Here is a 67,756-nt window from a genome sequence, read left to right as displayed (position 1 = left end):
ATTTCTTTCAAAGCCAAGAATGGCAACATTTTTTAAGTTCCAAGCTTCCTCTTTCGAGGACAGAAAAGGAACCTCTAAAATTGAGTTTAAAGGGACTAGTCGACTCGGGGGAAGTCAAGGAAGTCCCAGATGCAGAAAAAGGGTTAGGTTTTTACTCCTGTCTGTTCATTATAAGCAAGGTTTCTGGAGGTTTCAGAACCATACTGGATTTATGAGGTCTGAACGACCGAATAAGAAAAGAAAGTTTCACATGGAAACCACCAAGTCTATCCTGATGGATCTCAGAAGGAACGACTATTTAGTATAGATAGATTTGAAAGATGCTTACTTTCATATTCCCATTGCACTCAACAACAGGAAATACCTGAGATTTTGCATAGGGGAAGGGCACTACCAATTCACTTGCCTTCCATTCGGCCTCACTTCGTCTCCAAGTTTTTACGAAGGTCCTCGTGGTGTTGATAAAAAAAATTAAGAAAGCAAAAGATCATGATATGGGCGTACTTGGACGACCTCTTGATTTTGGCCCAGTCAGAAAGCGAGGTTGTTGCAGCAAGAGATTATACCATTAAATTTCTTCAAAACCACGGGTGGCTGGTAAACTGGTAGAAGTGTCTGCTTATTCCCGCACAATTACATTTTTAGGAACATTGATAGACACAGTGTCCTTCCAGATATCATTGTCTGAAAAGAGATGCAAAAAAATCCAACAGCTAATTCTCTTAGTTCACGAGAGCACCCAGGTGTCATTAAGGACAGCAATGAGTCTGCTAGGCATGATGGCTTCCACAGTGGATGTCATTCCCTGGGCAAGGTGGAGGATGAGACCGTTTCAGTGGTTCCTCTTGGGCTACACGAAGAGGAAAATTGCTCTGGAACGAAGAATAAAAATTCCGGATACGATAATATATTCCCTTGCATAGTGGGAGAGCGAGCGATTAAGGGCAAGAAAATTGTCGCTGGAGATTCCCCAATACGTGATGATCACCACAGATGCCAGTGCCATAGGCTGGGGGGCACAAGGCCTAGGCAAGACCTGTCAAGGGGTATAGTCATCTCAATAGGCAGATTTCTCATTCAATCACAGGGAGCTAAGAGCAGTCTGGCAAGCAATAAAATTCTTCAGGGAAGACTTCATAGGATCTCACCTGCGTATCTTTTCAGACAACGCTATAACTGTTTCATATATCAAGGAAGGACGCAAAGTCAAGTGTTGGTGGAAGATAGGAAAGTATCATGACATGGTCCGAAGAAAATCTTCAATTGATAACGGTGTTACATGTGCCAGGGGAAAACAATCAGGTGGCAGATTTCCTGAGTCTTCGAAGTGTGGTGCCAGGAGAGTGGGAGCTGAAAGTGTCTGTTTCAGTTGATAATAAATCACTTCGGCCAGCCGGAAATAGATCTTATGGCATCATCAGCCAACAGGAAACTTCCTCAATTCTTCTCCAGATACCCAACACAGGGGTCGTGCGGCGTGGATGACCTATCTCAGAGATGGAAATTCTCCCTAGCCCTATGTCTTCCCTCAGTTTTCTCTCATCCAGAGTATTGTGAAAGATCAGGACAGAAAGGAGCCAAGTCATAATTGTGCTACCATATTGTCCCAGAAGGGCTTGGTTACCTATGGTGGAGAGTATGGCGATAGCGGATCCGTTGTTCCTGCCAGTGTCTGTGGATCTCCTCAGTCAGGGTACTGTCAATTGCCCGCAGCCTCAGAAGTTGTGTTTGATGGCTTGGAGATTGAGAGGCAACAGCTAAAAAGTAAGAATCTGTCCCCTGAAGTCGTTGAAGTACTTTTCAAGCTAGGAAGAAGGTTTCATCAACTATCTACTACAGAATATGGAAGATATTTGCAAAGTGGTCCAAAGGCAAGTTTTGTTTTCCTAAAGCAAATATATTGCATGTGTTGCAATTCCTTTGTGATGTTTCAACAAAGGGTTAGCACTGCTGTATCCACGCTGAAGGTACATATTTCGGACTTTAGTGCATTACTGTATAGAAGGCTTGCAGAACATAGGGGGTTAGGTTCTGTTTGGAAAATGGGCAAAACCATGTGCACTGCAGGTGGGGCAGATGTAACATGTGCGGAGAGAGTTAAATTTGGGTGGGGTGTGTTGAAACTGAGACCTAAATTGCAGTGTAAAAATAATGCAACCAGTATTTACCCTGCACAGAAACCAAATAACTCACACAAATCTAATTCTCTCTGCACATGTTTCATCTGCCCCACCTGCAGTGCACATGGTTTTGGCCATTTTCCAAACCAATTTGTACTGCAATCAGATCTGAATAAGGGCCATAGTCTGGTGAAGATATTTTGCCAGGATTTTTAAAATAATTTGACTGAGGATTAGGTCTATGGTTCCTCAATGGGAACTTAATTTAGTTTTGAAAGAATTAGCGTTGGCTCCTTTTGAGCCGTTGAATAGTCAGTCTCAAATTTCTGACATGGAAGGTTGCCTTCCTGGTGGTGGTGACGACCAGAGGAGTGGGTGACCTGCAGGCCTTGTGCATGAAAGATCAATATCTGAAGATATTTCCAGACCTAGTGGTTCTTAGGACTATCATATTTTCTGCCCAAAGTAGTCTCATCTTTCCATTTGAATCAAGAGATTGTGTTATCGTGTTTTTGCCCGAATCCTTAAGAGAACTTACATACTTTGGATGTCCACAAAGTAATGTGTTCCCTCCTGCGAGCCAAAACAAATGGGATGGAAAACAACGTTACTATCTCATTGGGAACGGTCCTCTTCTCCGCCGTATAATATCATACAAATTCCTCCATATATTTAGGTCGGTCTACCAATCACCGTTCCTTCACAGAAGCCTTATAATTTAAAATTAGAGGTACTGTACGCCCCTTAGAAAGGGAAAAGCGTCTACTCTTCTCCGTAATGCAAATATTCTTAATCACATAGATTTCACCAGAATTTTCATACACTCCAGAAGAATGCTCCAGGTGTCAGCGGCACATATGGAAAACACAATGGAACCGCATATGGTATAATACTGTATTTTAATGCTGACACCACATACAGGAACAAACTAGATGTACATAAAACACACTATAAAAAAAACAGATCGTCGCACAGGGGAGTTACAAACAATTACCAGATTTGGTGGAGAACTTACAATATAAAATAATAGAAAAATCTTTTTTAAAAAATTGGAACATTTTATTAAGGGATCCAATTATAGGCACCCACTTACCTAAAGCCCCCAAATTCATTTATTAAAAAGGCCCCTAATATAAAAAATAAACTTGTAAGGAGTGCTTTTACCACATCTAATAATATTGGCAGAATCCGTACCAAGGGTTTTTACAGATGCGGACTGTGTAGAGGCTGTAAAATGGTGAAAAGTGGCGGCCAGTCTAAAATAACAGAACTGACAATAAATCAAACCACTTTTACCATTGAAAATTTCATTACGTGTAATACCCCAAATGTTGTATATGCCATTGAATGCTCATGAAGGAACGATGATTGGTAGACCGACCTAAATATATGGAGGAATTTGTATGATCTTATACGGCGGAGAAGAGGACCGTTCACAATGAGATAGGAACGTTGTTTTCCATCCCATTTGTTTTGGCTCGCAGGAGGGATTGTAACAAAATATATGTGTCTTGAACACATTACTTTGTGAACATTTACGTCTGTGGTGAGGGGTCACCACGTGTTATATTTCCCACCCGCTGGCCACTGGCGCTGAGATTTACCTGTTTCACCATTTTTTCTTTGTATACTTTGGATGTAGTCAGGGCCATCAAGATTTATTTGGATAGATCTGACCGTTTTAGACAGACTGAAGCTTTATTTGTAATTCCACAAGGAGAAAAGAAAGGATTTGTTCCGTTGAAACAAACTATTTCAAGATGGCTCAAAGAAGTAATTTCGTTCACCTACAAGAAAGTAGGGCGTATAGTTCCAGAAGGCATTAAAGCACACACAACAAGGGCAATGGCGGTTTTGTGGGCAAGAGAGGTGAAAGTTTTGGCTAAGGAAATATGCCAGGCGGCCACTTGGTCATCACTGCACACCTTCTCCAAACATTATGCTCTGTATGTTTCCGAGTCCTGGTTTGGAAGTGAAGTATTAAGACAAGCTTTGGCTTGAGGTATTGTATAATCCTTCCTACTGCTTTCGTACGTCCCAATGTAATGGCTGCCATGTATGAAGAAGAAAGCAACAGAGTATACTTACGATAATGCCTTTTTCTTCAGAGTACTTCATGGCAGCCCATATTTTTTAGCCCTCCCTGTCTGAATGTTTTTTTCCTAGGATCTGGGCAGAGACAAAGACTATGGATAATGGGGAGGTGTTCAGCTATATAGGGAGAGGAAGAAGAGGAGCTAGATCCGGGGGGGAAAAACTACCTGTCTAATTGAGAGAGAGAGGGATGAACCCAATGTAATGGCTGCCATGAAGTACTCCAAAGAAAAAGGCATTATCGTAAGTATAATCCGTAGCTTTTTTCCCCAGCCCCCTTTTTTTTTTTTTCATACTTACCTCATCCCCTGATGTCCATGCCGGCCTCTGGGATCCTCTTCAGCAGCATCTCTGGTCCCAGGGGTGCATTTTGAGAACGCGCAGGCACGCTGGTGATGTCACCGGTGCATCTGTGCCCCCCTTGGACCAGAGATGCAGCTGAAGATGATCCTGAAGGACGCTGGGGGGACAATACCAGGGGACCAGGTAAGTATGAAAAAAAAAAATCCAAAATCCGATACTCAACCTGTATAACTGACTTCAGAAAAGGAAGGACAGCGAAGTCCCTAGCATTTTAGCATCTATTGCTTCTGTAGATGTTTGCATGTCTGATACCAAAATAGAAAAACATTGCCTAGCCCTGTCACAGAACATGGTTTGTTCCTGATGAGCATGGCTTTACTGCCAAGCTTTTGTTGTTGTCATACTGCAGTATCTAGTGCGAGTGGACAATCATATAATGTAGGATTTTGGAAATCTGCATCCAATGATCTTTAATGATAAAGGATTTCTATGAATTATCCTAAAACAATTGGTTTTAAGTTTTTATAACATTTACAAAACTTCTCAACCAACATGAAAGCAAGCAAACCGTATGACCTATAAACTGTATATCATTCTGCTCTGTCAGAATGCATAATGGAACTAATATCATCTATCCATTATGTTATACCACAGGTTCTCAAACTCGGTCCTCAGGACCCCACACAGTGCATGTTTTGCAGGTCTCCTCACAGAATCAAGTGAAATAATTAGCCCCACCTGTGGGTCTTTTAAAATGTCAGTCAGTAATGAGTGCACCTGTCGGGTGACCTGGAAAATGTGAACTGTGTGTGGTCCTGAGGACCGAGTTTGAGAACCACTGTGTTATACTATACTAAGTAGCGTGCTTCTCCTGCATGTCCTTCCATACTGGAGATCCATGAATTTCTATGCTTGAACCAGGAAATTGCACTGAATCAGCACATAAGTGTACTATCTTTATAATTGCTCAATATTCCAAACACCCTCATCTGGGACAGATATCTTGGGAGGATTAGAAATACAGCCAAGGGCGAACTATATTTACAGTTTTGAATAGTGATCATAAATAGGTACTTTCAGATTTATATTTCAAGGCTGTTCATATCACAAGCTATATATGATAATTGTGCTGCACTTAGGGGGTTATCCTGATACACTCGGAAAGGCACAATATGCACTGCAGGTGGGGCTGATGTAACATGTGCAGAGAGTTAGATTTGGGTGTTTTATTGTTTCTGTGCAGGGTAAATACTGGCTGCTTTATTTTTACACAGCAATATAGATATCAGTTTGAAGCACACCCCCCCCACTCAAATCGAACTCTGCACATGTTACATCAGCCCCACATGCAGGTGTCATTGCCCTATCCTCCACAGCAGGAGGGACAGCACTGTCCCTTGTTGTGATGAGTGCCAGCTCCTGGGTGGCCAGGAGATTTTACATGAGCAGTGAGAACTTGTGTATGTCCAGTAGAGCCTGGTAATGTCGGTAATGAGGCAAAGCAAAAAGTGCTATAGCAACACAATAAGAGCAGCTATAATAAATCTACCCCACAGGCTTCTCAATAGAACTACATCACCATGATGGGTACATGACAATATATGGTGTATTTCAGTGTTTATCAAACTCTTTCCACAGAACCCCAAATAGTTTGTTTCCCGAATCACAAGCAAATCTTATCTGATAGAATGTAAAGATGGCTCTTCCAAAATGGGCTTACTGTCTTAAGGAGTGGACTTACTAAGGAAAGGGCATGGCTAAAGCAGCAAATAATTAGCAGCTTTGATCGATAGGAGCACCAGGAATAATTGCTAAACCAGTCTTGTCAAAGTGGAAAGTGAGTGGTGTCTTAAAAAACAAACAAAAAAAAAACATTCCTGATATGTGAGAATTCTCTGAAAGTTAAGGGAAAGTTTTAATATTTGCTTCTGTACAAAGTGAAATTCCTTACCTCCCTGACCTACCTCCATTGCCGTCTCCTCCCTGATGTTCCAGCGAGCCTTGTGTCACTCTCTAACGACTCCTCCTCACAGACACATAATTTGCCCTGTTATCAGCCTCTCCTTTTTCTCATATCAGCTGCGTCTGGGTAATTCCCAGCCTTGCTCTCTTCTTCAGTCCCAACCTTAATATTGCCATTCCATAATGCCCTTTTTTCTCTACATTTACCAGCTCTCCTCCTAATTTCCCGCTATCTCATTTACACTTTGTTCCATTTTCCATTCCATATGTAAACTGTTACAGGCACAGCCCTCTTTCCTCGGAAGCATTCATACAACCAGATATACAGTACGCCTCCCTCTCCCCTGCAGTGACTCTAATACGGTTTGCCCATGGTTAGATTCAGGGTCAGATTGTGTATAGCCACTCCCTTCCCCACTCACAATGATATGCACCTTTTATGCAATTCTATCCTTACTAAGGATCAAAAAGGGTTAAGATTATACGTAAAGGCCAAGAGGTTCTTATACTGTATGTCATCAAATTCTGTTCTACCTTCTAGTTAATATAGAGCAAGCTGCTCTATCACCTCCATTATACAGTTTGTGGAATTATAGCCATTTAGTATGTATGCTATGTGTAGCTGTTGTGTATTGTATGTATGCTGTGATAATCTGAGATATTACATTGTTTTTTTCCCCATTTATCCTGCAAACAGTTTGTTGCACCTTATAAATAACAGGTCATAGAGGGAAACAATGCAGTTGAAATGCTTTATTATATACACAACACTTAAGGCAGTCATACAAATTGGGCTGACATCTTTAGTAGTAGAATAAAGCAGAGTAACAGCGTATAATATAAACAGGTGCTGTGTATGACCAAGTACAAATAGCTAGCAGAGGCTGCAAAGAAGCAACCACCGGATTACAGGTCACCATACATACCATCAACATTAACACTGAGAAAGAAAGGTTGTTGGCTACAATCATTACAGAGACTGGGCAACTACGATACTCCGTGCCCCATAGTTCTTACTCTGAAGCTATTAAAATGCTCACATTGAATGGGGCAGAGGAAACAGTGTTGTCCATAGTGTGATCCTGTGTAATGCAAAACATGCGTGCTGTCCAGTACAGCACACAATGAATAGTACGGTATAGGGTTGTTACTGTGTGCATGATGAGGATCTACAGTATGCTAACATCCCTATACTTATATTTATTATTTTATTAAGTTTCTTATATAGCGCACACACATATTCTGCAGCGCTTTACAGAGAATATCTGAACATTCACATCAGTCCCTGCCGCAGTGGAGCTTACAATCTATATTCCCTACCACATGTACACGCACACTTATTCATTCTAGGGTTAATTTTGTTGGGAGCCAATTAACTTACCAGTATATGTTTGGATTGTGGGAGGAAACCGGAGTACCCAGAGTAAACCCACTGGGAGAATACCAGGTTGAACTAGATGGACGCAAGTCTTTTTTCAGCCTTACCTACTATGTAACTATGTAATATACAAATCCCGCACAGTTAGGGCCATAGTGGGGTTTGAACCCATGACCTCAGTGCTGTGAGGCAGTAATGCTAACCATTACACCATCCGTACTGCCCAATATCATTATATAAATGACATTATATTAGCTTTGTTTAGGGGTCATTCTTTCATTAGAATGCCAGTGGGAATCAAAACTAAATCCACACGTGCTTCTAAGGCACAAATAGCCATGTTGCCGCCTTGTCATCACGACCGTTAAAAGCAGAATCTGAACATATTAGTACTTCTGTTGTATAGTGCATTTAGTAAAGAGTAGTCCACTCTCCTTTATCAAGCTAAAGATAAGACATGTCTATTTATGAAAATGTAAAAAGATTCAACGCCTCCTAAGGAACTCTAACATACAGTACAATGGTCAGTGGGAATTTTACTTGTGCTTAATGCACTAAGGTGATTCAGGCACTCAGACGGAAAGGTGCAAGTGATAGAAATGAAATAACAAGCTTAATCAGTAAAATCACTCCTGTGTATATTCATGGCCACCAATATAGATCAGTTTCTTGGTTATTAGAATCTGCAGACAATAAAGACCCAATGATGAAATAGAGAATGTAAACTCTGTTTGACACTGTGCAGTGTAACAATGAGGCTGATGCAGTTTTGTGTGATTCCGCATGCACCCGCCCCAGCCACACAGCTACAGACAACACAGTCATACCCAACAAGTATTATCTCTTCAGAAGGAGCAGAGTAGTAATGGAGCATTAACATGTAGGATATGGTCAGTGTGGGTGTGTCCACGGAATTACAGCAATGCTATGTATTGTGCACACATCATTACACCTGTTGTCATGCAGCTCTTTTGCACCATGGATAGCTCAGTGCTATTGCACACTGATATTGATGTAACAGCTGTGTAACCAAGCTTACAAATAGGGTCTGTCTAACTCACAACTTTTTACTAAAGTTGATAGGGACTGGGTGATTCAGATTGCTTTTGCAAAAGCAACCTCCTCCTTTAATGGACAAAACCATGCTGCACTGCAGGTGGGGCTGATGTAACATGTGCCGAATCAATGGCTTCAACTACACATTGCATTTTGACGGGTACCTTTTAAAAGTGACCTGTTTGGTAGGAAGGAGCCTGCTCACCTCTGTGGATCCCAGAGGCCCTCCCTCCTGTTAAAATTTGGTATTTGCTGCGCGTGCATTATTGGACTCAGGTATGGTGAACCATTAATTTTAATACAAAGGTTCCATTTGAACTGGACTGCCTTTCTAGTGATTGGTTCAGGTGCACAGTGTAACGTGTGTGTGTGTATAATTTATATATATATATATATTTATATATATATATATATATATATATTTATTTATTTATTTATTTGCAGTTTCTTATATAGCGCAGCAGATTCCGTTGCGCTTTACAATATATATATATATATATATCCCTAGATCATGTCCCCTGCCATCAGGCAGCATGTTGGCACTTGTAGTCTCACAACTTCTGGACAGCGGCGGGTCTCCAGTCCGGAAATAGGCTGACTGTACTGACTACCTCTCCACTTGCCTCTTATGAAACAGGAAGTCCAACCCTTATTCTCTAGTCTGCCCCCTATTTAGTTTGGTAGTTTATTGTCAAATGATAGATCACTTTACTTTTATTGCACCATTGGTCTTTCATATACTCTGTACAGGGTTGCAGAATCTTTAGGGCGCTAACAGTGGATGAAGGAGAGCATTAAAAAAGGTGATAGAAAAGCATTACTATATTGATTGGGGAGTAATAGAAGGTACAGTAGGTGCAAACTTTGGGTAAAGGGAATTGGACCTATAGTTAGTTTGCTTTTTAAACCTTTGATCGCCAAGCGAATTTGTCAAATAGGTGTGAAAATGTCCAATCAAACATTGTTATTCATCATAATGATCTGTAATTATTACCTTATATAAGAAATGTATTCCTTTTTTCACAGGGAAATTTTATTTGAATTTATATAACAAATGTTAGCTTCACTGGCATTTTTAGTGAATATTTTGCACATCCCTCAGATGTTGGCACTCAAAGGGTTAATAACAATAAAAATGTGAAAGGTTCTACATTTAATCCAGCTATGCATAAACTAATTTATACCTTTCTACTTAAGTACTTTAAGTGACATAGAGGCTGCCATGGTAAGGTCCACCAAATTGACATCAGATAATGGCAACTGAAATCAATGATATGCAGTTGGGGGTAGTCTTCTCAAACAGGTTTAATATTCCTGAGGATCAGAGAATTGCTGCAATGGGTCGTAAATTACAGACTCTGGAATCCCTTGGCTCAGTCCACTCATTCACCACCACACGCCTATTAATACCTCTCGCTTATATGCCCCAGTAACTTCAGCTGCATCCCAGTTCTGATGTGTGTTCCCATTGACAAACATAAGACCACAACATGCCTTGATATAACGATGGCAATAAGTGTGATGCGGTCTCTAAAACATTTGGGAGCTGAGAATACAGTGGGACAACTGCCAGATTTATTTATGTTCGGTTTATATTCAGACTCTCTTGTTAATATGGTGAATTCAATCATCCATATGTGTTATAGGAGACCAGGGATTACAGCAAGTGAATGTTGCTGCAAGTAACTAGCAATCCACTTCTACATCTCTTGTTACAAGGTGCTTCACTAGATCTGCCCATCTCTCCTGTAGAACTCATCACATCCTAGAAATGCCTACTTCCCATGCACATTGCTGGCAAACCACAGACCAAAAATAGCTGCTGAGGAAATGTTAAGCCTCTGCTCCCTGAACAGATTAACTCCTTAAAGGCAACGTTGCATTGAGCAGGATAGATTTTTCTAACCTAAACCATTTAAATTACATGGCATACATCTACAGTTGACTAATTTATTGAATTGTGCACATTTTATACATTCTACAAGTTATAGAATTAGCTCCGTTGCATTATTTCACTACTCCGCTGTGATATCAGCATTGGATACAGAAAGCTTTGTGTTATATACCACACACAAAAAAAAAAAAAATTATATATATATATATATATTTTTTTTTAATATTTGATTCAAGTATAAGCCTGCAATATAGAAGACATCTAAAACAAATACTATTTAAGACAACTGTAACGGAACCCTAGTTTGATATACAGAAACAAACCTGTAATATAGTGGATCTGCCAAGTTCCAGAAAAAGTCCATGTAACATAGTCCCCATTATTAATATTTTATATAAAGTCACCACCCATTTCCCATTGGTCCTTGACGCATCATATGCTGTTGTGACCAAAAAACAAACTTAGTCTTTTCTTCTAATTGTAATGCTTCAAATTCCTCTCTGGATTTACAGAATTAAAAGGACTAGATTGAAAGCTGTAAAGCTGTGTACACACGGGGGAGATATATTGCTCAGGGTCTCCTTTTCTTCAGCGACCGGAGATGGTCACTGATGAAAGGGAACCTCTGCCGGGGGAGCCACAGAGGGAATCAGCGATCGTAAGGGGGCTAAAAATGGGAGCGCGCACCCGGCGATTTATCGCCGGTGCACACTCCAATCGCTGGCAATATGGTCGCTCAGTGTACATTTTGAGATGTCATCAGATCAAGACAGGCTAACTTTGGTGCCCGATTCAGGGATCTGTAGTAGTAAACTCTTCTTTGGTAAGCCGCATTTCCATTGGCTCCTACACTTAGGTGCTCCTACAGGGCACTTGCCCTGTAATGTATGACATTTTTGTATTTTTGGGGATTTACATATCTGCTAGTTATCATTGTGGTTGTCCACACATGTTTCACCATTGTCAGTACTAAGTGGCCTAATACAAGCCATTCAAAATGTAAGTGGGGTCACCTAAAACCTCAACATGTTCCACAACTTACCCAGCCACTCAGGTCATGAGCAACAGGCCTAATCTTATTCAGTATGGCCACTCACATGTAAACTGAATATTGGTTCTGCAGCTCAGGAGTTGAGTGGCAGGAACAGCCCAAGTGTAGCTAGAAATTCCCTCTGTAAGACATCCACTGCTGAGAACAGACAATATGGAGGCGGAGGAGATACCACAGGAGCAAATAAGTCTCCTGCCAGCATGCCCATGCATTGGCTGTGGCATGGTCTCGTCATCAATGACTAAGACAGTGGTTCCCAAACTGTGCCATGGCTCCCTGGGGTGCCTTGGGACACTTGCAGGGGTGCCTTGGGTTGGTGGTACAAGACCAACTAAAATTATTTATGGTCAATTATTTATGGACAAAACCAGTTCTGGTGACTGCCAATCATAAATTATGTGTACAAACAGAACCCTTCACAATATAACTGAACCTAAGAATCATATACAAACACAAATCACTTAATTTTATAGTTATTTTCTACATTTTATTTGGCCATGGGGTGCCATGAAAAAAAAAAAAGTCTTGTACTCTAGGGTGCCATGATTCAAAAAAGATTGGGAACCCCTGGACTAAGTAAAAATTATGCTTTAAAATACTTTAAAGACACCTCTGTACAAAGAACTTAAGGTGCGTACACACGGGGCAATATGATCGCTGGCAATATATTGCTAGCAATATATTGCTCAGCAATCACATTGCCCCGTGTCCCGTTTTCATCTGCGACCAGAGATAGTCGCAGATGAAAATTTAAACACTGCTGGGTGAAGAGGCAGGGGATGTCGCTGGTCGGAGGAGCATGTTCCTCTGACCAGCGATCATTCAGGGGCTGAAAACGGGAGCGCGCACCCGGCGATTTATCGCTGGTGCACACTCCAATCACTGGCAATATGGTCGCTCAGCGACCATATTCCCAGCGATTTCAGCCCCTATCGCCCCCGTGTGTACACAGCATTAGGCAATGTTTTATTTGAGCACATTGGCTTCAGGTGTGCTTTATAGGAAAGGATTAACCCTGTAGCAAAGGAAGCATTACATATTGAAAACACAATTATGACACACAGCTTGCTAAACACAAGAATCGCCAAAATGTACATTAGATCAACTAAGCAAACCCATCCAAATGTGTTATGTGCAATCCCTAACACATCACTACACAAATGCTAACAGTGCAGATGATATATGCATTTAAGAAGAGATACATTGAACATGAACTTTTCAACAGAATTACATTCAATTAGGTCTTTTCTTTCCCATTCTACCATAGAATCCTGAGCTCCACCACAGTATGTGATATTTCTAACAATCTCACTAGTCCGGTTATACACACACGTTATAATAATTTTTTTTAAAAAGTGTTTTTTTTATAGTGTTACTTCACACAAGCTGTTAGGAGGCCAGAAGAAAATCGGCCGTACCAGAGAATACAGCATGAGGACATGTCTGCTGAGGTAACAAAGAATGAACACTACAGATCTATGGGGTTATGCTGATATTACCCTGCACCGGTCACAATGGATGCAGTTCCAGCTTCCCACCTGGGGCGTCGCTCTCTCTTCTGGTGCCTCTAGCACACTCTGGTCTGTATATTAGTGCTGAGATACAGACCTGAGTATGCAAAAAGCACCAGAGCAGAGAGGAAAGCCCCAGTGAGGAAAGAGGAACTGTGCATATTGTGGCAGTGCTTGAATTCAACACTATGGGGGAAATTTACTAAGATGTGTATTCTACTTCACATGTGATGTTTCTATGTGCAACCAATCAGAATCTACTTCTTATTTAACGCCCTCTAGAAGATAGTAGACAGGATCTGATTGGTTGCCCATAGCAACATCACGTGAAGTAGAATACACATCTTAGTAAATTTCCCCCTATGTGGGTTTAATTTAATCCTACAGGGGGAAATTTACTGAGATGGGAGTTCATTTTCAAATGGGATGTTGCTATAGGCAACCAGATATTATCTTATAGAAGGTGCTAAATAAATAAGTAGATTCTGGTTGGTTGCCCAGAGCAACATTTCATGTGATTACAAACTCCCATCTTAGTAAGTTTCACCCACAATGTTGTTCATTATACAGAGGCCTATTCTGCTGCGTGGTGACCTGGCAGTGCCTTTCTCTATACTAATCCTGTCTGATCTGGATTGGTACACAATATCCAAATAAAGCGCTGTGGTATAAGGAGTATGGCCGGAGGTAATGGAAAATGCCTTATCATTTTCCAGCAATCAACTAAAAACTGTTGTTGAAATAGATAATATTCCCCTCAAAGGCAAAAAACTCAACATGAGCCATAATTTACAACAAAATAGGGGTGTGTGGGATTCCTTTAAAATACCTTTTAGATTTTACTAATTAGTTAAAACGGTGACAAGTAAAAACATTTTTGTTTTAATCAAACTTCACACAACCCCAAGTTATTTTGTGCCCATTTGAGTCCCGTTTAAAAACATTAACTGTGAACCTTCAATTAACCACTGTACCCCAGTGACAGCTAAAGATTTTTCTTGAAGGACATATTTTATGTTAAGAGCAATTTTCAACGATACACAGAATTTTGCTTCTTTCATCTTTCTGGCATCTCTCGCAGCAACCATTATTTCATCTCCGCAAAAGTTGCTTGGATTTCTTGGTCATATTACACAAAACTCCTTTGAGGAAATTCCACCCCGGTGTTCTATCTGGATGACAAATACTTTGATGAGCCCCCACCTAATAAAAATCTATAAATAAAAAAATAAAACAAACTAAAAAAAAAAAAAAAAAAGAGCCAAAGTGGGCGTCATCCAGATGTTAATCTCTGACCGCAGCAGATGCCCAAGCTGGCACCATTTTTCCTAGAGGCGTTTCAAGTCATGAGAAAATTTGACACGGTTCCCTGTGCAACAGAATTAGCGCTTGCTGCTCTCAAGTGATACCTCCACATCATCGAGTTCAGGTGCTGGCACAGGTGGCTCAGGTAGCTCTTGCTCAGGAGAGTCTGCGCTGTAGAGCTCCTCGGGAGCAGTTGCAGAGGTGGGTGTAGTTTGCGGTGTTATTGTCTGACCAAACCCTTGATAGTGTCCGGATGGAGATGGGGGCATAGAAGAAACTGCAGATATAGGATCCTGAGTTGAAGAAGACAGTAAGCTTGTGTGTTCATTCTGCTCCAGGTCATCGGAGAAAAACATCTTTCTAGGCCGGCCCAATACGGTCCTCCCTGTAAAAACAGAACACAAGGACATCCCCATCCTCATCACGGAATTGAAAAAGATGACTATGCCAAATAAACTTTACAAGGCAAGTGTTTTCATTAAGTTTATGTATAATATACATCTCTATAAGTATTACTGCAACAGTGGATTGTTACTTAAAATTCACATGTTCCACATATGGAGCCCACAAAAGTACTTTATTTCCTAAGTAGATCAAGAACTTATATAAAAAACAGACCACATGGGCATGGAACAGGTCTACGAGCCTGATTCAAAGTTGATCGCAAAAGCAAAATATTTCTCAATTAGTCAAAACCATGTGCACTGCAGGTGGGCAGATGTAACATGTGCAGACAGAGTTAGATTTGGGTGGGGTGTGTTCATCCTAAAATTTAAATAGCAGTGCAAAAATATACCAGTATTTACCCTATACAGAAACAAAACAAAATAACTCCTCCAAATATAACTCTGCATATGTTACATCTGCCCCACCTGCAGTGCATATGGTTTTGTCCATTTGAGAAAGCATTATCGTTTGCAATCAACTCTGAATCAGGCCCTATGTTAGCTATTTGACATTTTCATTACGGATTTAATAAACAACAACAACGCCGCCAATCTACTAATCAGGTGCATTTCAGCAAATTATGGTCAGCAATGCTGCCAGCACCACTATATACAATATAAATCGGACCCTAGGACTTTTGGCCCAATTCTCAGATGGAAGTAAAGCAAAAAAAAAAAAATCATGTTACACTGCAGATGGGGGCATGTCAAAACATTTAGAGTTTTAGAGTTAGAGAGCATTTTGCTCCTCCTGAAATGAGTTATGGTAGGAGTTATACACAAACTAATATACACCACCCTTGCACACCCCCCCCCCCCCCCCCCAACCTAATCTGGCCCTTGTTATTTATGCCTGTATATGTAAAAACAGATTTGAAAGAGGCGGTTAATCTATACCCCACCCCCCCACCCACACTTTGCAGCATGCCTTAACAGAAAAATCTGTGGAAGGACATGCTAGGATGTTTAGAAACACAGTGGCTGTATTTACTTTTTTATTCTTAACTTAACTACTATTGTGCATCTTTGTATGTTTTCCCTCCCTTTTATAGGGTCATCTAATTTTAGTTTTGGAGGATTTTACTGGATGATTTGAGAGTTATTTTTTAAGGCATTCAGGGAAGCTATAAGTAAATGTATAAGGAATGTGAAGGTGCCCATACACTAGAACAAATTTTTTGGCAATCAACCAATTTTTACCACAAAATCAGCCAATCTCTTTTGCTAAATCTTATATGCTGCATGAAAGATCAGAAGATTCAGCGAAAGATCCATAGTCTTTGGTGAAGATGTGCGCTTGCCGGAAATCTTTTGTCCAGATTGCGCACATCTTAAAATTGCAGATCTTTCTAGTTAGTGGGTACCTCAAGAATGAAGTAAAATTCTGTTTCCATGGTAAATTACTTAAGGTGCCTATACACGGTGCGATCAACGCATGTGTTTAGAATGCGATGGCATCGCATGCTCCTGCAAAATGCACTGTGTATGGGCACCTTTAGATTTTTGGTGGAGTTCTTTTTTTCCCAATAAAATATTGTGAAATCTTTGCACAATTTGCTAAAACCATCATTACCTAAAATTACAAATATGTCAGTGGTGGATTATTTTCACCTACTGCACACTAAAAAATTTGAACTTACCAACATTTCGGACTTGTTCAGATATATCTGCTCTGATATCAGATACATCCCACATCGCAAGAAAAGAGTCAAAACACGAGCCTTCCTCAGCCTCCTGCACATAAGGCCTGTATGAAAAGCTAAAGTGATGAGCTATGGCCGCCAGGAACATTTCCACACAAATGACGAAATCCTGATTAAAAAAAAAAAGAAGAAAGAAGGAAAGCAAGAATTTAAGACAGTTTAAACTTAAAAACAAAACAAACAAAAAAACATTAGCTGTAAAGGGTCATACACATGGATCTACCAGTCTTGGCAGAGCTAGGTGTTTTAGCATGATCACTCAGCGCACATTGCAATGCACGCACAATGCTGTTTGCCTATTTTTAATAGGCAAAGCCCCGCAATCTAGGGAAAGCCATCTAGGGCATTCTCTGCGTGCAATAATGGCTCACAGGACCGCACTTCACCATCACTGCAGGGCATAAACATGGAGCAATCAGTGCCCCATTTCTAAGTGATCTAGTCGGATCGCTTAGAAAAGGGGCTGATATTGCCCCGTGTGTATGCCCCTCATGGCTAATTGTTGTAAGAAATAAATACATTTAAAATAAAAAATTTAAATAAAAAAACTAATTTCAAGTGAAAAGCTAAATATTTTTAAAGTGATGTTAATTGAAGTTCAAAGTTTACAAGCAAGCAATGGAGACACACACAACTGCATTTTGCACTTTCTTGGGGCTGCCAGATGTTATTTACACAAATGATAGTATTACCAGGTAGTATTGTTAAGATTCTGTCTATGCACAAATGTAATACATTAGCCAAGAGCTATGCAGTGCTATAAACTATGTTCTAAAGTAAATTTCCCTATAAAAATAAAATAATAGATGGTTTTTGCAGCACTCCTTGGGTTCTGTTTGTCCAAATATTTTATTTGGGGCGCTAAAAGCATATGTTTAGACCACAGGTTCTCAAACTCTGTCCTAAAGGTGCCCATATATGGGACAATGGTGCTGCAGTGGGCATCCCATCGCACAGCACATAAAGTCTGTGCAGCCCGTGCTTTCTGAACTAGGTCCCGATTGCATCGCATGCAAATCTCATGCAATGCGATCTAGTTCAAAAAGCCTGGGGAATATTTTACCCTGTATGGGCACCTTCAGGACCCCAACATAGTGCATATTTTGCAGGTCTCACAGAATCAAGTGAAATAATTAGCTCCACTGTGGATCTTTTAAAACGTGAATTGTGTGGGGTCCTGATGGCCAAGTTTGAGAACTACTGGTTTAGACAATTAAATTAAATATAATTTAAATTGGCCCTAAACCACCATAACCAGAGCCACCCTGCAAGGCCCCAAAGTACCCAAGTTTGACTTATGCTGCTTTTCCCATTGTCCCCCCCCACTGCCGTAACCAGCACCAGGCTGAAAGAGCCGGGGCTGGTATTAAAAAATCAGGAAACCCGACAAATAGGGGTTCCCTGATTTTTTAAAACCAGCCCCAGGGCTCCAGGTCCAGGGCTGGTTCCCAAAATACGGGGGACAAAATGACTAGGGGTCCCCCGTATCTTAAGAACCAGCCCCAGGCCAAACCAGCCAGCAGGGTAATGCCACAGCCGGGGGACACATCATAAGTTCCCGCGGCCAAAGCATTCATCCCTACTGACCAGTCAGCCTGGCCAGTGGCCCTGGGGGAGTGGGGACCCCCCCAATGAAGGGGTCCCCCCCCTCCAGGACTTACCTGACCTTAGCCTGGTGCTGTCCCCGATGCCCCTGGGCGGTGGGCATCGGGCTGATGGAATGGTGTAAAAAAATAGAATAAAAACTATTGTCTTTTACTGTGGAACTATGAGTCCCAGCAAGCCTCCCCCGCAGGCTGGGACTTGGAGAACCACAAGTGCCAGCCTGCGGGGCATTAAAGGGCCCGCTGGCACTTATAGTTCCACAGTAAAATAAATAGTTAAATAAACACACTGACACACGTGAAAAATAAAAGTTTAATACATCCACAGCCCACACATACTGATACTTACCTATCTTGAGCCCGTAGGTAGCCTTCAGTCGGTGTCAGCATCCAGTGTCGGCATCCTCCTCCGGTGTCGGTGTCCGGTTCCGACGCAATCCATAGGTGTAGCTGTGGAAGGAAACTATACTTACAAGTGTCCTCCGGTGAAGATCACGTCCTCTTCTTTCCATGTAGCATCCCCGGGACTTGGCAAAATAACAAACCGGCTTAACGCAAAACCCACGGACTGTGAGCAGGAGCCGCACAGTGTTGCAGCCTAGCGGCTCCTGATTGGCTGCTACGCCGCAAGCCGGCCAATAGCGGCATTCGGGGGCGGAGCCGCACGATGTAAACAAACACACGTGCGGCTCCTGCTCACAGTCCGTGGGTTTCGCGTTAAGCCGGTTTGTTATTTTGCCAAGTCCCGGGGATGCTACATGGAAAGAAGAGGACGTGATCTTCGCCGGAGGACACTTGTAAGTATAGTTTCCTTCCACAGCTACACCTATGGATTGCCTCGGAACCGGACACCGACACCGGAGGAGGATGCCGACACCGACTGAAGGCTACCTACGGGCTCAAGATACGTAAGTATCAGTATGTGTGGGCTGTGGATGTATTAAACTTTTATTTTTCACGTGTGTCAGTGTGTTTATTTAACTATTTCTTTTACTGTGGAACTACAAGTGCCAGCGGGCCCTTTAATGCCCCGCAGGCTGGGACTTGTGGTTCTCCAAGTCCCAGCCTGCGGGGGAGGCTTGCTGGGACTCATAGTTCCACAGTCAAAGACAATAGTTTTTATTCTATTTTTTTACACCATTCCATCAGCCCGATGCCCACCGCACAGGGGCATCGGGGACAGCACCAGGCTTCAGCCTGGTCAGGTAAGTCCTGGAGGGGGGGGGGGGGGGGGGGACCCCTTCATTGGGGGGGTCCCCACTCCCCCTGGCCAGGCTGACTGGTCAGTAGGGATGAATGCTTTGGCCGCAGGAACTTATATCATAAGTGTCCCCCGGCTGTGGCATTACCCTGCTGGCTGGTTTGGCCTGGGGCTGGTTTTAAAAAAAAAAGTCAGCGAAGCCCTACTTGTCGGGTTTCCTGATTTTTTAATACCAGCCCCGGCTCTTTCAGCCTGGTGCTTGTTACGGCAGTGGGGGGGGGACCCCGTGCCGTTTTTTTTTTTAACGGTTAAAAGGGGTACCCCTTTCTCACTGCCAAAAAAACGGCTTTTAAACGGCTTTTACCTGCTTTTTACCCGTTTAAAAAAAAACGGTATTTTTAACCGGGTAAAGCAACCTGGAGCTTTCCCACTGCAGCTCTACCCGTTTAAAAAATGGCAAATTACCGTTTAAGAGCTGCAGTGGGAAAGGGGCATTAGTATCCTGTTAGGGAACCACTGCTGTAGACAGACAAACATAACATTTTACCTGCAGTCCTGTAGCAACATCTTTGACACTTTTCCAATCCCAAACATGTTTTTCAGAAATGATACCAACTTTTACCATGAGTGCAATCAATACCGCTTGCCTGCAAAAGACAGATGCCACTTACAGAATATGTTCAATATACCGTATATACTCGAGTATAAGTCGACCCAAATATAAGCAGAGGCACCTAATTTTACCACAAGAAACTGGGAAAACTTATTGACTCGAGTATAAGCCTAGGGTGGGAAATGCAGCAGCTAAAAATATCTCTGATGGGTTCTGCTGCTGTATGTTAGCAGGCACGGGTCTCTTCCCCCTTACACTGAGCTGCTGCCTGTGGTGTGTGTGCCACCTACTAGTAGCTAATATTGTCCCCCCTCCTCCCTGCTAATATTGTCCCCCCTCCTCCCCTGGTGAGCTGGCTTCCCCAGCGCTTTGCCTGCCCCCTCTTGCCTGTCACTCTACGGGCAGGCTAGATGTTACAGCCGCAAGAGATCCAATGGGAGCCAGAGGAGGGGAGGCGGCAGCCTAGTGACCTGAGCCGCACTAGGTAACAGCCGCAAGAGATCCAATGGGAGCCAGGGGAGGGGAGGCGGCAGCCTAGTGACCTGAGCCGCACTAGGTAACAGCCGCAAGATCCAATGGGAGCCAGGGAGGGGAGGCGGCAGCCTAGTGACCTGAGCCGCACTAGGTAACAGCCGCAAGAGATCCAATGGGAGCCAGGGAGGGGAGGCGGCAGCCTAGTGACCTGAGCCGCGCTAGGTAACAGACAGCCGCGAGACCCAATGGGAAGCTCAGCACCTCCCTCCCCTGGCGTCGAGTCCCGCGGCTGTCTGTTACCTAGTGCGGCTCAGTGACATGGAAACAGCCAGCATAGTGAACCCCCATGATGCCGACCAACCACTGCAGGGGGATGTTAACTCTTCCGGCAGCACATGATGGGCAGTGTCTGGATCTTAGATTCTATATGCGCTGAGCCTCCCGCTGGGCACAGAGGATGCCGCTGTGCAGCGCTGGGGAGAAGACCATTCTGACAGGTAATACACACTACTGCCCCAGACCCACACTCGAGTATAAGCCGAGTAGGGCGTTTTCAGCCCCAAAAAAAAGGGCTGAAAAACTCGGCTTATACTCGAGTATATACGGTAATACCCAAAAAATAAATAGTAAACAAAAAAACAACCACAAAGCAAATCTTTTTTGGGTGCAATATTTAACTAAACTTCAATTAATTGGCGCGGTGAGCGATGCTGACAAATTTTGTGGATATTTGGAAGATTATTCACAGCAACATTGGCACTTAAAGGGTTAATGCCAACTTTTTCTGCATGCCTGAATGATTATTTGTTAAAGGTTTGCTTGGCATAAACTTGAACTTTCTATGGTACGATCAGAATCATAAACAACTGTTCTGTACTGTTACAATGATTACTTTCACTAGATCCGTTGAATGAATTTTCCCCTTTCTATCCACTAGCTGTGGGTAAAATTGCAACACAATCTGCTGGTAAATATGAAAATGTAACTTACTCAGCACAGACAATATAAAACCTTAAAAAACCATGCTGCACTGCAGTTGGGGCAGATGTAAAATGTGGAGAGAGATATTTGAAGTGGAAGGGGCGTGTCCCAGTATAACTCTAAACTGCAGGGTACAAATAAAGTGGTCAATAATTGCATTATGGTTTGTCCAGGATCAAAGTTCCTTTTTTTTGGGTTCTACAATCAGAACTAGCCCCTGTGGATATGGAAAGACCTTTGCTTAGTCAAGGGGCAGCCAACAATGTGGCAACACACAATCCAGGATTCCATGCCACACGTTTGAGGTTAGATCATGCTAAAACTGTCAGGACATGCGGGGATGTGTACTTCCACAGTAACTGGATGGGAAGCAAGTCTTAAGGAGCCCATACACGCTCCGTTTTCTCCGGCTCCGTTCTGTACTATGCGATGCGCGCTCCCGCACATCACATAGTACGGTACAAAAAGTATGTGCTGCACATACTTTTTGTACTAGGTACACATCGTATCGGATCGCAGTGCATGCACTAGGGATGCGATCCGATACGATGTGTACTTTAAAAGTACAGAACGGAGCTTTAAAACGGAGCGTGTATGGGCTCCTTAACACCTGTGCCTTAGTCCATTATTGTTAGGAGATTTTCCAAGCCTACAGTACAGGAATCAGTTGTCAGCATTAACCATTCTTGGTCAAAGGAACATTCTTTGTGTCTTTAATCTTCATTTTGACACCAGGGTAGAGATTTCTTAGTGGAATGATGATGTGAGAGAGAGGCTCGCTTGTGCTCTTATAAAGCTGTACCCTCCTCCACAAATATCCACCTCTATGCATAGTTACATAGTAGGTAAGGCTGAATAAAGACTTGCGTCCATCTAGTTCAACCTAGGTTTATAATAGCTTGTCCCTTGTTGTATAGTATGTTCTGATAGTTTAAAGACAGATTATCTTTCTTATTTGTACCCATGGATGTTTTTAACCAATAAACGTTCATCCAACCTTATTTTAAACGTATTTATTGTGTCTGCCGACACAAAAGGAGGAAAATACACTATCATATCAGGTGAAGCACTATGCTAATGGCGTGTACACACGGAGCAATAGCCTTGCTATTCGATCGGGATCTTATCGCATGGCAAACCAAAACACATGCATTTAATTTTGACTATATAGTACAGATCTGCACTATTTGGCTATTCGATTTGAGCGGAATGGGAGCGCACATCGAATAAGGATCGAAAAGTTAAAACCATGTTTGATCTCCATTCGATGTATATGCAATCCCAATTCAGTTTTGACTATATGTCAAAATCAAATGGCAAAGTGTACTGTGTGTACACACCATTATTGTTGTCCAGTCTTAGATCAGTAATTGAAGTGTCCAGTGCAGCATTTTAAAATACCACTGTTCGGACAATTAGGGGGGGGCTATTCAGCTGTGACCCTGTCCCGTTCTCTGTCTGCTCGACCGAGAATTTGCAGGCGGGATTCAATGTCCCGCCTGCAGCAAAACGAGAATGGGGTGTGGTTGCGAGCTGCGGCCGGGAAGAGGCGAGCTGCAGCTGGGAGCTCGTCACTTCCCGGCATACCGAGCCTGACTGCCAGGGAAGACAGCATTGAATAGGGCCACGCAGCCATCTCCCCCGTCGGCAATAGATGTGAGCAGCCCTAGATTCTGAGAAAGTTGATTTATGGACGGATGTCTATAGTTGTGCCATCTTGCCACTACATTTTGTACAGGGACTGTGTAGGAGATCACAGCTGCATTTCCTGACATTTAATAAACTGCTCTTTCAGAAACACACCTGTTTCAAGGAATGTATTAGTGCCCTAATTTAAACGGAGGGCTGCCATGTACGTGACTGCAAGCCACACATTGAACGAACGCTGCGCGCAACATGGAGCAGTTTTACATAATTTCCCGACAATACCTACCAGAATGAAACAAAGACAACCATCTTCACGCAGAGAAACTTTCCAACTGGCTGAATAGGATTCAGTTCTTCCTTCAGTACTTTATAAAACAAGATAAGGCAATACATGGCAAACTAGGGGATCAAGAAGGGAACAAAAACAATTGAGCAAATCACAGGATTTCATTATACTACATAGTGTCATTGTATGTAAACTGTATTATAATTCACTTAAGCCCATTCAGATCTGAACACAGGGCTTCGAATTTGAAGCCCTGACAATAATTGGACAAGCTTACATGCGCACTGTACACATGCATGAGTCGTCTGTGCGAAGACAGCCAGCGATGTATAGCTATTGTTGACTGTCCGCAGGGTGATTGACACCTTGCTACCGCTTGGGGGCGGTAACCCAGCATTTTCTGGGAGAGTCCCAGAACACACAGACGTTTCCTGCCCATTGCGAAGGCTGCTGACATCAGCAGTCTCCTTCTCCCCATGGCCATCATAGCCCCGAGTAAGTTCTGCCTTATACAGCACTGCGAACAGAGGGGAAAACCATTTCATGGTGAGGAATGGACTTTATCTTGAATGATTTGACTTGAATAAAGCAATATAGACGTCTCAGTTACAAGATTGTCCTGAAGCCTCCAGATGCCTTTCTTTACCACAAAGAACCTGAAATACCACCCCAGACCTTCCTGCACCTTGGGGATTTTTCATCACTACTTCCTGGTCTATCATTGTTTCTAGGCTTGCAGCAAATAGTGCTCGTTTCTGTGCCCTGTCTTGTGGAACTGGAGATTCCATAAAAAAATTCCCTGGACACTTCTTGAATTCTATTTTGTAACTATTTCAACACCCATTTGTCAGTGGTCAAACCTTCCCAAGCGTCCCTGAATTGCAACAGCCTGGCTCCCACTGTGCTTGCCCTGGCATCATTGGGAACTTTGGCAAGAGGAAACTCTACCCGCTCTTCCCCTTTGACTATAAAAATTTGCCCTTTCAACGCTTTATCCTGGGGCAACCATACTGATTTACCTCCCGAGATTTTTGTAATAATTTCATCAAGTTGCTGACCAAACAGATAACGGTCTTGGAAAGGTAATGAGAGTAGCTTATTCTTCGACATCCGCCGCCCTAGGCTTTAATCAAGGAGCCTTTCTTGCCACCGTGGCGGTTGCATTGGCCCTGGTACAGTATATTCTGTACTATTTTTAGCAATTCTGACCATTTTATGCCGTCAAGCATGTCAGGGCCTATTCCTTATCAAATGGATACATCTTACTAACATTCAGAGGCACTGTAATCCTTTTGTCCGGATGCCTCCATTCTTCCAATATGAAGTCCTTAAGAGACTGAGATAGAGGGAAAATCCCACTTCTTTCTTTTATCCTTAAATATTAAGTCTTGTAATTTTAAGTCGTCCTCAATATTAAGTGATTTATGAATCAGGGCCAGCAAATTCTCAACTAAGTCAGGATTAAAATTGTTGTCTACTTTATTCTGCAAAATCTCCTCCTTCTCGCAGATCCCCTCAGCACCTATCAACGACTCATCAGCTGAGTCTGCAGAGTCCTCACTTAAGACTGCATGATTCCTTTTTGTAGACATCTTTATCCTTTGTTACAAATGTGTCAGCAAGCGCGAACTTAAGCATAACTACTAGATCCATCACCTGTGAAAGTGGTATCTGCTGAGGCATTTTACAGGCCTCACATTTCACACAAATTTGTCAGGTAACACATTATCGCAAAGAGAGCATTTTGCCATGTATAACTTTTTGTTATTTGCTTTGACTTCCAATTTGTCTTTGCTGGTTTCTGACCTAACATACAAAAAACAACAACAGCCACTAACTCACCCAAAAGCCCAAAACCCCCCAAACATATACCAGTGGCTTACCCCAACTTTTTAGTAGTTTTTCCTCCTCCATAACTACCGGCGGGCGCTCCTTTGTTCAGTTTCTCTGAACAGCGAGGTAAGGTTTTAAGCAAGGGTTATCATAAAACCAACTGAGAAAACGTCTCACAGCTAAAATAGGAGAGTACTCAGCCTGATCAATCGAGTTCCAGACGCTGCTTCCCCCCGCAGCGTGGTGTGCCACTATGGAAAGAGTCCTCCAGCCCTGGCGTCTCCAGCCACTCAAAAACCACACTTCGTTCACACCTGCCAATGATGTCCTGCCCGCTTCCGCTTATGGATGAACCAGGGCTCAGCACATTGTGACCAACGTCATATGCTGCCGCCTGCCCGAAAGGGGGAGGAACAGCCGCGGAATTGAGCACATAGCTCAGCACTCCAGAAGGCCGGCTCCCACCTTCTCCTCCCTGCTGGGACATTGAAAGCGGTGGCAGGGGAATAATTATCCTTTCACGAGGTAAGCCACCCATCCATCTTCTACTCAGAAAGGAAAAAAAGGACACAGAGGCCAGGAGCTGCGATTCCTTTTGTAGGAGCCTGTGTCTTTTTTCCCCTTTCCATATTACTGTACTTTCCAGAGGGGAAGAGCCCATAAGTATGGCTGCCATGAGGAGGTAGAGGAAATCCTGCTGACTAGTTTAATACAAGGTGAAATCGAGAACATTGCATGTACAAAGTGCAAATTATCTTTCAAAAAACACTTCTCTGAAAAAGATCCCGGATTTAAAAACAACTTGAAAATATCCCTGGAAATGTTCTTTTGTATATTTTTTGGGGTAGAAAACAAAACACAACAACAACAACAACAGAACACTGAATGTATTACATACCAGCTGAGATGCATTGTTGATTATAACCAAGTATGTCCATGCATTCTTTACGCTAAATTCTCCTTCTCCATAGATGCCGGTTAACTGACAAATCCTAGAACATAACCGGAAAGTAAGTCACAGCATTACAGTTTTTACATACATTATATCACATATGCACTCCTAAATATTAGTACAGGCCGGGTCTCTCTTATCCGTGTATTCCAAAAACCGAAATATTTAGAAAACCGTGGTTTTCAGAATATTTTTTTTTTTTTTTTTTTCATACTTTCCTTGTCCCCCGATGTCCACGGCGGCCTTCAGGATCCTCTTCAGAGGCATCTCCAGTCCCAGGGGTGCACTGGGCGACTGTGCCGGTGACGTTACAGCGCACTCACGCAATGCACCCCTGGGACCGGAGATGCAGCTGAAGAGGATCCTAAAGGCCGCCATGGACGTAGGGGGACAAGGTAAGTATGGGGAAAAAAAAAAATCCAATATCAAGAACAATCCCTTATCCAAAATGCGTGGTCCAGAGCATTTCGGATAAGGGATACTCAACCTGTATTGTACTTAGAAAGCAAATTAATATGATTAGTACTGAATATACTACTGACACTTGAAACTGATAATACATTTTTTTTTTGTCCACGGCATCCCCACTTTATTAATTTACAGTTCAGTTTAGCTTCATGTATGGTTTAATTCAGTTATTAGAATAAAGGGTCAATGGTGCAGTGATTAATAAACATGTCACTTGTGTACTTGAACAGTTTATTACATTAATTAAGGTGTTTCTAGAATTGTACTACAGCAGATGTGCAACTGGCAAGAGTACCATGTATCCATTTAAACGTATCTGCACCACCTCAACCAGCCCAACTTCTCCCACAGATCAAACTTTTTTTTTTACTCCTTGGAGATTCCATCTAGAAATAAATTAATTCACTGCCTTGTCAAACTGTGAGCCTGATTCAGATGTGGTTGCCATCACTGCTTCTTACATAGGCTACTTACATAACGAGTTCCGTGCAAAATAATAAATTATTATCGCATAAGGGCGCATCTTCACCACATCTGAATCAGGTCAAGTGTGTACAGGTGCTAAAATCGGGCAGATGGTGCCAAAGGAGCATTTGTGCAGCAGTTTTGCTCAATTGTGAGGACAAGGATTCACTGATCTTAACCATAAAAATAACTGAAAAAGCATGAAAACTTGTTCCTGAAGCAAGAAAAGCAATTGACAGTACAGTACAGTGAAATGTCATTGTATAGTAGATACTTACAAAGCAATTATGGTAGTTACTGGTCGAACAACTGTATACTGCAACACGCCCAACTTGCATCGAAACAACAGCACACTGCAAGATAGCATAAAACAAAAACAAGTTTCACATCTTTCTTCTGGTGTCCTTTTTTGAAAATAGATACCTACTCTATGCTGTTTGGGGATCAAGCTCTTCCTCTATCTAATGCACAGTCTGTGGCTTCCCCAGTTTTCTGATTTTATATAGTGCACACATATATTGCAGCACTTTACAGAGACTATTTGACCATTTGCATCAGTGGAGCCTACAATCTACATTCCCTAATACATCTACACACACATATATTTATGGTAGTGTTAATTGGGAGACAATCAACTTACAAGGTCAAATAGTACAATAAAGTGAGGGAAAATAAAAACTTAGTTTTTTTTTTTTTTTTTTTTTTAAATAAGAAGACCCTAGACCAGGGGTAGCCAACTTCAGTCCTCGAGAGCTACCAACAGTTAACGTTTTCCAGGTCTCCTCACAGAATCATAAGTGAAGTAATTAGCTCCACCTGTGGATCATTTATAATGTGCAGTCACTAATGAGTGCACCTGTGCCCCAGTCAGGTGATCTAGAAAATGTGAACTGATTACTGGTGTAATAGCATGGCGCCCGTTACGTAGTTAGCGTAGCGTCCCTGTCAGAATCAGGGTAGTGTTCCCGCTAGCGTAGTAAGCATAGTCAGCGCCCCGGTCACAAGTAGCGTAGAGTTCCCTCGTCCAGCGTAGTCAGCGTCCCTGTCAGATAGGTGTTCCTGAAATACCCCCACTCCAGCCCAAAGCGTGGCGAGCGCAGCGTGCCCCACGAGGGGACGCTTTACGTGTCCCCCCAACCTGTTCATACCCCCACTATCCACGTCGGCGTGGAGTTGATTTTATAAAGTGTGGCCCACGCAACGTGCCCCACGAGGGGCCGCGGAATACATGAATAGTAATCAGTGTCCCCTCGCGGGACACGCTGCACACGCCACACTTTAAAAGATCAACTCCACGCCAACTGGGGGTATGAACAGGTCGGGGATGCGTAACTCGTCCCCTCGTGGGGCTGGCGTGGATAGTGGGGGTTTTAAAAGGAAGCTCTCCCTGAAGCGGACAAGGGCAGGGTTGCCGTACCCTGCCGCAATAATAATGAGAAGCAGGAGCGTCTGAGACGCACCTAAGTCTCAGACAGATGGAGCGCCTTTCCGCCGATGCCCGCATGATCCCCTCTCCGCCGGCGTCCGCCAGCGCAGGGGACCTGGCGGTTACCTGCGCTGTGTGAGAGGTGCTCGCTAGGCTTGCCATGGATGCCGGGGACAGAGCCATGGATGCTGGGGACAGAGCCGGGCTGCCGTGGAGTCACTACGCAAACTACGCTAGGCAGCCGTTGGCCTACACTGAAAAAGTAGCATAGCCGGGCTATTACACAAGTACCGTGAACTGTTGGTAGCTCTCGAGGACTGGAGTTGGCTACCACTGCCCTAGACGTTAGGTGATCTTAGACGTGGTGCATAGCTGAAGAGGCACTCTGTCATGAGAATGTCTCATCCAAAGTCACTCAACCACGGGATTTTGAGAGATTTATGATTTTGAAAGGACCAGCAATAGATACAGATGGCTAATTATATCCAAAAAATAGATTAAACCACAGGGTTTAAAACTAGAAATTGAAATAAAACATTGATTACAGGGCGACTTACTGGTTGTTATTATTATTAGTCATAATTTACCCTAAAAACAGTTTTAAGATGGAGAAAAATAGCATTCAATACGGTGACACTTGAAATACTATAACCTACAACTGGAACTGAAGTACCCCCAGTCCACAAAAAGGGTAGGCACCCCTACTTAATGCAACACTTGCAAGCCACCGCCCACACATGACATCACTATGGGTGTAACCTAAGCTTTGGTTATAAGATAGTCCTCAACATAAATGGAGCATGCCTACTCCCTTCAAAAAGGTCAAGAGGCAGATACAGCCTACAATACAACTCAAAACACTGTGGACCCATTTCACTCAAGTGGAGAACAACTCACCTGGAAGTGACCGCACTACAGACAGAGCAGTATGGTTGTGCACCTGGTGGGGGTGGGGTTGTGAGACACTGATCCTCCATATATAGACAAAAATTCCACCACTTTTAGACTTTGGACTTTATTCACACCTAAGTCATATGTGGCTGGGATGCAGTTTAAATCCCGGTGGTTGGGATCCCGGCGTTCAGAATCTCAACGCTGGAATCCCGACCGCCGAAATCCCGACACTTTCTCCCTCCGTGGGAGTCCACGACACCCCTGGAGGGAGAATAAATTAGCGTGCCGAGTGTAGCGAGGCACCGGGCCTGCTGCGTGGCGAGCGCAGTGAGCCCGCAAGGGGGGGGCGATCCACGTCCCCCCCTTGTCGGGGTTCCGGCAACGGGATTTTGAACGCCGGGATTTCATACTGAATCCATGTGGCTAATGCAAAAACCTGGGGACCCATGTTCAATATGAAATAGTCCTATCCACCAATCAATACCCATACTTTTGATCAAGGGCCCCTCCCCATCTTTATTTATTTTGTCTGTATATCTAGCCCAGGTGGGGTTAAAGAAGCCAGTGGGGCTGCAGTGGTAGATGAAGAGCCCAGTGTGCCAGGAAGCCAGTGGGGGAGACCGTGTTTAAACCTGCAGGAGGCAAGAAAGATTACCAGTCTCTGTGACTGAGCTTATGTTGCTACAAAGAAGCCTGCCAGTGGGCTTTGAGTGGGAGTAGTCCTGCAAGACATTAAAGAAGGCCAGGAGGTCCCTTACTTTAAACCTTATTCCTCTACATCTCAGGGGCCATGGACGGTTTTGTCATCTCCTGATAGAAAACCTTGTATGGCCTTTAGCTGTGTTAATTATTATAAATATACATGCCACATACAAGATTAATGATTGGATGGATAGATAGATACTAAGAAGTTACGCGTAAATGCAGAGAATAAAGATTATGCATTTAAAAACTATTATATTCCTGCACAAACCATAGTATATATATATATATATATATATATATATATATATATATATATATATATATATATATATATATATATATATATATATATATATATATATATATATATATATATATATATATATATATATACACATATATACACACACATATACACACACATATACACACACATATACACACACACATATAAAGATTTTCCCTCATGAATATCAAAGCTGCAACCACAGCTAGCCATTACAGTGTTCTCCCCACAAATGCTACAAGTGAGACCAGGGGAACCAGATGGATCAGACACACTGCGGTATCCTACAGCTTTTTATTTGCAAGGTCTGGATAAGGGTTTACTATAATACAACTATAAGCCATGACATCTGCTTGCAACATATCTAAATATAACCATTTAATTGTGCATAGCTACAAAAGGATACCATAATATAGTATAAGAGGACTGTGTAATCACTCACTCTCCCATAGGCCATGGTGGACAGCAGCACAATGGAGGAAGATGCCTCTGTTGATCTTTAGCCTCAAGAACCAAGGCTAGATTTGGACAGCGATTTGTCAAATAGTTCAAGAGGAAAATCATAAAGTTGTAGATGACATAAGCTTCATAGCACTCTCTACAAGTATCCACATATATGGCAATGTCTGGGTACTTCAAGGCAATCCACTGTTGCATAAAAAAAAAGCAAAGACACAACATGACTAAATGTTACATTGACGAGAAACAATCTTATTCCATGATGGAAAAAAAAATCACTAATGATATCTTTTAAGATATACAATAATGATATCTTTTAAGATATACAATAATTACCTATAGGACAACATCTCAATGGATTCCCAAATTAATGCACAAATGCTTCATCATCCCAGAAGGGGACACTATGCCGAGTCAACTCAGAACTTGGCATTGTAGATGTATGTGTGGACTAAGCATTTTTATACTGTACCTAATATATTATTTACAGACAAATATGTACATTGTTGACTGAAATTAAATGGTCTGGAATGTGCTGATGCTACAATGTAAGCCTGAAACAATACTTACACTGTCTAAGCTGTAAATAGGCACCATCCACAGAATTCTGTTATGGAAAGAAAAGGAAAGTAATGAGACAATGCTGTAACTATCACAGACAAAACAGATCTTTAACAGACATAATGAGTAAGGTACCTGATTATTGGTTTCTGTAATTCAGGCTGTGTGTAATGAACCAGATGCTGTAAAATACCCCAAAGGGATATTGGTATGGTCATAAGTACAAATATCCCAGCGATAAACCATGCCTTGGTGTGTACTCCAACCTGAAGCAGAACAACACAAATCTGTCAGTGCTTGCAGCCCATTACAAACCTCCATGGTCAGTGTGATTAGTATTGCTCAACTGTAATCTAAATGGTGGTTTAGGGATGGGTTATTTACTTTGCTCTAATGAATTCTCTATATGCCAAAAAAAATGGACGTAATGTATCCCAGTGACTGGCAAAAAGACCTAAAATACCCCTTTCAGACTTGCAAAAATATCCTGGGTTTTTGCACATGAACGCGCATCAACCCGGAATTTAGTGCAGTGTGAAAGGGTCTTGGACGAATATCCCGTGTTCAGCATTCCGGGTCCTGACCTGGGTAGAACCCGGAATAGACACGGGATGCGGTCAGTGTGAATGGGTATTCTGGGTCAGGGTGACCCAGATCCCGTTCACTGCAGTGAAAATGCACCGCTGGGAGGTGCTGACACCTCCCAGCGCCGCCCCGGCCAAGCCTCCAGATGACGCCACCCGCCCGACTTCATTCCGGGTAGTGTCTAGGGTTCCACCTGGGAACAAAGTCCCGGGTATGACTCGGGACTGCGAATGTGAAAGGGGGTATTAGCTACTCTCTAGACTAGAAGTTGGGTAATAGTAACAACCACCTAGTATACTGGTTCCAGGCAATTATAGCTTACACACTCAGCATTAGATTACACTGTTTCTTTACTGTCCAGAGTCATTCATTGAAAACTTGCTATGGAATGTTTTTTTGTTCTTAAACCAGCATGTAATATCTGCTGTGTATGTGACCTGTAACTGCAGAGAAAGCAAAATGGAATGGAGAAACAAGAGTGATCCTCAGGTTGCCTTAAACACATCCTGATGATATCTGGCTATGGCAATGGGGAAAATAGTTAGTGACATCACAAAATTGAGAACAAACTCACTGAAGGAAGCTTAAAAGGAAATATTTGTTGAGGGCAGTTGTGGATTGAAGGGGATGGATGAATGGAGAGATTTAATATTTGTGATTAAAAAATAAAAAGGTAGGTAGTCACATTTTTTTGTTATAGGTTTGCTATGTAACGCTATCTATAAAAAAGAAACATCCAGCTGCAAGTGGAACAAAGATAGCCAAGCTTTGAAAATAAAAATAAATTGGTCACTGCGTTCTGGACATTTCTAATCAATAATGTTGTTAAACCTTCTTATCGAGAGATGAGACGAGGCTTAAATAGCTTAAAATATATACTTTCGTAATAGAATCATAAATGAACCCTTTGAGTGCCAACATCTGTGAGAGATGTTCAAAATATCAACTAACAATGCAAACGTCAATCACGTTTTCTATATAAATTCAAATACATTTTCTGTGTATACATTTCCTATATAAGGAAATACTTACAGGTCATTATGATTAATAAAAATGTTTGCTTGCCAATTTTCACACCTATTTTGACAAATTCACTAGGCACTCAAAGAATGAAGTACTAAGGCCAGATATCAGTAATAAGATGTATAGAATATCCATAGACTTATATTCAGATACATCTAGTCAAACAAAAGGTTAACAAAATTAATAAAAATAGCTAGCAATATACAAATGTTTGGTAAAAGTGCAATCCACCATAAGCCTCCAGAGTCCTTTAAAATAAAACACTGGCATCCCTGCAGGGTTAAAGGTGCCCACACATGGTACAATTTGCACTTTATACGTTTTGTACTAGATCACATCTAGTTCAAATCACATGCTAAAACAGCATACAATTTTAACTAGATGCCATGCATTCTAGTACAAACAGTACTGCATGTACATACCTTTTCACTTGCTATATGCGATGAGCCAAAAGTGGACTGTGTGTGGGCACCTTAAAAGTCCTCCATATCTCTTGATATAAACAGCAACTGGCATGAGATTATTAGGAAAAGTAGTAAAACAAGCAAGTTGCACTCTTTATTAGAAACCAGCGCCCATTCAGGGTTAATCATCGCTTAATGCGCGGCCACGCTAGTGTTAGAAATAATGTTAGTTCAATATGGCATTTGGTTTGCAGGAGTAATGGGGCCTACACACAGTGTGATATGTAGGCATTTTCTGAGAGATTTTACATAATTTCACTAAATCTCTCAGAAAATACCTGCATATCGCTGTGTGTGTGTATGGTTTATAGCGATGTAAATGCACGGCCACGTGTGTCTGTATCTGGTGCTGATTAATAACAGCCCTGTTGGTACAATTCAGTAAAGTCGCTCAGAAGAGCCTGCACATCGGCCGCATGCTTGTTGTAGCGGCTCAGGAGCGATGGCCAATCTGTGTCGCCCAGAACGCTTTTTAATACTTTTTTTATTCCCCTGAAATTGCTCAGAACAATCACTGGGGCAAATCTCTGGCACACTCTCCTGCTTAATCTCCCCTTATTAATCTCTGACACAAATCTCTATGTGTGTAGGCCCCATAAGAAGCCTGTGTAAAGTCTGTATACAAGTTCCATTAATCGCGCTGACTGAGGCACTGCTGGAAGCCACAGATCTATTCAAGTGCAGTCCTGGATAAACAAAGTGGCTTTATGATATATATTAAAAAATCAGCACAGAAGTCCTACAGGTAATACTTGTCACGCGCTCTGCAGCGTGGGATACGGTCACTAGGTCTGCAAGCATTAGGTTGACACCACTAGGTCGACATGCATTAGGTCAACATGGGGTTATTCACCTTTTTTTGAGCCGACAGGCGGTATTTCATGGCCTACCATCCACTAGGACAGTGGTTCCCAACCCTGGTCCTCAAGTACCCCCAACAGTGCACGTTTTGCAGGTCTCCACACAGATAATAGATTATTAGCGCCACCTGTGATCTTTTCAAATGTGCCTGAATAATGAGTGCACCTGCCGGGTGACCTGGAAAACGTGCACTGTTGGGGGTACTTGAGGACCAGGGTTGGGAACCACTGCACTAGGATGTGGTGGGAGAATAAAATAGTGTGCTGATGTAGCGAGGCACCGTGCCCAAAGCATGGCGAGCGCAGCAAGCCATGCGAGGCCACGCTGTGCTACGCTTCAGTGTCCATGTCGACTGTGTAGACATTTGGGCCAAAATATTAAAACCCCATGTCGACCTAGTTGCTGTCTATACAATGATCCATACCCTGCAGCGCTACTAGGTCAGTTAACCGCAAAACTGAGAAATATGGCTGTTTGGAACGGAGACTTGTGTATAACTGAATAACTAGAGATCGAGGTGCATAGAGCTCCAGGCGGCAGAAGTGATGTCAAACTGTTTCGTTACCTAGACAACAGCAGATTTTTGTTCAATAATAATAATAATTGTATTTATATAGCACTCTTTCTCCAAGGCCCTTAACAAATAGAATGAACGCAATACAGTACAGGTACAATTAAGTAGAGAAAAGCTTTTCTAGATGAAGGAAGTCTCCCATTGCCTAGGAGACAAAACCCATTGAAGTCACTTGGCCACCCCACCTACCTTACACTAGCTCTGTGTCCGGGGCCAACCAGCTGATTAGATCATTTAATATTCTGATCTAGTCTGCTGAAGGGTTCAATCAGCATCTGTATGGTTGTTGGAAATTCTTTCGTAACATGTAATCTTGATTGATTGCAAATAAGAAATGAGACACAAATCAGTACATTGGTGTACAAAATGTGGAAAACTTCACTTCCATAGCTTTAATAAAAGGCAGGTCCAACCTCGGTAAGACGCCTTTTATACTGCATGTCTTACTCCCTTGACTTGACACCTAATACCTTTTCCACTGCTGCAATAACCGTCATGGCTCAGTGTAAAAGGGTCCTTGAAAAATAACTTGGGTCGAGTGGCCCTGGAACACTGGTAGTTACCAGGGTTGGACCCAGGTAAAAGCTGTGTGTGCAGAGGTTTGCCTCAAGTACGTGTGTGACATGCAGGGCAGATACAAGTTCTATGTAAATGGGGCTGACTACCACTTTTGCACTAAAATACCAGGTTTTAGTTCTGGCTCCAACCCAAGTGTGACCCAGGGTTTGTCCCATTTTACACTGGCAACCTCCCAGCATAATGCCGGGTGGGGGATATCGGTGGAGGCAGGTTCTGAGCCGGCGCTTCTAGATGACAAAGAAAATCGGCCAGCCAGGACCTCGCAACGTCATCGACATGCTGGGGGCAAGCCCCCAGTCTCCTTCCATGAGGTGAATGGATGCTGCACACAGGCACACAGGCATACATTCACCTCCTTCCCGGCTTCACTGCTATCTGCATAGTACAGCAACGGAGGCTGTGTGCATCCCCTGCCCAAACTCCGTACTGACCCCAGGACGCTGAATTCGAGAGGTATGGGATCCCCCATTAGTGGAAACGGGTCAACCCGGGTTACCAGTTTACACTGCCCCTGAACCTGGACTCACCCATGTTCAATGTGGAAAAATTTCCCAGGTCGAATTGCCGGAGGTATAAGCGAATACTGTGTGGGTACAAAAGTCTGCGAGTGCTGTTTGTGGTGAAATGGAGTTTACTGCTCGGACACTTTATCCGTAATTGAATTAACCCTTAAGTGTTTATTTTGGAGTATTTTTTTTACCATTTTCAGCAACAAGTGACAAGTATAAAGGTTTGTCACAATTAAAACATAAAGGGGCAGATATATTAAGCCTGGTGAAGAGATATACTATGGGGACAACTAAATTATGTGAGAAAAGAACAAATTACTGTTACAGCGGTGTGGAAATGCCACCAATATTATCATAACTTTGCCCAGACTTGTAGACTTTTGGACGCAGCCTTGTACGGATGAGAATAAAAATCATTCTATTTTGAGAGCACCTCTAATTTTTTACACATTCTCATGATTGTTGATATTATTATTTAACAGATAACAATCATTTACTCATATGTAAAAAAAAAATACATGTCAACATGGACCCAAAAATCCTTTTCCAGTCTTTACTTATATGAAATATTTTCCATGTAATGCTATAAACTGGCCTAAACATAACATCAAGAGCCATGCCATATAGAACACTTACCTCCATTTTCTGCAGCTCCCAGATGCACACCGGAATCCCCACCACAAGTCCGACAATGTACAGCAGGACAACCAGTGGACGGATCCATCTTCTCCAGTTCCCACAAGTACAAGGCATTGCCAATGACAGGACAGATGTAACCCTAAGTAATGTACATACACTGGCACCGTACCTCTAGCCTTCCTCACAGAGAGTGCATGCTATGGCAGCTACATGCAGTGTAACACAATAACACACAGTCACAGCATGTATCACACACCAGGCGTGTGTACCCCACACAGACTATAAGCCAGTGCTACGGGCAGACAGCTAGAGAGTCAACCTATAGTCCAGCATACGCCTACACACTGCACCATTGCTGTGTACACTGCCTACCACTGACATCACACACACTACATGCAGGGGCACCTGTACATATATGTCGCCGTAACACTACCACCTGCTCCCCATAGTCATAAGTGACATCCCACGACTACACAGCTACCTACAATATGACACTACAGGACAGGAGGACTGACAGCAGCACTGTATAACTACCTATCCCTCACACAACACATAAACACTGCACTTCCGCCTTAGCCGGACCGCTCTCCCACGTGACCAGGCAGCTGACCGTGCTCCCCATGTGATTGGCTGAGGCTTACGTCAATCAGCCGTGTACGCCCTTTCCTCCTAGTGCGTAGAAGCGATAGGCCGTTGGGGGAGGGGCTGGGCTTAGCTCAGGTGTAATTAATGAATTCGTCGTGACTCGTGATAGCGTCACGGGGTGCTGTGTTTTGGGTATGTATGTTATGTATGTATGTACAGTCTAGGCTAGGGTTCAGCATGCAGCAGCACATGACGTTACATAGGGAAGGTGCCACTGCCAAGGTGGGGCTCTCTCAGCCTTACATACATCACATTACCTCACTTGTCACATGAGTTTGGCATACCCTCCCAACATGACTTTCCACAGGAGGGACATAATGCTTTATTCCTGAACTTTCTTCTTAAGTTATGATTACCATTACTTGTGGGGAAACCCCTCTTATCGATGAACCTGTTTGAAACAGGCGATGGCAATCATACATTCAGAGGGAAGTCCAGGAAAAGAGCATTGTGTCCTTCCTTGAATGGGTCATGTTGAGAGGTATGAATTGGGTATGTATGAGGGATCTGATGGTTGCTATGGGCAACTGCATGCACCACTTGTTCCCTTTATGACGCTTGGTGCATCTCTCCAATGTGCTACTGAATTTTGCATCATTTTACAACGTGGAGTAAATCATGGTTGCCTACCTGACCCTCTCAGTGAGAAAATGCTTTGTTCCTGAACTTCCCTGGTAATGTATGATTGCTAGCACCTGTGGTGAAACACCCTCTATATTTACCGTTTCCAAAAAAGTTTTTTTGGAAACGGTAAAATCACTCTGCACCTTTCAGACCGCACACATTACCGTTTTGAAACGGTAAAAAAACGGCAATATACCGGTTAATATGTGCGGTCTGAAAGGGGCATCACTTTCTGAATCTCTCATCCTATAAAATTTCACCCCATTTATTTACTCCAGGGTTGCCTACCTGCCCCTTTCCTTCAGGGAGAAAATGCTCTGTTCCTGGACTTCCCTGGTAATGTAGGATGGCAATCCTACATTACCAGGGAAGTCCAGGAACAGAGCATTTTGGGGGGGGGGGGGGGGGGCGCGAAACAAGCCCTTGCTCCGGGCACCGTGGCACCTAGCCAGGACTGGCAACAAAAATCTTGGGGCCCTGTACACTGATATCTCTGGTGCCCCCCAACCACGCACACCGATTTATATTAAATTGCTTATTGTATATATATTTTATTATTAATATTCACTATCCCTTGTAATTGGGGAGAGCGCAGCATTTTGTGTTGGGCAATTTGTTGTGTTGCAAGATGTCATTCAACTCATAAGTAGGAGTAGCTAGACAGGGGACCAGACCAAGGGGGGTAACTGGAGGGTACCCTACCAGGAATCCAGGTGTGCAGGCAGGCTACTGGCACCTTTAAAACAAATGCTAGGGTTGCAGCCCCTGACCCCTCAGAGGCCTGGGGCCCCTCACAAGGCTGGGGCCCGGTACGAGTGTCCCCTTTGACCCCCCCTCCCGCCTGCCCTGCACCCAGCTACACCACTGGGCGTGGTGGGAAAATAAAATAGTGTGCCGAGCGTAGCGAAGCACTGTGCCTAAAGCATGGCGAGCTCTTCGAGCCATGCAAGGGGACACGGTGCACTTTAACCTGTGTCCATGTCGTCTGTGTCCACATTCGGGTCAAAAAAACAGGGAAAAACCCCATGTCGACCTTTTGACTGTCAACCTTTACCATGTTGACCTAATGCTTGTGTCGACTTTTTTTTGCGTGTCAACCTTTATTTGCCTTTTGTCGACCTTCTTGTTTGTTGACCTAATGCTGTCGACCTTTTTGTTGTCTACCCTTTGTCCCACACCCCCTAGATGTGTCATTTGTATGATTGTGTTTTCCCTGTTTAAGGGAAATATTGGTTCTTGTGTATTATCACGGCGCCCACATTTCTTATGTACGTTAACTTAGTGAAATCGCATCGCATAGCGTTATACTAACATGCGATTTTACCCTTCCCGCTCCATGTCATTCCCGCCCCCTGTCACATCTTGTCAGAAATTCACTCTGAGGTGACCAGAGGTGTATTTCAGAGCTCGTGATTTTCCAGTGTTTTACAGTTATTTCGACTGTGATTTCCATTAATTTCTGTGAGATCGCAGCATCATCAATGAGCCTATTCACGCTCCCTCAGACTGAGGAGGACGCTGTCCAATTTTTCCAGGAGCATCACCTGCTGCCAGTGACGGCTACGTGCACGAATGGGCACCCCATGTGCTTGTCCATCAAGGAGTGCATGTGGAGGTGCCACATAAAAGCATGCCGGCAAAAGGTGAGCCTGAGAGTGGCCCATTTCTTCCCGGGGTGCTGCTTGTCATTCGTAACTCTTTTGAGGTTTATTTATTCCTGGTCAGAGGAGCTTTCCTCAGTAGAGTATTGCCAGCGTGAGCTGAAGATGTCCAATAAGACTGTGGTGCTGTACAACGCATGGATGCGGGAGGCCTGTACCATGGACTTGATGGCACAGCCGCAGCGCCGTATTGGTGGCCCGGGACAGATCGTTGAGGTAGGAGAAAGTATGTTTGTTAAAAGACAAAGTAATGTTGGCTGCGTTTTACCGCAGCAATGGGTATTTGGAGGCATCGTACGTGAAACGGGGCAGTGCTTCTTCACTGTTGTGCCAAAACTGGACGCCAGCACTCTTATGGCCGCCATTAACAGTAACATTGATCCCGCCACCACCATTTACAGCGATTGTTGGTGGGCATATAGCACGGAGCCGTTGGAACGGGCAGGATACCATCATGCCCATGTAAACCATAAATATCATTTTGTTGACCCGGAAACTGGTGTGCACACACAAACAATAGAGCTTCTTTGGGGGTCTGCAAAATGGCGAAACAAGCGGCAACGTGGAACAGCACGCCATCATTTGGAATCTTATTTACAAGAGTTTATATGGCGCAAATGTTTGGCTGCAGATCAGCCCTTTGAACAAATCTTACATGCTCTGGCTCTGCTCCCAAAGTCACACTTCGGGCTGACGTGGATACTGGGGGTGACGCAAAACAATGCCAGAGGTGCTTGCATGTCATAGTAAGCACCCATCACATCTCATGGCATGGGTGTTTGTACAATGAAATATCGCATTGCATCGCATTTGGTGCCATGCGATCTTATGCGATATTTCATTGTATAAGCACTCCTGTGCAGTTAACATGGATATCGCACGCACAGCACTATAGACGCTACGCGATGCGAGTTTCCTATGCAGAATAGCCCACTATGCTATTTGCTTAGTGGGCGCCGTGATAATACACAAGTACCGAAATATTTTGCACATAATGTGATTGATGCACCATAATGGCTCTCTAATATATAGTTGTATGGTTTTTGCTGTCATTTGATACAATAAAAAGATTAAAAAAAAATGAAGGAAATATCATGCATTTAACAGAAATGGTCCTGGCTGACCATTGCAAGCTGACTATTGTAACTCATATCATCTGTTACACCAGTATTGTAGTATCTGCTTGCAAACTGCTATATTTAGGTAACTCATATCATCTGTTACACCAGTATTGTAGTATCTGCTTGCAAACTGCTATATTTAGGTAACTCATATCATCTGTTACACCAGTATTGTAGTATCTGCTTGCAAACTGCTATATTTAGGTAACTCATATCATCTGTTACACCAGTATTGTAGTATCTGCTTGCAAACTGCTATATTTAGGTAACTCATATCATCTGTTACACCAGTATTGTAGTATCTGCTTGCAAACTGCTATATTTAGGTAACTCATATCATGTTACACCAGTATTGTAGTATCTGCTTGCAAACTGCTATATTTAGGTAACTCATATCATCTGTTACACCAGTATTGTAGTATCTGCTTGCAAACTGCTATATTTAGGTAATTGTGCAAATATTTTTATAAGATTTGAAAGTGAGTGAGAATTTATTAGTGGCTGGGATGGTATGTAACCTCTTACCATTTGTTATCTTAGTTTTATTGCTAGTGGAAGAGGGGCTCTGGCTGGGTGGGGTCTCAATCAATTAACTTAGAAACAGCTTTTAGTATATATTGTGAACACAAGGCTGACCTCAGCCTGGCTGACCATTGCAAGCTGACTATTGTTAGTTTGTCATATTTTAAAGTAGGAATATTTTTAAGTAGGGCGAAAACAGTTACATAGATTAAAGCTTGGACTTATTCTGGACAGAAACTGGACAGAAACTGCCAACCATCTTAACATCTTCGTATCAAAGTGAATCAGAAAGACATCAGCAACCCAGAAAACCAAGACTGCTTTGAGTGAGCTCACTTCATTCTCACATCATACTACTCCTGGCTGCTTCATCTGCCTATTCAGCTGTGATATCACCATTTCTCCATCTGCTAAAACTTTTTGAATATCACTCTTTATGCTTGTACTTGCACTGTCCATTTTGAAAATGCCCAGCTATATCACTCTTTATGCTTGTACTTGCACTGTCCATTTTGAAAATGCCCAGCTGTACCTCTTATGACTTTACCTCTCTTGCTGTTCCATTGAGAGTAGGTGTCCCTGATTATTTTATTCTTGGCCCTCTTCTCTATCTCTACATGTCCTCTCTGGGTGAACTTATTTGCTCACTCGACTTCCACTATGCCGAAAATACAATAATCTACCCCTCGTTTCCTGATCGTTCTCCTTCCATCCTAACTCATATCTCCAACTGTCTCTCTGCTGTCTACTCTTGGATGACCCAGCGCTTTTTTAGACTTAAAATATCAAACACTAAGCTGACCTCTTCCGACTCTCCTGCATAAAACCTGACCATCTCTCATCCTAACCTGTTTATGCTCACCTCTCCCCCTTCTGTGTTACCCCTGTCTGTCTAACCCTCCCCTTTAGAATGTAAGCTCTCACGGCAGGGCCCTCTCTCCTCATGTGCCTTTCTTAGAATATATAAACCACTGCCACCCTGATAATTGCTTCAGTGTCCTGTCCCCTGATACAACTATCTGTATTAACCATGTACTTGTCCTAAACTGTCTTGTAATGTAATTTTGTTTTGTGTTTGCTCATAACTATGCTCTGTACAGCGCTGCGGAATTTGTATGCGCTATATAAGAAACTGTTAATAAATAAATAAATAAATAAATTTATTTTTATGAGCAGCTTGGAAAAACATACACTGTTTGGAAACCAGGTTGGTATTCTTTCCATTTGCGCAGTATGCTGAAATCTTCTAAACCTCCACATTGTGACTTGTGTTTGTCTTACAATCATCCCTATATTATGTACAGAGGAGGAATATGATAATAAGAATATAATTAGAATTATTTTTATTTTGGTAGGGCTTTTATACCTGTAGAACTCAAAGTGTTATTATTATTATTTACAGGTTCTTATATAGCGCAGAATATTCTGTCGCGTTTTACAATTGGAAACAGTAATTAAACAAACTGGGTAGATACAAACTGACATGTAGGTAGGAGGGCCCTGCTCGCAAGCTTACAATCTATAGGGATAATAGGAGGGATACATAAGGATAGAATTCCATAGCATGGCAGTCCCACCAGATTGCAAGACTGTCCTGATGGAATGCATTTAGATAGGAATGCTACTGGAGGTTATGTGGGGGTTCCTGAATATGATAAGCTTGCCTCAAGAGGTGAGTTTTCAGGGAACGCTTGAATCTTTGGAGGCTTGAGGAGAGTCTGAATGTTGGGTGGAAGGGCATTCCATAGGGTGGGTGCTGCCCGACAAAAATCCCTCAAGTGTAAGTAGGAGCAAGTAATGAGTGTGGATGAGAGACACAGATCTTGTGCAGAGCGGAGAGGTCAGGTGGGGATAGATTTTGAGATAAGCAAAGAGATACTGTATAAGTCGGTGTAGTCAGAGTAATGGCCTTGAATGTAAGTAGAAGTATTTTATATTGAATGCGGTAAAATACAGGCAACCAATGGAGGGACTGACAGAGTGGATCAGCAGACATTGAACGTCTAGCCAGGAAGATCAGCCTCCTAGCTGCATTCAAATGGATTGTAATGGTGAGAGTCTGAAATCCAAAAGAGTTGATTAATTTGCCAAGAGAGGAGGTATAGATTGACAAAAGCAGAGGACCTAAGACTGAGCCTTGTGGTTCTCCAACTGACAGAGGTAGTGAAGAGGAGGTAGAATCAGAGAAGCGAACACTGAAAGAGCGATTAGCTAGTTAGGATTAGAACAAAGAAAGGACTGTGTTCTTAACACCTAGGAATTGTAATGTTTGTATGAGAAGAGAGTGGTCAACAGTGTCAAAGACAGTCGAGAGATCTAGAAGTGAGAAATGGCCTTTAGATTTAGCAGTGGCCAGATCATTTACTACTTTAGTCAGTGCTGTCTCTGTGGAGTGTTGAGAGGGAAAGCATGACTTAAGTCCAATAAGTTGTAGGAGTTAAGAAAGTGTGTGAGGTGAGTGTAGGCAAGTCTCTCCAGTAGCTTGGGGAGGCATGGGAGCTGAGAGATAGGATGGAAGTTAGAGAGACAGTTTGTATCAGAATCATAGACACAGATTCTGTGGGTGCTCAAGGGCTTGAGCACCAATGGAAATTCATGAGCACCCACTGGCTGTCCAAGTCCCGCTGGCCGCTGCTGGGCCGCCATAGTACTACTGCTGATCAATGAAATCATACCCGCCGCAGCCGCTATACTGCCACGCGCACTCTTATGTGTCCTCACGCTCACCCGCCGGGCGCCAACCATCCCCTCCCTCTCCCTCCACTGCGAGCAATCACACAGCGTGTCCGGGGTACCTGCTGCAGCAGTGTGAGGAGGAGGCAGCTTACCCGGTCCCCGTCCCCAACAAGCGGAGTAGCCTGGCAAGAGTAGGGCCGCCCGGCAAATTATCTAATTCCAGTGAGTCCTGTCAGCCTGACAGTGTCATGTCAGGCTTTTGTCAGCTTTTAATATCTGCTCACTGACAAATGCTCAGTCAGGTCCAAAAATATCATTAGCAACAGTTATCTGTGCATCATTTCTCATCCTGAGCCTCAGCTAAAGATATTTTTGTTCTATGGAATCTGGCTTTATTAGTCCTGACTGTCCAAATGTCCACTCTAAAAATGTTTTTTTTTCTACTCCTCATCTGGTTAGTACAACAGTAATTCACACAATAAAATGTAGCTGAATGCAGTTGATGCATCACATACATCTATCCTCTTTTCATATTAAATAGCCCTTTTAATCGCACCATGCTATGGTGCTACTCTGTTGCTGAATAGCACACACATGCAGCTCCTTTGTATTAAAATATGTGGCATATCTGTATTCAGCATGTGACTAGGGCTGTATCTGCATACAAAATTATATTGTATAGTGTTTAACATGAAATCACCAACTTTTAATTTAATTTCGTATGCAGATATAGTGCAGTGGCACAATCAATATAGACATGCCTAATATAATTTTAATCAGCAGGAGCTGCTTGTAGGTCCTGTTTGCTCTGTTTTACAAATCAGATGCTATTAAATGGCAAAAGTTAAAAAAAGTTATCTTTCAGTACAGAGGCATTAAGAGCTCACATATTGTGTAATGTGACTTACATGGTGGATGGATGTATGTGACAGTGTACACATATGTTTAGAACACAAGAGTACTTGTCATGAACATGCTATACATCCCCATGTGGCTCTACGGGAAGCTCTTCAGACTACTTTAGATTGATGGGTGGAGAGGCATCCCAGCATGCCCTGCCACAGATTTTATATAATGGATTGCTAAAACTGTGACAGGGCATGCTGGGACGTGTAGTTCCACTGTTACAGTGGAACTACACATCCCAGCATACCCTCTAACAGTTTTAGCAATATATTATATATATATATTGCAGCATTTTAAAATGTCTCATATTTTCAGTCCTATTTGGACCTTTGTCAAGGACCGAAATGGACTGAAAATAGGACAGATATGGTGGAGTGACTATGTACAGTATGTATGTATGTATGTATGTATATCATGTTTGCCTACCTGACCCTCTCCTACAGGGATAAAATGCTCTGTTCCTGGACTTGCCTGGTAAAGTATGATTGCCATCACATATAAATCATATAAAACACACACATAGGGCAGCTTAAGTGGGAAAGAGACCTAGACTTACGGTGCGTACACACGGGGCAATATGATCGCTGGCAATATATTGCTAGCAATATATTGCTCAGTAATCACATTGCCCCGTGTCCCATTTTCATCTGCGACCAGAGATGGTCGCAGATGAAAATATAAACACTGCTGGGTGCACCCGACGATTTATCGCTGGTGAACACTCCAATCACTGGCAATATGGTCGCTCAGTGACCATATTCCCAGCGATTTCAGCCCCTATCGCCCCCGTGTGTACCATCGAATGATGGGGGAGGTTCCCTTAGATGGAGGAGGCGTATTCCGTGAAAAATACACGTGTGGTCCGTTCGGCCAGCTTCTTACCGCGTACGGACGGAGTTGGCGATCCGTATGGAAGGCGGGGTTTCGCACGCACGGTCCTGGCCGCATATTCGAATCCGGCCGCACCGATCAGAATAAGGGCCAAAATGACCAAATCTATTACACATATAGAAAGATATATAAAGTTATTACACAGAATGTATTACATCCCAGAAAAATTAAATAAGATTCATCCACAGCAGATAGATGAGTGCTGGAGGTGCGGGGAGGGGAGCGCAGATTTGATGCACATATTCTGGATGTGTAATAAAGTAAGAAAAGTATGGAGGGAGGTAGGAGGATTGGTAACAAGAATACTGGGAAAAGAGGTGGAACTGACCCCCCAGAAGGCACTGCTCCACATAGAGTCACAAGATACAAGACAAACAAATACATTTCTCTTAAATCAAGTCTTCAGAGCTACAAACACGGCAATAGCGCAGAATTGGAAACGAGAACAAACACCGTCTCTGATAAAGATAATAAGCAAAATAAACTACGCTTACAGAATGGAGCCGAATGACGATACATTAAACACCAAGATACACAAAAAATGGGAAATATAGAAACACTATATTGAATGTGAAGGAGATGCCTTCTGGGGGAACTCAGACACCCCAGATATTAGGAATTAGGATAATATATTGTTGAAAAACCTAATCAAGCAATGCAGGGGAACCCCCACCAAAAACCAGTAAACCCTGAATCCCAAAGTGCGAATGGAAGTAGAATGAGGGACATCAGTTATGTGAGAGATAACGGTGTCCGGGTGCGAATGAAAAAAAAGGTGGCGTTAGGTGAGAGATAACAAAGCCGAGAATAGTATGTATGTAAGTTCTGATATATTGTACGAAATTGTATCGTATTGTAAATTTTTATGTACTGTATGTTTTTTTTTTCTATGTAGACATGCATGATATATGACCATGTCTGTCCTTTTTTTTTTTTTTTTGAAAATTGATAAATGAATATTTAATAATTAAAACACACACATATATATAGTGCGTATAAAGCACAGAGAGATAAAGTACACATGACATCTATATTTTACAATCCTACAATTATTTCATAAAAAATACTATTAATAACATTCCAGCAGGACCCGCACATGATTATTTTAGGAATGGAGTAATCTCCATACCCTCATTTAACCCTGTGGGGCACATTGTATCCAACATAATCCAATACGACTCTTTTTAAAAGTAACGTATCCTTGTTGCCACCTCTTATGTCTAGTGTTACATGCTCCAGACCTATAAATCTCATGCCCTCCGGATTCCCCCCTTGACACTTTTTAAAATGTCGGGGTACGCCGTGCGTGGTTATCCCGTTCTTAATGTTACGCTAATGTGCCAGGATTCTTACTTTAAACATTCTTTTAAGCTGGCCATACATCAGAAAGATCGATCTTAAGATCGATTGCACTCATGATTGTGTACAATTTCCCTTGAAATCCACAGCAGTCCTTGGTGGTTTTTGGACACACAATCTACTCACAATCCATCATACAATCAGTCATACAATCCATCTGCTGCATGATTGTTTACACAAGATGTGCACACAATCTGCATACAATCCATCATACAATCAGTCATACAATCCATCTGCTGATTGATTGTATGATTGTGTACATAAGATGTGCACACAATCTGCATACAATCCATCTTACAATCAGTTGAGATTGTATGATTGGGTACAATATCTTTCTGATGTATGGCCACCTTAGTTTGGCCGACGTAACACTTCCGGCACGGACATACAAGCAGGTAGACAACATAAGTTGTCAGACAGTTCATTAACCCTTTAAGGTACATGTCTTTTTTTTATTCCTGCCTACTATCTTTTTTGTATTCCTTAAACTTTGAGGGCACATTTTACATTTACACTTATAGAAGCCTTGTGAGGATGGCATTTGATATATTTATTCAACGTGGGTTCCAGTTGTAATAAACTAGGTGCAAGTCGAGTTTTCAATGTACTTGCTCTCCTAAAAATTAACTCTGGTCTTACACTCACAACATCATGTAAATACATGTCCATTTTAACTATCGGCCAGTGTTTGGCAAGAATCTGCCTGATATCATTACTTTTAGTATTATATTTAGTAATGAATGCACAAAACAATTTGGAGCTGTCTTTTAATTTATCTTTAGGTTTGTATTTTATCAATTCTTTTCTATCTAGTTCCCTACATCTGGCAATCGCTGTCTGGATTAAATTTTCGGGATACCCCTTCTCCCTAAAACGAACACATTAAATTTCTACTTGATTGTTGAATAATTCAATAGTGCTACAATTATGACGTAGTCGCAATAGTTGTGAATATGGGAGAATATATTTCCACCTGTTCAGGTGGCAACTCTTGGAATCAACAGTTTTATAAAATGTAGTAGTCACAATACTATATTCATTGGTTTCCGGGACTTCAATAGCTTCCAAACTTAAATGCAAGAAGTCCACGGTCTTAGAATCGAATTTAGACGTGAAGGACAGGTTGAATGTATTCACATGTAGATATTTACTAAACTCAGCAAACTTTTCTTGTGTTACCGACCACACCACGATCAAATCGTCGATGTACCTTTTGTACATAGTGATCAGATGCAGAAATGGGTTATTATTAAAAATGTGTTTATATTCCCACTCCCCTAGATACAAATTTGCGAACCCAGAAGCACAAATCGTCACCATAGCCATCCCGCACTGTTGGTGGTAATAATCCCCCAAAAAGTTAAAATAATTGGATTTCAACACAAATTTTAAACAATTCAAAATGAAGCGTCTCTTCTGTTCTGAGATTGACACATCTTGCAGAAGCACATTATAGATACACGCCAAACCTTTGTCGTGGGGTATGGACGTATTTAAAGAATTTATATCTATCATCCCCCAACTGGATAATACAAAGTTTTATAAACTACCCAAATGCGCCACCTAGTGGGGTACAGCTCTAGTGACACCCGATTAAACTTTCCACCAAAAGTTTGTAAATACACAGAAAAAACAAAACCGTGTCACACTAAGCGATCCCACATAGATATAGAAATAGGTGAATTCACTACCCCTTGTATGGAAATGTTCTGTCAATTATGGGGTTCATTGTGATTCCTGCTGATGATTCTGAAATAACTCAGAAAAGAGGAAACATAGTGCAGATTGTAAACATACCATACAATTTTATGGTTTTGATATTCCACTCACATATTAGGTGATATTACAATGGCAGAATATGGACACTCAGGTCCTGCATAGATCACTCTGACCCGGTATTGAAGGGAAGGTTCAATAAGTACCTACAACTTAGAAAAATATGATAGTGCAACACTGTATAGATAAAATAACACCGGTTTATTACAGGTTTGCACTCACATAAACAATTTGGAACAAGCATATAACACCACAGTGGGTGTACTGATAAAAACTGGATAGAGGGATATCAAAAATTTCCATACAAGGGGTAGTGAATTTACCTATTTCTATATCTATGTGGGATCGCTTAGTGTGACACTGTTTTGTTTTTTCTATCATCCCCCAACTGGCATTTTTCTCCCATTTAAAATGATCTACCAAGGCAGCAGTTGAATCTTTAATATAGGATGCCAGAGTAGGGATATATTTATTAAGATGGGAATCAACCCATTTAGATACTCTTGATGACAGAGTCAACCATCGATACAATCGGGCGGCCTGGTGAAGAGGTCTGGCTTTTATGGACTTTGGGCAGGTGATATATGGTTGCTATCCTGGGTTGCTCATTTAACATATATTCATAGTCTTCCTTACAAATACATTTGTTAGACAAACCCGTTTTTAAAAAAATAATAATATATATATATATATACCGCGGTTTATTCATTTTCGTCCGGAGTGCCGAACAATTGTACTGCTATATATATATATATATATATATATATATATATATATATATATATATATATATATTATATATATGGGTTGGGATCATTTGGTCTATTGCATTATGGTCGAAAGTCATTAGGTCGAATCCATTAGGTCGACATGCTAAAAGGTCGACATGATTCTAGGTCGACATGGGAAAAGGTCGACATGATTCTAGGTCGAAAGGTCATTAGTTCGACAAGGTCATTAGTTCGACATTGTCTATGTCGACATTCACAAGGTCGACATGGGGTTTTTCACTGTTTTTTTTACCTGAATGTCAACACAGTCGACATGGACACAGTTTAAAGTGCACTGCATCCCCTCGCATCGCTCGCTGCGCTCGCAATGCGTCGGGCACGGTGCCTCGCTACGCTCGGCACACTATTTTATTCTCCCACCACGCCCTAGTGGATGGTAGGGCATGAAATACCGCCTGTCGGCACATGTTGGCTCAAAAAACAGTGAAAAACTCCATGTCGACCTTGTGAATGTCGACATAGACAATGTCGAACTAATGACCTTGTCGAACTAATGACCTGTCGAACTAATGACCTTTCGAACTAGAATCATGTAGACCTTTCCCCATGTCGACCTAGAGTCATGTCGACCTTTTAGCATGTCGACCTAATGACTGTCGACCATAATGCAGTAGACCAAATGACCGCATCCCATATATATATATATATCACATGCACCTTGATAAAGGGACCTAGAGGTCTCGAAACGTTGGGACATCTGTCTGCTGTGTATTATTTCGAGTGCCGCCGCCCCCGCATCCTTCTATATATATATATATATATATATATATATATATATATATATATATATATATATATATATATATATATATGACAGTAGGTAGTGGACCAACGGCGCTGACAGGTGCAACTACTCCAGCCAATTTAGAAGAACTTGGTAATCAGGTTGATTTAGCAAGTCAGCACTAAATCCAGTTTTTAGGACTGCAGCCTCCTCCAAACTCCCTGGACTCTGGGAGTAAGCAATGGATCTGTCAAAAAAGAGGACAGGAGGGGCGCTCCATAGTGCATAAATGACAGTTTTATTAAAATGATCATAAAACCACTTTCAAAAAAAGAGACAAACAATTGCTTGTACCATAAAAAAGAACGCTGTGGGCTGGGTACCACAAGGCTTTTGTATATACAACACGACTCGGCAAACTCCTACCAGCCGTCCGGAGCACTATCGCCAGCCAGGATCACCCACTGGGAACACCGATGGTGAGAACAGCGTGTCGTTGGAAGCCGTAGGAACAGAGGCGTGCAGGGGAGCCGGGTACACACACAGCAGACGTCACAGGCCTCACCCTAACTATTTTCGTAGTAAAACTTCGTCAGAGGGCGTGGCCTGTGACCGTCAGCTCAGAATATTTATCAGAATGATCATCCAATCAGGACACTGCAAAAAAGGTGCTCTATACTAGTGCTGAATGAAACGGTGCTAGTCATTAGTTTAAGCTGCCGCAGGTGGTCTAAAGTCAAAAGACTGTATCTTCTATATAGGGAAAATAAAAGAAGGGGAATAACTTAACTTTACGTATAAACATAGTTTACACCTCAAATATGAGGTTTTTAAGAAAAATATCATCTAATTAGATTATACAGAAAAAAACTTTTTATATACAATGGCGGCCGGCAATAGCAGATCGCAGTGTTAATGACACAAATGATCACTCTGAGTCACAGTAATATATATATATATATATATATATATATATGTGTATGTATAGCAGTACATTTGTTCGACACTCTGGACGAAAATGAATAAACCGCGGTGCCTTCCTTCGCAATTAGTGTAGAAGGTGTCCAGGGGCTTGTGGTGGGGCTCCTGGCAATAAGGCGGCACTCACGGGTTTAGGTTTTCAAAACAAAGTTATATTTTGTGGTGACAAAAGTTTGTCATACGTCAATGTTTCAAGGTCACGCAGGACCTTTTCATCAGGACGTGCAAGTGTGCATAAAGTGCTGTGCTTATTCTACAATATATATATATATATTATAGTGTGTGTCCATATATTGTTTTTTTCTCTCTGCTTCCCCTCTCTCATCTCTGTGCCTCTCACATCTCTCTAACCACTTTTCTTTTTTATTGTCTAGAGCAAGGCTGTCAACTCATTAATCTTGAGCAGCAAAATGGATACAATTCTCATTAAAAAAACAAACCCCCCAAGCCATGTTGGTGCAACTTCTAGTGCCACAAGCAGTGGCAGCCAACCACCAACAATGACTGCAATTGCAGCAGCGAAGATGGACCAAAGAAGGGACAGACTTATCAAGCTAGTTGGAAAGTCAAATTTCCATGGATAGCTTTTGAAACTATAAAAAGCAAGTTTTTTTGTGAGCTTTGTACTACAGCTAAAAACATGGGTGCTCCAATTACAACCACAACACATGATCAGGAATCATTGAAAGCGTTTGTACAAGACGGCTTTTGCAGCTGGGCTAAAGCACTAGAGCGATTCAGATCCCATGAAAAGTCAAATCTGCATCGTGCCGCTGTTTCCATTGTTTCTGCTGCTAATGCGGGTGTTAATATTGCTTCTTAAATTTCTGCTGGTAAACAAAAGCAGATGGTTGATGCAAGAATAGCATTGTTGGCCATTCTATCGTATATCCAATATCTTTCATGTCAAGGAATGGCCATTCGCGGAAAAACAGATGAGGAGTCCAATTTGCACTAGATGCTATACTTGCGTGCTCAATATATCCCACAGTTAAGGTCATGGTTGGCTTGCAAGGAGAGTAAGTGGCTATCCCATGATATCCTAAATGAGATTACTGAAATTTTGGCTCCTGATGTGCTGAGAATGCTAATTGAGGAAATAAAGTCTGCAGAGTTTTTCTCTGATTATGGATGAGACAGCCGACATTACCATCAAAGAGCTGCTTTCATTTTGTGACTGAAAATCTGGCGCCAGAAGAACTATTGGATTTTATGAGACCTCAAAAACAATAGCTAATGCACTTTTTCACCTGTTAAAAGATGTTCTGTTGAGATTCTCACTGTCAATCAGCAAATGTAGAGGACAGTGTTACGATGGCGCATCAAATCTTTCTGGTATTCGGACAGGTCTACAGGCTCGCATCCAGGAACAGTAGCCCCGAGCATTGTACATCCATTGCACCACACATGTCAATTTGGTGGTGCAGGATCTCACAAAACCATTCCTGCATGTCGCAAATTCATGGCACTTATTCGTAACATGATAACACTGATCAGAAATTCGTGCAAGCGACTCACCTGGTTCCAAGAGTTTCAAGACAAAGACTCACCATCTTTGAGACCTCTGTGCCTGACACGCTGGACCATGAAATCGGCCTCATTGCTATCCATTTCTTCCAACTACAGTGTGATAATGTTTTTTCTTGAGGACTTGAGTTTGAACGACAAAGGTGTTGCAAGAGATAAAGCCAATGGTCTGTTTTTGCAACTTAAGAAATATAGCACTTTTTTTTGTGTTGCAACTGTTTATTAGCAGTTTTTCAGTAACTGGTAACAATAAAAGAACAAATTAAACCAAAAACAAACCTGATCTCACACTGAGAATTTACTTGAAATTGTTTTTAAGCTTCAAATGTCTTTTTTTGTTTTGTTTAAAGAATGAACTTGTATTTCAAACAGTCATCATACATTATTTACGGATTTAACATTACAAGCTTGTGTAACTGGTAAATATATGAATCTGCCTCTACTCCCGATTTTCCTGACTGGTTAATGAGGTATCTTGGATCCACCTCATTCCATTGGTACAGGGTGCCATACCACTTCCCAGGTATCACTTCTCGGGACTTCTCCTTTTGAAATAGATTTTTTTTTCTTAAAATATATTTATTGGGTTTTATGAAAATCTGAATCTTGAGGCAAATCCCAGACATCAAAGTTAATGAATAATAAAGGGACAGGGTGAATGAAGACTTTAAGCGAAAAAGTTGCATTGATATAGTTTATCAGCGTATGCCAGTATTTTTTGATATATCCACAGGTCCAGACATTATGAAAGAACATGGCGGGGTGATATCCGCATTTCAGACATCTGCCTGATTCCTCTGGGTCAAAGTAACTAGGCTGTTTCTGTGAGATATATGATCTATATATAGTCTTAACATGTATTTCTTGTAGTACAGAAGCTTGGAGAATTTTGAGTCAACTATCCCAATATTTGAACAAATCTTCAACTTGTAATAAAGGAATGTCATTGACCCACATTTGTTGTGTGTTTTTCCATAAGTCTGAAATGGATAGGGAAACTCTGATCCCCAAATCCCCAGCACCTCCTGAAAGGTGGGACTCTAGGTTTTTATACTATTGAAGGCTAAGAAATCGGTACTTATGTATTATCTGGGCTCCCATGTTAAATGCACCCCAATTTGTCATACCCCTACTATCCAACTACGCATGGAGTTGATTTTATATAGTGCGGCGAGCTACCGTGCCAGAAGCGTGTCGAGGGGATGCGGTCTCATAAGAAAAACGGGAGCGCAGATATTACATAAGTACCAAGAAATCTATTTCCAGATAATGGAGATATCTGAAACAAACAAGCTGCACTTCCACCGGAAAATGACGACTATTAAGCCCACTCCATTATCCAACCCTCCACTGCGTATAAAACACCCCCTACCTCCCTGGAAGTCATTTACAAGGGACCATTCATTCAGCTCAGTGCCCTCTTCAACACGTTAGAGTTCTCCCTCCCACCACCTGTGCAGAAAAATGAGTAATTAGCAGAGGTTACTGCTCCAGGTCCTACATGTTGAGTGGAAGATAGAGCAACCCTGCCACCCGTGGGACATCACAGCTGCTGCTGATAGCAGCCCCCACCCCTAGGAGGGGAGAATGGGTAAGGGCCCCAGTGCATTGCTTTGCCCAGGGGCCTTCACTGCTGTTAAGATGGCCCTGTGGAGAAGGTGTCATCCTCCAATAACCATCCCATGGTGTATTTGAGAAAAGGGAGCGAGAATATTGCAACGGGTCAGGAAATCCCAAGCCTCCTTTAGACTTAGTTAGCTTTAATTTAGCCAAGGCTATTTTGTTTTTTTTGGATTGCCATATACATTTCAAACAAGTTCTATATACAGTATAGTGGAGATGTCTTTTCGGTCAGTCTGAAAGGTAACATCTGTAAAATATTGGTCAATCTGGGGAGCAAAATTGATCACCTCAACCCTACCTACAGTAATAACGAAAGCGGGAGATCTTTCCAATTTTCTAGAGAATTAACTAGCTTCTGTATTGCCGGTTGAAAGTTAATTTTGTGGATATTATTGGGGTTTTCGGAATTTGTATTCCTAGGTATTTTAGTTGTTGAGTTTGGATCTTCATAGAATTAAGAGTGCTGTCTGCTAGTTGCTGCGGGAGGTCACCCTTAAGCAACATTAGCTCCGATTTACTTATATTAATTTTATAGCCAGAGAAGCTGCTGAATTGTTTAATGATATCTAGAGCTATTGGGATAGAGTGCTGTGGATTGGACAAGAATAGAATCCTGTCATACGCAAATAAAGAGATGCACATGTATGATTGTCTTATTAAAATACCCTGATAAAGGGGGGGTTCTCTAAGAGTCAAGGCTAGCGGTTCTAGGGCTAGTACAAATAAGAGGGGAGAGGGGGCAGCTTTGTCTCGTACCTCTTAGCATCAGGAAAGGGTCAGAAAAAAGACCATTATAGATTATCCGGGACGCTGATTCATTGTAAATTGTAGACCTTAATTTGATACATTTTTCGGGAAATGCGAAATGGCGTAAAGTATTATACAAGTGATCCCAGTGTACTATGTCAAAGGCCTCCTCTGCGTCTGGTGAAAGGATACCTTGTGGCGATGATGACATGGCACACTGGGATGCACTCACCACCGACAGCACTCTTCTAATGTTGACCACTGGATTGCGGCCTAGTACAAAGTCAGTCTGCTCTCTATGAATTAGAGATGGTAGCATTACCTTCAACCTTTCTGCTATAATTTTTGTGAGGAGTTTGTACTCGATATTGAGGAGGGATATCGGTCTGTAAGAGCCGGGGTCAGATAAATCCCGGCCTGGTTTGGGAAGAATTGTAGAAAATAATAGTATTGAAGGCGCTTGACTCCAATGTTGATGGATTGAGTTATGGAATAAAGAATATATAAGACAATATGTAAATGATCTCTATTCAGAAGGCACTGAATTTTCCACACAAAGGAAGATAATGAAGGTGCGTACCATACTCACAATTGGAGTAGTATATAGACTCCTGTAATGGTTTCTTTATGACGGGATCTGTGGTTTATGCATTCCCATCAGAATGTCCCTCGTTGTAGATTTTATACAAATAAATGAATAAAAAGAACTGTGAGATACAGTATGCACTGGTTAAAACAAGCCAACAGTTAGGAGGATAGCGGGAACCAGTTTTGCGTACCGAACTTACTGAAAAGCATGCACTAATATGTGTGTAAAGGTATCTTTTTATCGGGATCACCGGAAGTGTGGTCGTCTATATTCTATATTTATGCGTACCGTACTTATGGTGCATAAAATGGTGGTACTCCTATCAAGGTATCTTTTATAAGCGTTCTCCTCTGTATGCTCCCATAGACTGACTCATAGCACGAGCAGTACATGAAAACAAAAGGTGGAGGCCGTCTTAGTACTGAAAAAGTGCTTTAATGCTAAAACATCCAAGATTAAAAACAAGTATATAAAAAAAAAATACCTGAAGGATGACCTTATAAAAATAAGGGCATCTCACAAAGATTTCAAGGGCTCAGTCACTCTGTCTTCCAACGCGTTTCAACAGCCTCTGCTGTCTTTTTCAAGGCTACAGAGTGACTGACACTGTGCCTGGTTTTATACCCTCCTGGGTGAGTGATTTCAGGAGTCTGTGTAACGCACTTCCGGTTTTAACAATTAGTACCGATTTAGTGTTTCCAATACGTTTAAAATATACTTTTTGATGAGCGCTAACAACTCTTTCACATAAGCACCACATCATGATTTATATATATATGTTTAGTGTTCCCGAAAGTAGTAAACGGAGAAAGCCGTCCGTCCACTTCCGGTCTATGAGACGCACGGAAGTGACGTCTTGCTCCTGTGTGAACCACAAGCTCCGTCTGAACTATATGGAAGTGATGTTTTGCTTGCATGTGGAACGCAAGCTCCGTCTCCAGCAATGCCATTTCCTATGTATATGGAACGCATGCTGTATCTGGACTACATGGAGGTGATGTTACGCTTACATATGGGATGCAAACTCCGCCCCCTGCAATGACATTTCCTATGTACAGAATATGGAACGCATGCTGTATCTCCATTTACTGAATGGGAGGAATCATTATCCCCACAATTAGATGGAGCTTCGAGCGCATGATTTAATTAACAATTTTGATCCTTTAAAAGCCACAATATATAAAATATATAGAGTGTTAAAACGTATGGATTATATAAAGTTCTTTTAAAAAACTTAAAAAAAAAAACACTTACACCCAGTATGTAGAATTCCTTACAGGATACATCACAGATATTTCAAAAGTTTAAAACATCCACATAAAATGGTATATATAAAAAAAATGGTGTAGGTACTTGTGTATTTTGGCGACGCCCCCGATCTCCATCGCGCAATGTTTTAATCGCACCCGATGGCATGCGATGCAACGCGATTTTTGCCCCCTATGCGATGAAAGATTTTATAAGCACCCTAAAGGGTGCTTTTAAGCACCCTAATGGGTGCTTACAATGTTAAATGCACCCCCACGCCATCCCCCCACTATAAACGTGAACCCGAAGCGTGGCGAGCGGCGGCGGTACGCGTCTTCCGACCTTTTCATACCCCCACTATCCACGTCGGCGTGGAGTTGAGAATAGAAAGTGTGGCGAGCGCAGCGAGCCACCGAGCCCGAAGCGTGGCGAGCGCACGCGGATACCTTCACAGGTATCGGCGTCCCCTCGCGGCCTTCACAGGTACCCGCGTCCGCTCGCCACGCTTCGGTGGCTCGCTGCGCTCGCCACATTTTCTATTCTCGACTCCATGCCGACGTGGATAGTGGGGGTATGAAAAGGTCGGAGGCCGCCCCTCGCGGGCTTGCTGTGCTCGCCACGCTTCGGGTTCACGTTTATAGTGGGGGGGTGGCGTGGAGGTGCATTTAACATTTTAAGCACCCATTAGGGTGCTTATACAATGTTTAATCGCATCGCATTGTACAATGACACCAATGCCATATACAATATCATACAATTTTAAAATTGTATGGCATTGTACAATATTGCGCCGCATCGCATACCATCGCATGCCTTATGGTATGCGATGCGATGGGCGCCGCCAAACTACACAAGTACCATGGTGTATATATATATAAAAAATGGTATATATAAAAAAAAAAGGGAATAAAATAACATGAGCTCCTTTTTTCCCATTTTATTCACTTATATATATATATATATATATATATATATATATATATATATATACCATTTTTTATATATATAGCATTTTATACCATTTTATGTGGATGTTTTAAACTTTTGCAATATCTGGGATGTATCCTGTAAGGAATTATACATACTGCGTGTAAGTGTTTTTTAAAAGAACTTTATATAATCCATACGTTTTAACACTCTATATATTTTATACATTGTGGCTTTTAAAGGATCAAAATTGTTAATTAAATCATGCGCTCGAAGCTCCATCTAATTGTGGGGATAATGATTCCTCCCATTCAGTAAATGGAGATACAGCATGCGTTCCATATACATAGGAAATGTCATTGCTGGGGGCGGAGTTTGCATCCCATATATAAGCGTAACGTCACCTCCATGTAGTCCAGATACAGCATGCGTTCCATATACATAGGAAATGGCAACCACTGAGCCCTACAAATCTTTGTGAGATGCCCTTATTTTAATAAGGTCATCCTTCAGGTATTTTTTGTTTTATATACTTGTTTTTAATCTTGGATGATTTAGCATTAAAGCACTTTTTCGGTACTAAGACGGCCTCCACCTTTTGTTTTCATGTACTGCTCGTGATATGAGTCAGTCTATGGGAGCATACAGAGGAAAACACTTATAAAAGATACCTTGATAGGAGTACCATCGTTTTATGCACCATAAGTAAGGTACGCATAAATATAGAATATAGACGACCACACTTCCGGTGATCCCGATAAAAAGATACCTTTACACACATATTAGTGCATGCTTTTCAGTAAGTTCGGTACGCAAAACTGGTTCCCGATATCCTCCTAACTGTTGGCTTGTTTTAACCCAGGGCTGGGCAAAACCGGCCCTCCAGATGTTGATGAACTACACATCCCAGCATGCCTTGCATCAGTTTCAGCATGGCCACATAGCAAAACTAATGCAAACCATCCTGGGATGTGTAGTTCATTAACATCTGGAGGGCCGGTGTTGCCCAACCCTGTTTTAACCAGTGCATATCTCACAGTTCTTTTTATTCATTTATTTGTATAAAATCTACAACGAGGGACATTCTGATGGGAATGCATAAACCACAGATCCCGTCATAAAGAAACCATTATAGGAGTCTATATACTACTCCAATTGTGAGTTTGGTACGCACCTTCATCATCTTCCTTTGTGTGGAAAATGCAGTGCCTTCTGAATAGAGATAATTTACATATTGTCTTATATATTCTTTATTCCATAACTCGATCCATCAACATCGGAGTCAAGCGCCTTCAATATTATTATTTTCTACAATTCTACAAGGGAGAAACTGCAGTGAATCTCCATCAATATTGTGGCAGCAGGGACTCTGTGATTGCGCCTTGGGACTTTTCTTTGGTTTGGTTTGGGAAGAAGTCCTTAAAGAGGCTAAATTAAAGTAAGGGGGTAACTTTCTAGAAGAAAAAATAGTGTTAAATACTTTTGTTAGGGTCGGAATTATTTTGGGGGCTAGTATTTTATAGTAATCTGAGGTAAAGCCATCTGGCCCTGGCGCTTTGCCTACTTTCAGGCAAGCAATAGCTGATGAAACTTCCTCGTGTGTAATGGTGACTATAAATGTTTTGGATTGAGAGTCTGATAAATGTGGATTAGTTAGGTTATCCCAAAATAACTTCTCATTAGATGTGTTTGAGCAAGGGGAGGAGTATAGATTTGTATAGAATGCATGTAGAACTTCTGCCGTTTGGGAATTTAAGGATGTTAGTGAGGAGTCTGTTTTTTTTAAGAGGGTGGATGGTTGAAGGCGTTCGTTGTCCTCGCAGGAGTGATGATAGGAGTTTGCTCGACTTATTTCCGTATCTTGGAAACGCGCCTGACCCACAAAGGTGTATAAGGATTCAGATTTTTCAATAATACCTTCAAAGCGTGTTTTGCTTCTAAATATGTATTTTTGGTTGATGGTGAGGGGGCAGCCTTAAAGGCCTGGAAAGTGGTAGTGAGGGACGATTGGGGTTCTAAGTAATCTTGTGTTGTTTTCTTTTTAATGGAGGCTGTGTGGGAAATTAATTAGCCTCTTATAGTTGCTTTGGAGGCCTGCCAGTAGAGTAGGGGGTCTGTGTCTAAATATTGTTTGTTATTAGACTTAAAGTTACCCCATGCTTTTAAAGTGGCATTACGCATATGTGCATAAGAGGCAATGGAAGGGGCACATTTCCATGAAATGTAGTTGGATTTTTCAGCAGCAAAGTGTAGTTTGATCCAGACTACTGCATGATCTGAGATAGCTATAGGTCATCTCTGCCTTTTCAATTTTCGGTAATAATGAATGAGAAGACAAAATATAATCTATATGAGAACATATGGCCTGTGGACGCTGATCAGCATGAGTACTCCTGCTCGGTGGGGTGCAAAACCCGCCAGGTGTCTATGAGATGTAACTGTTTCATAAATTCTGGCAAACCAAACTTCGGGGGTTTACGGGGTCTAGATCACGGGTGTCAAACACAAGGCCCGCGGGCCAAATCCGGCCCGCCAGACCTCGTCATGTGGCCCGCGCAGCCGCCGCCACCCACCCCCGCCTGGCCCCGAATACATTACTGCGGGAAGCCATCACAGGGTGAGTGTCACATCACATTCAGTGACACTCACATGACGACTCGAGACTGAGAGACATACCTAACAACGTGAGGAAGCCGGGTGACACAGTCACTCCGCCGCGGCGCTCGCTGGGAGGAGGAGGGATGCAGGACAGTGGACACAGACTTGTTAGTGTCACTGTGTGACGTGCCCGACTCCTCCCCGGCTCCTCCTGCGGGCAGCGGCTACGGCGCTGCCATGTGTGACACACGCCCGCCTGACAGCAGTGCCAGTGACACCGTGACGTGCATGCTGCTGTGGCTGCCTGTCGGACTTGGATGCCGGCCCGGCGGTGAGCTGCCTCCTGCCTGTGGTGCCGCGCTGCGCAGCAGGCGGCCGGTGGTGGCAGGCATCAGCCACAGTAGTTGTGCGGGCGGAAGGTGTGCCAGGCGGCTTCCGCAGGCTAGCGGGGGTGGCAGGCTGCGGGTGCAGGCAGGTAGTGCTGGCAGGAGGGAGTGTGAGGCAGCGGGCGCAGGCTAAAATCGGCTTGCGGGGCTGAGCACAGGGTTGGCAGTAGGAGGCAGCGGGCGCACGGCTTTCTCGGCACAGTGTGTGCGGAGCGTGTTCCTGCGAGAGTTGGATTGTTCTGAGGACTCGACACTGCCCTGATCGCAGGAGCCGAGGCAATGGGACCGGGACTGTGCTGGTGTTTTAATGTGTGCGTTATTGCGGGGGTTAGGTGGGCATAGGTGTGTGGCGTGCAGGGTTATCTCATCTCATCTCATATATATTTGGCTACGATTTTGCATGTGTCTATAAGGCTGGGTGGTGTGTGACCCCGCCCAGCGTTAGAGACACACTCTGGGGATGATTGACAGATGTAGCCAAATATATAAGATATATATATATATATATATATATATATAAAATACCACATGAAAAGCCTGTGTTTGTCCCTCTGTACCTCACTCTGTAGAAGCCCTGACAGGCTCAGCGCTGCCTCTGATTAAAAACCCTCCCATGTCCTCCATGGGCCTGAGAAGCATATGATGTGCTCAACCAAGCAGAGCTCAGCACAAGCCTCTCAGACTCTGACCTCTTGTGCAAAGTGTTATGTGACATAGTCATCTCCCAGTAATGCACTGTGCAGTCAGTGTGCCTTGGCTCCTGATGCTCAGCACCATTAATCATTGTCACATTGGCAGATAGGTGAAGATGCAGCACTAACCCGCTCCCATGCACAAAACCATTAGCTTAAAAAAAAAAAATACATGCCAACCACAGGGGGCCCCTAGATAGATGGGGGCCCAGGGGTGCTAACCCCTTGTGCTCCCACTATAATCCGGCCCTGGATATGTGCAAGGACATAGAAAAACAACAAGGAGTTTGCCTAACTACTTTTTAAGATGTAGTGGATTTCCTGAAAGGCGACCAAGAAGAACACTTGAGAACCATGTTACCGAATTCACCAAATTATTGAGACTCACACTGACTGCCATTGTAACATCCTGCAGTTTGGAAAGGTAATTTTCAAGCCTGCGGCATCTTAAAACATATCTTCTGTTGCATTCGCGGTATCAGCAGTATCTCACAGCCGTGCTGGTGTAGAATTGTGCATTTGGTTTGTGATGTATACTATAGTCATGTGAGCATTAATACTAAATCATTTTGGTGGCATTGATTACTATTCAATGCATTTCATGGTGTGTATCGTTACATTGTGCCGTAATGTGTAAAAAGGGGAACTCTGCTGCCGTAATTTGAATATTGGAGACAACTGTGCTGCATAATATAAATTGGTATTATTTTGTGGTCACGCCCCTTCCCCGTGAAGCCACTCCCCTATATTTTTGGCTTGAGCAGCACCAACAAAAACATAAATCGGCACCTATGATCAGAATTTAGTTTTTTTTTAGAATGGGAGTAATAAGTGCATGCTTGAACAGAGAAGGAAAGTGTTAGGACTCCAGACAAGTGGTTTTCTAGATACTCGGAACCCTCCCCTGTGTGCATGTGAAATGTCTATGCTGCACACGTGTAGTCATTCAATAATCTAATAGATTGCAAATCCTCTAATTAGCAATTCATGCTGAATAAGGCCCAATAGACCTGATTCAGACATGATCACTGCTGTGCAGATTCACTCAGCGGATGTATATCAATAGACTGTGCATGCATCTGGGCTGCTATGCACTTGAATGATGCCACCCAGCGGATAAATCTTGCTACTTTTTCTTTGCTAGCCGTTCGCAAGTTGATTGACAGGAAGCCGGCATCTGGGGGTGATAACGTTCATTAAATAGGTGTGCTACAAAAAAGCAGGTATGGCAGAATAAACGCAGGAGTGTCTAGGGAAAACACAGGCGTGCCCAAGTGTAGGTTGTGTGACTTCCGCTCCGGCCTCGATTATGCTGATTTCAGCGCAGCCGCCAAGTAAGTCCAGGGCTTCTCAGATCCTGCGATCAGTGGTGACCAGTGGGGAAATCATTCAATAGTGAGCAACTTACAAGTGGATTTCGACATATTCGCTCAGCTGCAAATAGATGAGCAGCCGTATACATCTAGCACAGCTAGCACATTAAGGCTGATATTTGCCATTACTATTTAGCATTTTCATAACATAGCCAGAAGATGGCAGTGTTGTATCATTATTAAAGGAACAACTATTTTATTGCAATGGGAGATATACAATATATATAATTTCCATGTAAATAGCGGCACTCATGGAGACTCATAAGCAGTGAAACAAGAAGTGTTTATTCCCACCGGGTCTGGCACTCCCAAAGAAATTGGCAACTCCAGCCGGTGCCCTCTCTGGTATCAATAATATATAGAGCAGAGGTGCGGCACTCACAGCTTGTCATAGACATCGTGATGTAGATCAGAGTTTCAATTTCATTATCAAAATTTTCTTCAGGATACAAGCAATGCAAATAAAACATACCTTTATAACAAAAAGACACCACGTGAATGATGCTGGCTCATGGACGTAGTCTGACGCCGCCCCTTGGGAAGCGGATGATGACATCATAGGAGTGAGCGGCTCAGATCAACCCAGCACTTTGTATACCATCACCATAGCAACCAGAGAGAAATATGTAGCAACTGGAAATACAAGGAACGATTTGCATAATAATGAAACACAAAAGGAGACATACTGTATATAACAGAGATAAATAATAAATATTAGCGAAACATGTTATGACTAATCTGTTCGTTAAGCCCTTTAGGTGAAATTACATCAAATCTAAAAATCCACCATGCCTCGCATTGTAAAAGTTTAAGAGGATGATTACCACCATGTAAAGTGGGCGGTACACAGTCAATAATACGGAATCGCAAGCTATTGAGTGGGTGTTTGCATTGTAAAAAATGTAATGAGACAGGTTGGTCGCTTATTGCCGAGCTTATTGTGCTTCTATGCTGCACAATGTGCTCCTTAATTTTGTGTTCCATTTTGCCTATGTAGACAAGGCTATATGGACAGACTATTTGGTATACTACAAAGGAGGAGGAGCAATCAAAGTGATATCGAACTTTATATGATTTGCCGGTATGTAGGTGGTGAAAAGTATCACCCATCAAAAGGAATTGGCATGCAGTGCAAGTGCATCTAAATCAACCTAATTTAGTACCACCAAGGAATGGAGTTCTGGTGGCCAATATTAACTTCTGATTTAACAAGATATCCATAGGTAATATATGTGTGAATGAATGTAGTGTGTAAAAAAGTTATACTGTTTGTGTGTGTGTGTTTTATTTCACTATTTGTCACGTTGTGGAACTACAAGACCCAGAGGGTCCTTTATTGCTCTGCATGCTGGGACTTGTGGATCTTCAAGTCCCTACATGTGGTGTTCCACAACATTACACCATAGTTTCATTAATTATTAATTAACCATTTTTCAGTCCGGTGCCCACTGCCCCAGGGTCATCGGGACAGCCCTGGGCTTCAGCCTGGGCAGAGTTAACTCTGGAGGGGGGCCCCCTTTATTGGGGGGTCCCCATTCCTCCAGGGTCACTGCCCGGGCTGACCAGCCGCGTGGATAAATGCTTTGGCTGGTGGAACTTGTATAATAAGTTTCCCCTGGCTGTGGTATTACCGTTGGCTGTTTAGGCCAGGTGCTGGTCACCAAAATACGGGGGACCCCTACCCATTTTGTCCCCCATACTTTGGAAAACAGGACAAGTGGACTATATGTACCAGCGTGCCTTTAATGCACCTCCTGCTGGTACTTATGGTGGTTCTCCACAACAAGTATCAGTTTGTGGGGGAGGCTGGCTGGGACCTGCATTCATCCAGTAAAGGAAAGACAATACTAATCGTTTACTCTTAGGATGTCAAACTACTTCGCTCTATTATTTTTTGTGGAGGGGGTTTTGACACCAAAAACCCTAGTTATTGCACAACTTATACACTTTCACTAGTATGCATAAGTGCAGTATGCACATTTATGATTTTTTTGTTGAACATTACAGTGATATAAAGTTCTTCTATCTAGCACCAGGTGGCGCTATTTATCTTCAGATACTTGAAAAGCCATGTTCTTTTGTAATGTGCTAAGATTTGGGCTTTACATTAGGATGGATATAATGGCACTGTTAACTACAGTATAGCTGGAAAAAAGTTCCATTTAGATCACTCACTCTCTATATATTGCACCATCTAATTAAGAGACTGAAAACAAAAACCCTGTGTAAACCACCGACAGTTGTAACAGCTACTCCCTAACAGTGTCTGAGATCTCTCACGAATACTGATAATGCTCTTTACAGACTGAGAAAGCTTTAGTAAAACATCTATTTAATAAAAGCTTAGCTGCAGAGCTTGTATTCGCCGTACAATTGTGCCAAGCTCCCTTTTTGTTAATAGTAGCCTCAGTTGTGATTTTTGGAAATTGGCCTCAACTATTCCATTTGGTACCTCTAACCCAACCGTTCCCTTTAACAGAATGAACTGACCACATACTGGGCCTATTTCAGACTTGCTCGCTAGGCAAGTAAACGCCACCCCTCTGACCAAATTCCCATACTAGCATGGGAGCAGATGTGTACGCTTACACATCTGCTTGCATGCGGCCACACGGTGGAAAAATCATTTGAGAGTCGCACACCATTGAACGATTTTTCCAGCCTTCGCTCTGAAAAGTAAGTCTATACCTACTTTTCAGATGCCCGCTTTCCCCTGAGGGCACGCCCACTGTTTTTTGTGGGCACACCCATAACACACTGGGCAGTCCCCTGCAACCCCTTCCTGCCCCCTGTTCGCCAGTCAGTCAGTGAGCGAACTCCAAGGTGAGTGTGAATCTCACCAAAGTTGTTCGCTCTGGGGGTTTGCACATTGGCATATTCACACAAGCGCATGCACAAACCCCCACCATCATCCGGGTGAGCGAATTCGGACATGACCAACCAGGTCTGACTCGCCCCCACTGTACGATCACCCATCTCTGCTCATAGACTACAAAATAGCAAATGTAGTCTCACTGCACTGGGGGTTTGCACATGGGCATATTCGCACATGTGCATGCGCAGACCCCCACCATCAGTCAGGGGAGTGAATTCGGACTTGACCAATCAGATCTGAATTGCTCCCACTGTACGGTCATCGCAGCTCTGCTCATATACTGGAAAATAGCAAATGTAGTCCCACTGCACAAAAGTGGAAGCATGCGCACAGCGTTTATTCCCCGCTGCTTAGCAGCTGACAGGGGGGACTCCCAACAGCCCCCCCACACCGCGGGACACTGCCGCCCGCGGGTGGGACATCGGGACAGGCCCTGACAATCGGGACTGTCCCGATAAAATCGGGACTGTTGGGAGGTATGGGTGATGTCTGTCTATTATTTGTCTATTGCATTCTAGTAAATTTACCCCTATTTTTACTGTGCATACATTTAAGCTGCACCAGCAATGAATCACAATTTTTGGGGGTTATTCAGACCTAGTCGACCGGGTGTTAACCGATTGTTTTCTGGGAGTGTAAGGGGAAATGCAGCCTATTTCTATTGCACTGGCCGAGCCGGTTCTGGGTCACACTCAGACCACACATACTGGGGAAATAATTTGATGGTAAGTGAGTTGCAAATGTATTTGCATCTAATCGATGATGTGCTAAATCTTTGCAAGCCTGTCAAAGCCTTCCACAGGGCTGGAATCCACTCTGGTGGAGTGGTAGCTATACCCCCTGTGTTTGTACAGTTGTGATTTCGGACACATTCACAAGGAAGTGTTTTGAACATGTAATGGGCATTTCTAGGAGGTGACTGGGAGGTGTCCTAGCATAAGGAAACCCCTGCAATTCCCAGGTTTGCACTGAGGGGGTGGAATGATGTGATCTAGACTGGGTTCCCTCGCATGGCTTGCTTCACTCAATATACTCTGATATCACTGCGCTTGGCATGCTTTACCATTCCTAGGGCGGGATGCAAGGGCGTAACTACCATTGGTGCAGGGGGTGCAGCTGCTATGGGGCCCAAAGCTGAGAGGGGCCCACTTTGCCTGTCAAAGTTACATGTGCTGTATATATTTTTCAGCATTAGGTAATAAATAGGGGCCCTTACAAACTTTTGCTATGGGGCCCACATGTATCTAGTTACGCCACTGGCGGGATGTATTATTATATTCATCGCCGCCCTTTGCCTGACAGCCGCCGCGATGCTGCCGCATATGTACTAACATATGCGGCTAGCATCGGGTTGCGGTGACGGAGACCCCCGCGATACCTGTGATGTGGTGTACGGGGGTCTCCGTCACATCCCGGCGGCTGCCAGTGTCCCCCTCCGTCTCCTCCTCCCCCCTGCAGCCGGATGTCCTCCCGGCTGTGACACCTGCTGGGGGAGGAGGAGACAAAGGAGGACGGGAGGGGGGGGGGGCAATACCCTGCCTCGCGAAAACGGGGCGGACGGGTATTGGTACATAGGAAAATG

At 42.7% G+C, this 67,756-nt stretch overlaps 1 protein-coding gene and 1 long non-coding RNA gene across 2 annotated transcripts; one reads left to right on the top strand and one right to left on the bottom strand.

The window, feature by feature from the left end:
* Positions 1-7,212: 7,212 nt before the first annotated feature.
* On the bottom strand, positions 7,213-37,518 carry TMEM184C (transmembrane protein 184C). The gene is made up of 10 exons (XM_083171317.1): positions 36,910-37,518; positions 31,814-31,944; positions 31,688-31,724; positions 31,101-31,306; positions 27,626-27,700; positions 26,361-26,454; positions 23,630-23,742; positions 20,176-20,275; positions 16,761-16,932; positions 7,213-15,059 (listed from the first exon to the last, which is right to left on the bottom strand). Exons 1-10 carry the CDS (start codon positions 37,024-37,026, stop codon positions 14,752-14,754), a joined length of 1,353 nt encoding a protein of 450 aa, XP_083027443.1. The 5' UTR covers positions 37,027-37,518; the 3' UTR covers positions 7,213-14,751.
* Positions 37,519-37,610: 92 nt separating this feature from the next.
* LOC146026329 (uncharacterized) lies at positions 37,611-54,072 on the top strand. The gene is made up of 2 exons (XR_014454431.1): positions 37,611-37,689; positions 51,964-54,072. It is a non-coding gene; the product is annotated as an uncharacterized LOC146026329 (long non-coding RNA).
* The last annotated feature ends 13,684 nt before the right edge of the window (positions 54,073-67,756 follow it).

This window comes from Crinia signifera, chromosome 1 (assembly GCF_055691185.1).
Source record: "Crinia signifera chromosome 1, ASM5569118v1, whole genome shotgun sequence".
NCBI classification, from domain to species: Eukaryota; Metazoa; Chordata; class Amphibia; order Anura; family Myobatrachidae; genus Crinia; species Crinia signifera.
This window is presented reverse-complemented; position numbering and strand designations above follow the sequence as displayed.

Excerpts from the sequence above, each read along its gene's own strand:
- TMEM184C (XM_083171317.1), bottom strand. The coding sequence starts at position 37,026 with ATGCCTTGTACTTGTGGGAACTGGAGAAGATGGATCCGTCCACTGGTT. Across the intron at positions 31,725-31,813 it reads TTACAGAAACCAATAATCAG|AATTCTGTGGATGGTGCCTA; the intron begins GTACCTTACTCA and ends TTTCCATAACAG. Across the intron at positions 16,933-20,175 it reads ATGTTGCTACAGGACTGCAG|GATTTCGTCATTTGTGTGGA; the intron begins GTAAAATGTTAT and ends TTTTTTAATCAG.